The sequence below is a fragment of the Artemia sp. Qi Xiang Cuo genome, chromosome 15 (assembly GCF_049724085.1).
Source record: "Artemia sp. Qi Xiang Cuo chromosome 15, ASM4972408v1, whole genome shotgun sequence".
Lineage (NCBI taxonomy): Eukaryota > Metazoa > Arthropoda > Branchiopoda > Anostraca > Artemiidae > Artemia > Artemia sp. Qi Xiang Cuo.
The window spans coordinates 31,591,659-31,663,747 of record NC_142808.1 but is presented as its reverse complement, the minus strand read 5'-3'; the positions used below and the strand labels follow the sequence as shown (position 1 = coordinate 31,663,747).

The following is a 72,089-nucleotide window of genomic DNA, read 5'->3' as shown; positions in this document are numbered from 1 at the left end:
CTGGACTAATGTTCCTGAGTAGCGACAATTTGCAAAGAACTGCTCAAGTGTGGCTGTAAAACAAAGTGCAAAACAGGTGCATATGTGCTAAAGCTTCCCTTAAATGCACAGATCTCTGCTCGTCCAAAGGTTGTGATAATCAGTACAATCAGTAGTGCACTTTTTGCAGCTTTAATTGTTAGAAGTTGACCTATATCCTGTCCACGATTACCTCATTTTAGTTTTTAGCAATCTTTATGATGAAACAAAATGAAATCGGTTATTTCATTCCTAAGATCCATGTGATTGTTTAACTATGATGATATACCTGAGGTAGTTTAGTATTCTACATTTTATCATAATAATAATATGCTTCTTACGTCCGAAGTTCCTTAAGTCAAGCTGTTTGAGTTGAATAAATGATTTTTTTTACCGAAAGCTTATGAGGAGATCTGAAACGGTAATTAATTACTTACAATCAAAAAAGTATAATCTCCTTCGGAATGTTATAGGGAGCGTATGAGTTCTTGTTAGAGTATGACATAGAAACTGTGGTTATGAAACTGGTAGATCCTGAACCAAGAATCCGATTGCAAAAACAACCACATTTTTGAAGTCGAGAGGCTCGAAATAGTCAGAAAAAAGACATTAAACTCGGTCATCACTCATTCTCAGAATTCACGTTCTTTTTTTCTTAGCGCGAAAAAACGCAAAGCAGCGCGGAACCACGGAAACAAATTCAAATTTGCGACTTAGTCAATTCTTCACATTTTCCGTAACATGTTTATCAGTTTCTATGCGATTAAAATGAAAAATACAAAGTCAGAAAGCGGAAATTACTCAGAAGTGCATGGAGCGTAGTGATGAAAATGATGATAATCAGTAACCAAGAGTCGGACGAAAAAAATAAGCGCATTTTAGGATCAAAAGAGACAAATTAGTCAGAGACGTCCCTCTTATTGGAAAAACTTTCGACTCTGAAAGTCAGCTATTTTTTCCCGCGCGGAAAAACGCAAAACGGCGCGAAAATCGCGTCGGGAAATAAGGTTCTGCCCCTAGTCAGATCCTCGATATTTTTCTGCAGTGTCTGCCAAATTTCATGCTCTTACCTTGAAATACACAAATCTGACGCTTATGTACCTAACTATTAAGTGAGGAGTGACTGGGCCCAATATTATCTGAAACTATACAAAAATGGAATTTTGATAATAATTGACAAATCAAAAGAATTGGCTGTAAATACTGACTCTAATCATATAAAAATTTTCAAGTTTGATATTTTCCTTCAAAAGCTGCTAGCCCGAGAAATTTTGTCTGATTTTTTAAAAAGGGGAGAAAGCCTTTTATTTTATTTTTTTTTCTATTTTAAAAAGGGAAGAATCTGATGGCTTGATAGCCATCAGATTCAACATTTAACAGAACCCTACTTTAAGGGTTTTAAGCTCCTATCTAAAAGAACATGGAATTTTGTATTTTTTGCTTGAAGAAAAATTACGAAAGTAGTAAGACAATAGGGAAACCGACGAGTGATTGCGTAATATGCCTTACCACGGGCATGCATCTATACATTCGACGAGTTATTGCGTAATATGGCTTACCACGGGCTATTACTACAGACGGAACTTGCCTTACCAGACGGGTTTTCTGAGGCAACACCCATTTTCTGAGCCATTGAGAGATGTTTCTGCTAACGGTACTCAATATATCCATGTATAAGATACAGAGCTAACATGCATGATATGCCTTACCACTGGCTATTACTACAGAGGGTACAAGACTTGTCAGACATGTTTTTCTAGGTTCAATAGCCAAAACTAGAGATCATCATATTGCGCATTCAAAGATGGTCTCTTTGTAAAAATATTAGTTTTGGCGCGGAGTTAAACTGCTTTTCGTCCAGTGTCGTTTACATTATTAGCGGTATCTAATAAAGATAAAAAGTTGTATAATTTTGTAAACTAACTCAATTTGCTAAAAAATGTATTCCCTTGGCATAAATCCGATCTGAATGATCTTAATTGGTGATTGAATAATAGGGATGAAACAGAGCTCGATAACATTTTTAATTGGATTCTATGAATGTGCTCAAAAGGGTTAAACTGCTTTTCGCCCAGTGTCGTTTACATTATTAGCGGTATCTAATAATGATAAAAAGTTGTATCATTGCGTAAACTAACTCAATTTGCGAAGAAAGGTATTCCATTGGCATAATTCTGCTATGAATTATCTTAATTCGTGATTGAATAATAAGGGTGAAACAGAGCTTGGTAATGTTTTGAATTGGATTGTTTGAAGATGGTAAAAAAATGTTGAACTGCTTTTCGTCCAGTGTCGTTTACATTATTAGCGGTATATAATAATGATAAAAAGTTGTAACATTGCGTAAACTAACTCAATTTGTGAAAAAAGGTACTTTATTGGCATAACTCTGCTATGAATGATCTTAATTGGTGATTTAATAATAGAGGTGAAACAGAGCTCGATAAAATTTTTAATTGAATTGTATGAAGGTGGCAAAAAAGGATTAAACTGATTACCAGTTAAGGTAACTAACTCAATTTGCGAAAAAAGGTATTCCATTGGCATAACTCTTCTATGAATGATCTTAATTGGTGATTGAATAATAGGGGTGAAACGGAGCTCAATAACATTTTGAATTGGATTATATGAAGGTGGTAAAAAAAGGGTTAAACTGCTTACCAGTTAAGGTAAGCACGAAGGGGTTGCTAACTCATATTCAATTTATTATAAATTTGGAATGGCATCGTTAGCATCAATTTATGTAAATGGTTAACGATAACAAGATCACCTTGTGACTTGACCTAGCTTTACTGCTTGGATTTGTTGTGTATAATACACAAGTACCAATTGAATAGTGTTGTCAATATAAAACATTCTCTAACATTGTAGTATACTAAAAAGTCGATACTAATAGCGATGTAGATGCCGAGAAAAGAATTTTAATAAAGAAATTCAGAACAATCCTTAGAAATCCTTAAAAATACACAAGTGAGATTATTATAGGTTTGAAGCATCAAGGATCGCAGCCATCAATGACCCAATCCACTAAGGACCTCAACATCCAAAGATCCCCTATCCCCGAACCTCCAAGGGGCCCCTCCCTCCAACTTTTTGGGGCCTCCATCCCCCCCCCCATTTTTTTTATACTTTTTTTAGTTTTTCTTAACTTTTTTTATTATTTTTTTAACATGATATATTTTTTCATCTTTTATTACATGTCTTCGAATGAGATAAAACATAATTAAAACATCAGAAATTCACATTTAATATTTTCCAAATTCAAAATGAGAATTATATAGATATTTTATTCTTGACTTTTACTATTAGAAAAATAATGTTTGTGGTAGCCCTTTTTTTGGACTTAGAAATTATTCAACTTTTTTTCTACGTATCTTAAAATGACATGAAATATGCTTGCGGCTGTACCAATCGTACTATATGCTTGCTCATAGACACGACGCGGCTTTCCCACTGGTACTATATGGCAGGTTATCGAAACTACCTAGTTTATTGCACATAATAAATCAGAATTTTATACGTAGTGGAAGGATAAACACATAATTCATATCTTTAAAAAATTGAAGATGAAGCATTTTAAGAAGGTTTGTTCACATGATAGTGTTATTGTAGCATTGAATGCTGACAAGGAGAAGTATTTGAACTATGAAACCAGTACATGTGGTAGCGTTATCGGAAACGTATGCATGCGTTGTCATGACAGTAAGGAATTACATTTCTTTCGAGTACCAAAAAAAATCCATTGTACAAATAGTGGATATGCGAAAGTATCATTTCCAGAGAAGTTATTACTCAAAGAGAATGCAAACATAAAAATAATAGTTGATGAAGAGGGGTATCTTCTTCCTAGTGCTTCAGGTAACATTCTACATGTTGATAGAACCTATCGTCATCTTTTAGGTATTAGCATTCAAATGAAAGCAAAGGGGACAAGAAAGGCCTAGTCTTCTACTAATATCGTAAACGATATCTTGTCTACACGCCGAAACTGCTACCTGTGTAAAAATAATGTGATAATAGACAGTGAAATTGCCAGAAAAATAAAAAGGGCATTGGCAGAAAATATCACAAAGGGATATAAAGATGAATTGATGAAAAACAAAGTGCCAGCGAACGTTACTACCATCGTTGATCAAACAGTCAATGAACCAAATAATACCAAAGACGGAATGCATATTGAACTTGTCGATGACACACCAGTAAAAATCGTGTATGACTCAAAATGGAATAATGATTATTCTACTGATTAAGAACTACGATAAGACTATTGCTACAGTATCAAGAGAGAACATAGTGAACTATTTTATGGAACAGATTCAAAATGTCCAAAGTTGTTCATTGATATTGATAATGTATAATAATGTATGTACCATATATTTATATTAATATTCTACATGTCATTATTTCATTAAAAATACCTTATCTATTACTATGTTATATTCCCATTATTTCTTAGGTACGCTAGCAGGTTCACAGAGGTTTTATTAGAAACTGAGATAGGTTAACAGATACACATAAAGAGAGAGTGAGAAACATATACAAATATGTAGATTCAGACATGCAAACAGACAAAGACAGACACTGGAGCAAGCAGGCACCCACCCAGACACACTGGCTTACAGAGTGAGAGAGACAAAACCTATACAAATATATAGATTCAGCCATACGTACCGAAAAAGACAGGCACTGGGATAAGCAAACACCCGGCCAGACAAACGGGCAAAGAGTGTGAGAGAGACCAAAACACAAATAAAAATATATTGATTTAGAAATATATAACAAGAAAGACAGGCAACGGGAGAAGCAAACAAATGCCCGGACACATGGTCATAGAGAGTGAAAGAGGCAAAAACAAATACAACTATATAGATTTACATATAAACCGACGAAGACAGGCACTGAAATAAGCAAACATCCACCCAGTTACACAAGCAAAGAGAGTGAGAATTTAGACTCAGACGTAAAAACCGACAAAGACAGACACTGAGAGAAGCAAACACCCACCCAGATACAAAGGCAAAGAGAGTGAGAGAGTCAAAAACGCAAAAAAATACATAGATTCCGACATACACACCGAAAAACACAGGCACTGTGAGAAGCAAACATCCACCCAGACACATAGGTAAAGAGAGTGAGAGAGATAAAAACACATACAAATATATATTCAGACATACAAACGAACAAAGGCCGGCACTGAGATAAGCAAACACCCGCCCAGACACACAAGTAAAGAAGTGACAGAGACAAAAACACATATGAATATATAGATTCAGACATACAAACCGACAAAGACAGGCACTGAGATAAGCAAACACCCGCCCAGACACACAGGAAAAAAAGTGAGATTATAGATTCAGACATATAAACCGACAAAGACTGGCAATGAGAGAAGCAAACACACGCCCAGACACATAGGAAAAGAGAGTGATAGAGTAAAAAACAACAACAAATGTATAGTCTCTAGAATATAAACTGTAAAAGACAGGCCCTGAGATAAGCAAACGTCCGGCCAGACATCCATACAAAAATATTGAGAGAGACAAAAAAAATATAAATATATAGATTTAGACATATAAATCGACAAACACAGGCACTGAGATAAGCAAACAACAACCCAGACACACAGACAAAAAGAGTGAGAGAGACAGAAAACAATTACAAATATATAGATTCAGACATAGAAAGTGACAAAGAAAAATACGAGGACAGGTAAACACCCGCCCAGACACACATACAAAGAGAGTGAGAGAGACAAAAAAACACATACAAACATATAGATTCAGAACTAAAAACCAACAAAGACAGTCAATGGGAGAAGCTAAAACCTGCCTAGACACATAGGCAAAGAGAGGGAGAAAGGCAAAAAAACATAGAAATATATAGGTTCAGACATACAAACTGACAAAGACATGCACTGAGATAAGCAAACACCCGTCCAGACACACAAGCAAAGGAAACAAGAGAGACAAAATCACATACAAATATATAGATTCAGATATACAAACCGACAAAGACAGGCACTGAGATCAGCAAACACCCGCCGAGACACATAGGCAAAGAGAGTGAGAGAGACTAAAACAAATACAACTATATAGATTCAGAAATGCAAACTGACAATGACCAGCACTGTGAAAAGCAAACACCTACCCAGACACACAGGCAAAGAGAGTGAGAGTCTAGATTCAGACTTACAAACCGACAAAAACAGGCACTGGGAGCAGCAAACACCCACCCTGATACACAGGCAAAGAGAGTGAGAGAGACTAAAACGCATACAAATACATAGATTAAGACATACAAACGACAAAGAAAGATACTGGGAGAAGCAAACATCCACCCAGACAAATAGGCAAAGAGAGGAAGAGAGATAAAAACGCACACAAATATATAGATTCATACATAGAAACCGACCAAGACAAACACGGAGACAGGCAAACACCCATCCAGACACACGAGCAAAGAGAGTGAGACAGACAAAAAAAATATACAAACATATACATACAGAACTAAAAACCAACAAACACAAGCGCTGGGAGAAGCTAAAACTTGCCTAGACACATAGGCAAACAGAGGGAGAAAGGCAAAAAAAAACATAGCAATATATAGGTTCAGACATACAAACTGACAAAGACATGCACTGAGATAAGCAAACACCCGTCCAGGCACACAAGCAAAGGAAGTGAGAGAGACAAAATCACATACAAATATATAGATTCAGACATATAAACCGACAAAGACAGGCACTGAGATAGCAAACACCCACCCAGACACATAGGCAAAGACAGTGAAAGAGACAAAAACAAATACAACTATATATATTCATACATACAAACCGACAAAGACAGGCACTGGGACAAGCAAACACCCGCCCAGACACATAGGCAAAGAGATTGAGAGTCTAGATTCAGACGTACAAACCGACAAAGACAGGCACTGGGAGCAGCAAACGCCCACCCTGATACACAGGCAAAGAGAGTGAGAGAGACAGAAACGCATACACATACATAGATTAATACATACAAACCGACAAAGAAAGGTACTGGGAGAAGCAAACATCCACCCAGACACATAGGTAAAGAGAGTGAGAGAGACAGAAACACATACAAATACATATATTCAGACATACAAACCGACAACTACAGGCACTGGGACAAGCAAACACCCACCCAGACACACAAGCAAAGAGATTGAGAAAGACAAAAAAAAACAAGTATAGATTCAGACATACAAACCGACAAAAAAGGCACTAAGATAAGCAAACATCCGCCCAGTCACACAAGTAATGGAAGTGGGAGAGACAAATATATAGATTCAGACATAGAAACCGACAAAGACAAACACGAGGACAGGCAAACACCCGCCAAGACACACAAGCAAAGAGAGTGAGAGAGACAAAAAACGAATACAAACATATAGATTCAGACATAAAAAATCAACAAAGACAGGCACTGGGACAAGCAAACACCCACAGGGACACACAGGCAAAGATAGTGAGAGTATAGATTCAGACGTACAAACCGTCAAAGTCAGGCACTGGGAGAAGCAAACTCCCACCCAGATACGCAAGCAAAGTGGGTGAGAGAGACAAAAACACATACAAATACATAGATTAAGACACACAAACTGACAAACACAGGCACTGAGAGAAGCAAACATCGGCCCAGACACATAGGCAAAGAGAGTGAGAGAGACAAAAACGCATACAAATATATAGATTCAGACATACAAACTCCCAAAGACAGGCACTGGGAAAAGAAAACACCTGTTTATTGAAGCTCACTTACCGCTAAGTGAGCTTAAATAAACCTATCTTTTTTTTGCATGTCTCTTTCACTATATCCTTCTGTCTGAGGGAGTTTGCTACCTATAACTATAAGTGTAAAGATGGCACCTGTTAAGGTAGTGAAAAAGTGAAAGTGAACTTAAGTAAACCTAACTTTTTTTGTATGTCTCACTCACTATACCCGTGTGTCTGAGTGATATATATATATGTGTTTTGTCTCTCTCACTCTCTTTACCTATGGGTTTGGACTGGTGTCTGCTAGTCCTAGTGCCAGTTTTTGTCGATTTGTAGTCTGAATATAAGTATATGTATGTGTTTTTTTTGTCTCTCTCTCACTCTCTTTGCAGTGTCTCTAGCCAGGTGTTTTCTTGTCCCAGTGCCTGTCTTTGTCGGTTTGTATGTCTGAATCTATATATTTGTATGCGTTTTTGTCTCTCTCACTCTCTTTGCCTGGGTGGATCTTTTCTTCTTCCAGTGCCTTTCTTTGTGGGTGTGTATGATTGAACCTATGTATTTGTATGTGTTTTCGTCTTTCTCACTCCCTTCACCTGTGTATCCTGCCGGATATTTGCCTCTCACAATGCCTGTTTTCGTTGGTTTGTACGTCTGAATCTATACTCTCACTCTCTTTGCATGTGTGTCTGGGCGGGTGTTTGCTTGTCACAGTGCCTGTCTTTGTTGTTTTTTTTACGTCTGAATCTATATGTTTGTATTTGTTTTTTGTCTCTTTCACTCTCTTTGCTTGTGTGTATGGGCGGGTGTTTGCCTGTCTTCGTGTTTGTCTTTGTCGGTTTCCATGTCTGAATCTATATATTTGTATATGTTTTTGTCTCTCTCACTTCCATTGCTTGTGTGTCTGGGCGGGTGTGTACTTATCTCAGTGCCTTTCTTTGTCGGTTTGTATGTCTGAATCTATATATTTGTACTTCTGTTTTTTGTCTCTCTCACTCTCTTTGCTTGTGTCTCTGGGTGGGTGTTTGCTTGTCCCAGTGCATGTCTTTGTCGGTTTGTATGTCTGAATCTATGTATTTGTATGTGTTTTTGTCTCTCTCCCTCTCTTTGACTGTGTGTCTGGGCGGATGTTTGCTTGTCCCAGTGCCAGTCTTTGTCGGTTTGTATGACTTAATCTTTGTATTTGTATGTGTTTTCGTCTCTCTCATTCTCTTCGCTTGTGTATCTTGGCGGGTGTTTGCTTGTCCCAGTGCCTGTCTTTGTCGGTTTGTAAGTCTGAATCTATATATTTGTGTGTGTATTTGTATCTCTCACTCTCTTTGAATGTGTGTCTGGGCGGGTGTTTGCTTCTCCCTGTGCCAGTCTTTGTCGGTTTGTATGACTTAATCTGTGTATTTGTATGCGTTTTCGTCTCTCTCCCTCTCTTTGCCTATGTATCTGGGCTAGATGTTTGCTTCTCCCTGTGCCAGTCTTTGTCGGTTTGTATGTCTTAATCTGTGTATTTGTATGCGTTTTTGTCTCTCTCACTCTCTTTGCCAGTGTATCTGGGTGGGTGTATGCTTCTCCCAGTGCCAGTCTTTGTCGGTTTGTACGTCTGAATCTATACTCTCACTCTCTTTACCTACATGTCTGGGCAGGTGTTTGCTTGTCCCAGTGCCTGTCTTTGTCAGTTTGTATATCTAAATCTATATAGTTGTATTTGTTTTTGCCACTTTCACTCTCTTTGCATATGTATCTGGGCAGGTGTTTGCTTATCCTAGTGCCTGTCTTTGTCGGTTTGTATGTCTGAATCTATATATTTGTATGTCTATTTATCTCTCTTACTTTCTTTGCTTATGTGTCTGGGCGGATGTTTGCTTCTCTAAGTGCAAGTCTTTGTCAGTATGTATGTCTGAATCTATATATTTGTATGTGTTTTTTGCCTTTGTCACTCTCTTTGCCTATGTGTCTAGGAAAGTGTTTACTTCTCCAAGTGCTTGTCTTTGTTGGTTTGTAGTTCTGAATCTATATATTTGTATGTGTTTTTTTTTGTCTCTCTTACACTCTTTGCTTACGTGTCTGGGCGGGTGATTTCTTATCTCAGTGCCTGTCTTTGTTGGTTTTTATGCCTGAATCAATATATTCGTTTGTGTTTTTGTCTCTCTCACTTCTTTGCTTGTGTGTCTGGGCGGGTGTTTGCTTATCTCAGTGCCTGTCTTTGTTGGTTTGTATGTTTGAATCTATATATCTGTATGTGTTTTTATCTCTCTCACTCTCTTTGCCTGTATGTCTGGGCAGATGTTTGCTTCTCCCAGTGCCTGTCTTTGTCGGTGTGTATTGCTGAATCTATGTATTTCTTTTCGTTTTTGACTCTCTCACTCTCTTTGCCTGTGTATCTGGGTGGGTGTTTGCTTCTCTCAGTGTCTGTCTTTGTCAGTTTTTACGTCTGAATCTATACTCTCACTCTCTTTGCTTGTGTATCTGAGTGGGTGTTTGCTTCTCTCAGTGCCTGTCTTTATCGGTTTATATGTTTGAATCTATATAGTTGTATATTTTTTGTCTCTTTCACTCTCTTTGCCTATGTGTCTGGGTGTGTGTTTGCTTCTCCCCATGTCTGTCTTTGTTGGTTTGTATGTCTGAATCTAAATATTTGTATGTGTTTTGTCTCGCTCACTCTCTAAGCCAGCATGTCTGGGTGGGTGCCTGCTTGCTCCAGTGTCTGTCTTTGTCGGTTTGCATGTCTGAATCTGAATATATTTGTATATATTTCTCACTCTCTCTGTATGTGTATCTATTAACCTATCTCAGTTTCTAATAAAACCTGTATAAACCAGCTAGCGTACCCTAGAAATAATGGGAATATAACAAAGTAATAGATAACATGTTTTTAATGTAATAATGACATGTAGAATATTAATATAAATATATGGTACATACATTATTATACATTATTAATATCAATGAACAACTTTGGACATTTTAAGTCTGTTACATAAAATAGTTCACCATTTTCTCTCTTGATACTGTAGCAATAGTCTTATCGTAGTTCTTAATCAGTAGAATAATCATTATTCCATTTTGAGTCATACACGATTTTTGCTGGTGTGTCATCGACAAGTTCAATATGCATTCCGTCTTTGGTATTATTTGGTTCATTGACTGTTTGATCAACGATGGTAGTAACGTTCGCTGGCACTTTGTTTTTCATCAATTCATCTTTATATGTCTTAGTGATATTTTCTGGCAATACCCTTTTTATTTTTCTGGCAATTTCACTGTCTATTATCACATCATTTTTACACAGATAACAGTTCCGGCATGTTGACAAGATATGGTTTATGATATTAGTAGAAGAGTAGGCCTTTCTTTTCCCCTTTGCTTTCATTTGAATGCTAATATCTAAAAGATGACGATAGGTTCTATTAACAGGTAGAATGTTACCAGAAGCACTAGCAAGAAGATACCCCTCTTCATCAACTATTATTATTGTGTTGGCATTCTCTTTGAGTACTAAGTTCTCTGGAAATGATTCTTTCGCATATCCACTATTTGTACAATGGAATTTTTTTGGTACTCCAAAGAAATGTAATTCCTTACTGTCATGACAATGCATGCATACGTTTCCGATAGTGCTACCACTTGTAATTGTTTCATACTTCAAATACTACTCCTTGTCAGCATTCAAAGCTACAATAACACTATCATGTGAACACAATTTCTAAAAATGCTTCATCTTCACTTTTTTAAAGATATGAATTATGTGTTTATCCTTCCACTGCGTAACAAATACTGATTTATTACATGCAATAAACTAGGTAGTGTCGATAATCTGCCGTAGAGTACCAGTGGGAAAGCCGCTTCGTGTCTATGAGCAAGCATAAAGTACGAATGGTAGAGCCTTAAGCATATTTCACGTCATTTTAAGATACGTAAAAAAAGTTGAATAGTTTCGAAGTAAAAAAAAATTCAGTCCAAAAAAAGAGATACTGCAAACATTATTTTTCTAATAGTGAAAGTCACGACTAAAACATCTACATCATTCTCATTTTGAATTTGGAGAATATTAAATTTGAATTTCTTATGTTTTAAGTATGTTTTATCTCATTCGAAGACAGGTAAAAAAGTTGAAAAAAATATGTCATGTTAACAACAGAAAAATAATAAAAAAAAGTTAAAAAAACTTAAAAAAGTATATAAGAAAATGAGAGGATGGGGGCCCAAAAAATTGGAGGAAGGGGGCCCCTTAGAGGTTGGGGATAGGGGACCTTTGGAGGTTGAGGTCCTTGGTGGTTAGGGTCATTGATGGTTGCGATCCTTGATGCTTCAAACCTATAATCATCTCACTTGTTCATTTCTAAGGATTGTTCTGAATTTCTTTATTAAAATTCTTTTCTTGGCATCTACATTGCTATTAGTATCAACTTTTTAGTTTACTACAATGTTAGAGCATATTTTGTATTGACAACACTATTAAAATGATAATTGTGTATTATACAGAACACCTCCGAGAAGTAAAGCTTCGTCAAGTCACAAGGTCATCTTATTATCGTTAACCATTTCCATAGATTAATGTTAACGATGCTATTCCAAATTTATAATAAATTGCCTATGAGTTGGCAACCCCTTTGGGCTTAGCTTAACTGGTAAGCAGTTTAACTCTTTTTACCGCCTTCATAAAATCCAATTATAAATATTATCGAGGTCTGTTTCATCCCTATTATTCAATCACCATTTAAGATCATTCATAGCAGAGCATTTTTCGCATATTGAGTTAGTTTACGCAATGATTCAACTTTTTATCATTATTAGATACCACTAATAATGTAAACGACACTGGACGAAAAACAGTTTAACCCTTTTTTACCACCTTCATACAATCCAATTAAAAATGTTACCCTGGTCTGATCACCCCTATTTTTCAATCACCAAGTAAGATCATTCATAGCAGAATTATGCCAATGGAATACCTTTCTTCGCAAATTGAGTTAGTTTACGCAATGATACAACTTTTTATCATTATTAGATACCGCTAATAATGTAAACGACACTGGGCGAAAAGCAGTTTAACCCTTTTGAGCACATTCATAGAATCCAATTAAAAATGTTATCGAGCTCTGTTTCATCCCTATTATTCAATCACCAATTAAGATCATTCAGATCGGAGTTATGCCAAGGGAATACCGTTTTTGAGTTAAAATGAGTTAGTTTAAACAATGATACAACTTTTTATCATTATTATATACCGCTAATAATGTAAACGACACTGGAAGAAAAGCAGTTTAACTCCGGGCAAAAACTAGTATTTTTACGAAGAGACCACCTTTGAATACGTAATATGAAGATCTCTAGTTTTGGCTATTAAACCTACAAAAATATGTCTGGCAAGTCTTGCACCCTCTGTAGTAATAGCCAGTGGTAAGGAATATCATGCATGTTAGCTCTGTATCTTATACATGGATATATTGAGTACCGTTAGCAGAAACATCTCTCAATGGCTCAGAAAATGGGTGTTGCCTCAGAAACCCGTCTGGTAAGGCTTGTAACGTCTGTAGTAATAGCCCGTGGTAAGCCATATTACGCAATCACTCGTCGATTATATAGATGCATGCCCGTGGTAAGGCATATTACGTAATCACTCGTCGGATTTCCTTTTGCCTTACTACTAACGAATGCGTGGTCTTTTATTTTTGTTTGAATTGAAACAAAAAGTTCTAAAGCCCTTTTCAAGCGACCAAAAGGATTGGAGGGCAACCATCCCCCCTCCCAAGCCCATTTTTTCCAAAGGAGGCCGGATCAAATTTTTGTGACAGCCGTTTGATTCGGTATAATTGAAAAATCTAATAACTATGCCTATAGGGATGACAGGACCACCGCATATTTCCTGGGGAGCGGGCTGTAAGTTACGCAATTTACTTGTTATTCACATATAGTATTTGTTATTGGGAAATATACGAGAATTTATTGGGGAATTTTCTGCGGATAGGGAATTTTCCACGGGAAGAATTTTACGTGGAAAGTTTCACAGGAAATTTTTTCTGGAGAAATTTCAACATGGGTTGGGGGGTTAGGGAAGGGGATATCCCGGCAAGATTTGTAAAATGGCCAGATATTAAATTAAAATAAACAAGTGTTTTTCAGCTGAAAGCAAGGAGCAACATTAAACCTTAAGGAGAACAGATTCCGTAGTTGTCATGGAATTTTCCTTCCTCAATTATCAGCTGACAAAACGGGAGGTATCCGACAAAGCAATAAGGGCTAATATCAGTAGAAATGCCTTATTGACTCCCACGGGGCACCCCTGCTGCCACCTACAACTTTTTTACATAATTTATGCATGTTTTTATGGTTCGTTGTCAGTGAGAATGAAAAAACAGGATTTTTCTCACTTTTATGGATATTTTCTGGATTATTGAGTCTAACGGGGACAGGGTCAATGACACTTCGTTCAAGATCAATTGATTTGTTGTTGTTGTTTTGGCCAAGTGCACGCTCGGGGCGAATGTTAAGCCGTCCAGGAATAGGAAACAGGTAGATCACGTGACGAAAGGGGAATTAATTTGTTGTTTCTAAGGGGAATTATTGATTCAAGAAAGGGGAATTAATTTGTTGTTTTTAAGGGGAATTATTGATTCACGAAAGGGGATTTAATTTATTGTTTCTAAGGGGAATTATTGATTCAAGAAAGGGGAATTAATTTGCTGTTTCTAAGGGGATTTATTGATTCACGAACGGAAATTATAAATGGCATCACTTGTTTCGCTAGGAATTATACAGGACTCTAAAGATATAAATTAATATTCTATTTTTAAATACGGCTTCATTGATCTTTAAGTCGGAGAGATAAATTGATATTCTAACGAAACCTTAATAGTGAAGCTAGGAACATTATGAGATGAAGAGATTAACGCTGGAAAGGGTTTCCAAGTAATTTCGAATGTGACAGTGCAGGGATACCAAAAACAAAGAGAACACGCAGAAATTACGTTTAGGGTTATTTGGGCGAAAGCGTTTTAGACATTTTAAGGAATTATTTCGGCGAAACAGTTAGAGACATTTTAAAAGATGATTTTAGAAGATGTTTTAGAAGAGGGTGAAACTCTGTGGTCGTTATAATACACAAGTTCCATTTGAACAGTGTTGGGAGGTCCCTACCCCAACCCCAAAGGGCTCCGATCCCCCTATCCCAACCCCGAAGGAGCCCCCCAGCCCCCAAAGGTCCCCCGGGCTCCCAAAGGACTCCGATCTCCCTATCCCAACCCCGAAGGAAGCACCCGGTCCCCAAAGGTCCCCCAGGCCCCCCCGCACCCCCAAAGCCCCACCGTGGCCTTCCATTCCCCTTGCTTATTGAATTTTTTTAAGTTTTTTCGGACTGAATTTTTTAGACTTCGAAATTATTCAACATTTGTCAGGTTTTTTCTTTAACCCATTGGTATAGAGTTTTAGCCTAGAGTCTTAGCTTAGTTTTATTTAGAGCTGAAACTTACTTTAGTTTTAGTTAAGAGTTTAGAGTTTTAGCTTAAAGTCTAAGCTTAGATTTTTTGTTAGAGTTCTAGTTTATTTTAGTTTTAGTTAAGAGTTTTATCTTAGAGTCTTAGCTTAGAGTTTTAGTTAGAGTTGAAGTTTAGTTTAGTTTTAGTTAAAAGTTTAGAGTTTTACCTTAGAGTCTTAGCTTAGAGTTTTAGTTAGAGTTGAAGTTTACTTTAGTTTTAGTTAAAAGTTTAGAGTTTTAGCTTAGAGTCTTAGCTTAGAGTTTTTGTTAGAGTTCTAGTTTAGTTTAGTAATAGTTAAGAGTTTAGTTTTTAGCTTAGAGTCTTAACTTAGATTTTTAGTTAGAGTTGAAGTTTAGTTTAGTTATGTTTAAGAGTTTAGAGTTTTTAGCTTATAGTCTTAACTTAGAGTTTTTGTTAGAGTTCTAGTATAGTTTAGATATAGTTAAGAGTTTAGAGTTTTAGCTTAGATTCTTAGCTTAGAGTTTTTGTTATAGTTCTAGTTTAGTTTATTTATAGTTAAGAGTTTGAAGTTCTAAATTAGAGACTTAGCTTAGAGTTTAAGTTTAGTTTAGTTTTACTTAAAAGTTTATAGTTTTACCTTAGAGTCTTAGCTTAGTGTTTTTGTTAGAGTTTAAGTTTACTTTGGTTTTTGTTAAGAGCTTAGAGTTTTACCTTAGAGTCTTAGCATAGAGTTTTTGTTGGAGTTCTAGTTTAGCTTAGTAATAGTTAAAAGTTTAGTTTTTAGCTTAGAATCTTAGATTAGAGTTTTGTTGAAGTTCTAGTTTAGTTTTAGTTAAGAGTTTAGAATTTTAGCTTAGAGTCCTGTAAACTTATGTCTAGTGATAAACTTGCTAGAGTAACAAAAACTTTTTTTCCACAAGAGACCATTTTTCAACTAAAAGTAAAGAGCTACTAGACTAAATCAATGATGAGCAGAAATAATAACGAATAATTGTTCAAACTTAAATTTTCTGTAAACTTATGTCTAATGATAAACTTGTTAGAGTGACAAAAACTTTTTTCCATAAGAGGGCATTTTTCAACTAAAAGTAAAGAATTGCTAGACTAAATCAAAGACGAGCAGAAATAATAACGAATAATTGTTCAAAATTAAATTTTCTGTAAAGTTATGCATAGCGATAAACTTGTTAGAGTAACAAAAACTTTTTTTCCACAAGAGGACATTTTTCAACTAAAAGTAAAGAGCTACTAGACTAAATCAAAGATGAGCAGAAATAATAACGAATAATTGTTCAAACTTAAATTTTCTGTGTGCACCTAGGATAAGTTTCCAAAAAGGAAATAGGGCTTTGAGGGAAAGTTTTTAACTAACTGGCTGGAATACCCTTTAATCATAAAAGTTTTTGTTCTTTCTCAAATTCCGTCGGCTTGGCTGGGGAAAGAAATTTTCCCTTTTTGCTTTACGCTCTTGTCTTTTTATGTAGTCCTTGAACGTATAAAAAGTTGCAAGGACTTACTGAATAATTCAATTTGCCATTGTTTGGTTTGCGAGGTGAAGTTGTGTCGAAACCATCAGAAATAATAATAAGCAAAATGTCTAAAAGGCTCGGTTGTAATAGAAATTTTTGAAACCCAAGGTAAAAAAATAAAAAATTAATAAAAATAAATGAAAATTGAATATTAAGAATACCTACATGGTAACCCGGAAAGTGTTTCATTCGATCCTTCCCCAGTCGATAAAAACTATACAAAAAAGATAATATCTGACAACTTTCGCCAAAATATTCAAGCTCTGCTTAAGCGTCAAAGGTCGTTTAGAAACAGATTGTTAATGTATTTTCAAAAAAATTATTGATTGCTCGTTCAGATATTCCATTTCAATACTACTTTGTTGACTTTTCCGTAAATAACATAAATTTACGTATCATAATTTTTGTTTTTAAATAGACCAAAAATTAGGACCAATGGTAATACCCCCCTCCTCAAGACATCGCTCTTTACACAACTTTTTTTAGAATTTAAAAACAAAGCTTATTATTATTAAAAATATTGAATAAAACTTTTTATTTGATTATCTGAAGCTTAGTTTAATGTATTACTTTGAACAAACTACTTTGTTAATGCGTTACTTTTTATAAACACCGAGTCTAAAGACATTTAAATATTTAGGTGTTTGAAAATCAAGTTCAAAACTAACGATACTGTTTTAAAAAATTAGGTCCAACGCCAAGACATTGCTCAATAGAATTAAATGTTGGGTGTTATATATATAACTATATCTTAGTTTATGTAAGTAGGCTATTGTTTTGCGTATAGTTTAACCTAACCTGGCTCTGAGAAAGCTAAGCCAGCGTCGCCAGTCAGTTGGCAAAGAACGCGTCTAACATGCTCTCCCAGAACAAAGATTTATGTAGACAAAATTTTTCAACTGTCGGTTCCATCAAAGAGATGACGCAACGAGTTCAGCGCAACACTTTTATATTGCACCGCAGCACCTCTTGCCTTAGAATTTTGCTGACTAAACAACTTTGATCTGAATTGAAGTTATTCATAATAAATAGAGAACTTGGCAAACACACATCTCCAAGGTGAAATCCAAACTGATTTGCCTAGGTAAACATTTATTTTAGATTTATGTAATAACTTGCTCAAAATTTAGTTTAGAAATTGTCCTATATCAACTTGTTTACTAGTCTACTTTGTTTCATGCTCTGTTAGTTTATTATTCACATAAGAAATTTTCTTTCGTCCCAATCCCTAGAGGGGTCTCTGACTTTCCGCTTATATTTGACCTAGTGACTATATATGACCTAGGATAAGTTTCAAGAAAGAAAATAGGGCTGTGAGGGAAGTTTTTAACTAACTGGCTGAAATACCCTTTAATCATAAAAGTTTTTATTATTTCTCAAATTCCGTCGGCTTGGCTGGGGGAAAGACATTTTCCCTTCTTTCTTTACGCTCTTGTCTTTTTATGTAGTCCTTGAACATAGAAAAAGTTGCAAGGTCTTACTGAATAATTCAATTTGCCCTTGTTTGGTTTGCGAGGTGAAGTTGTGTCGAAACCATCAGAAATAATAATAAGCAAAATGTCTAAAAGGCTCGGTTGTAATAGAAATTTTTGAAACCCAAGGTAAAAAAATAAAAAAGTAATAAAAATAAATGAAAATTGAATATTAAGAATACCTACATGGTAACCCGGAAAATGTTTCATTCGCTACTTCCCCAGTCGATAAAAACTATGCAAAAAAGATAATATCTTAAAACCTTCGCCAAAATATTCAAGCTCTGCTTAAGCGTAAAAAGTTGTTTAGAAACAAATTGTTAATGTATTTTCAAAAAAATTATTGATTGCTCGTTCAGATATTCCATTTCAATACTACTTTGTTGACTTTTCCGTAAATAACATAAATTTACGTATCATAATTTTTTTTTTTAAATAGACCAAAAGTTAGGACCAATGGGAATACCCCCTCCTCAAGACATCGCTCTTTACACAACTTTTTCTTAGAATTTAAAAAAAAAGCTTATTATTATTAAAAATATTGAATAAAACTTTTTATTTGATTATCTGAAGCTTAGTTTAATGTTTTACTTTGAAGAAACTACTTTGTTAATGCATTACTTTTTATAAACACTGAGTCTAAAGGCATTTGAATATTTAGGTGTTTGAAAACCAAGTTCAAAACTAATGATACTGTTTAAAGAAATTAGGTCCAACGCTTCGACATTCCTCAATAGAATTAAATGTTGAGAGTTTATATATTAGTTTTTGTAAGTAGGCTATTGTTTTGCGTATAGTTTAATCTAAATAAATGGTAGGCAAAAAATGAGTTTATAGACACTTAATTTACAGGACCGGGTATTTCTAGCAAAAAATATAGTTAATTCTAATTAATGGTACGCAAAATGGGTTTACAGATACCTAATTTACAGATCTGGCTATTCCAAAATCGTCTAGTTTTTGAAAGAAAATTATTGAAAATATATTTCTCTGGTTCAAATTTGTAAAATCCATAGGGGAAATATAAATTAAAATTTAAAGGTAAATTAGCCATTGAAGGACCAGTGAGTTCTTTTGGAGTATTCATTACTTTATATATATATATATATATATATATATATATATATATATATATATATATATATATATATATATATATATATATATATATATATATATATATATATATATATGTATATATATATATATATATATATATATATATATATATATATATATATATATTTATATTATATATATATATATATATATATATATATGTATATATATATATATATATATATATATATATATATATATATATATATATATATATATATATATATATATATATATATATATATATATATATATATCTATATTTCAATATGCACTGAAGTTAATGCCATCAAACACTAAATAATATGCGGTAATAACGGCATATTTCCTTTCCCTAATCAAATTAATAAATGCTGACCTATAGAATCATGGAAAACAAGTTCATTTTATGTCTTCTTTTCATTTGCATAAGACCTGCAATGACATAAGCCATTCTATGACTTGTTTTTCAGAAATAAATTTATTTCTACGTGAACAAAGTAACTTCATATATATGAAAGTTCTTGTCATAATGTGCGTATTTTTCTAAAATCGTCTAATAAATTTTTAGATGGATTTTTTTTCTTCAACATAGTTGAAAGGCTCAATAACTATGTCTTTAGAGATAAAATGGACCCTTCAGCCCCTTGGGGAAAGGTTTTTAAGTTATGAAATTTATACATAAAGCCGGTAAAAGTTTGGATTGAAAAAGATTTGTACTCCAACTCGAAACACAACAGTCGAAAGGGGGTTCATTCTAATTGAAAAAAGATTCTAGTGACCCTTTTAAGTAACAAAAAATAATTGGAGGACAACTAGGCCCCCCCCTCCCGCCTCACCTTTTTCCAAAATCGTCTAATGGGAGCCGCGGAGCCGAAGGCCGGCCACGGGCGGGACCCACACCCCCGGGCCCACAGACTGAAGGCCCACCGCAGGTGGGACCCCCACCCCCGGGGCCGCAGGCTGAAGGCCGGTTACGGGTGGGGCCCCCCACCCCCCAGGGCCACGGACCCGAAAGCCGGCCACGGGTGGGACCCCACCACCAAGGTTAGGGTAGGTTAGGTTACCTAACATTACTAGGGTTAGGTTAGGTTAGGTTACCTAATATTTCTAGGTGGGCCCCCATCCCCGGGGCCACGGGGCAGAAAGCCTGCCACGGGTGGGACCCCCACCACCAAGGTTAGGTTAGGTTACCTAACATTTCTAGGTGGCCCCTCCCCCCAAACCCCGGGGCCACGGGGCCGAAAGCCTGCCACGGGTGGGACCCCCACCACCAAGGTTAGGTTAGGTTACCTTACATTACTAGGGTTTGGTTAGGTTATGTTAGGTTAGGTTACCTAACATTTCTAGGTTAACTTACACCAGATTAATTGGTGCTGCGCTGCAATATAAAAGTGTTGCGCTGAACTCGTTGCATCATCTCTTTGATGGAACCGACAGTTGAAAAATTTTGGCTACATAAATCTTTGTTCTGGGAGAGCATGTTAGACGCGTTGTTTACCAACTGACTAGCGACGCTGGCTTAGCTTTCTCAGAGCCAGGTTAGGTTAAACTATACGAAAAATAAAAGCCTACTTACATAAACTAAGATATAAACACCCAACATTTAATTCTATTGAGCAATGTCGAGGCGTTGGACCTAATTTTTTAAAACAGTATCGTTAGTTTTGAACTTGGTTTCAAACACCTAAATATTTAAATGCCTTTAGACTTGGTGTTTATAAAAAGTAACGCATTAACAAAGTAGTTTGTTCAAAGTAAAACATTAAACTAAGCTTCAGATAATCAAATAAAAAGTTTTATTCAATATTTTTAATAATAATAAGCTTTGTTTTTAAATTCTCAAAAAAGTTGTGTAAAGAGCGATGTCTTGAGGAGGGGGGTATTACCATTGGTCCTAATTTTTGGTCTATTTAAAATAAAAAAAAAATCATGATACGTAAATTTATGTTATTTACGGAAAAGTCAACATAGTAGTATTGAAATGGAATATCTGAACGAGCAATCAATAATTTTTTTGAAAATACATTAACGATCTGTTTCTAAACAACCTTTTACGCTTAAGCAGAGCTTGAATATTTTGGCGAAAGTTGTCAGATATTATCTTTTTTGTATAGTTTTTATCGACTGGGGAAGGAGCGAATGAAACACTTTCCGGGTTACCATGTAGGTATTCTTAATATTCAATTTTCATTTTTTTTTATTATTTTTTTATTTTTTTACCTTGGGTTTCAAAAATTTCTTTTACAACCGAGCCTTTTAGACATTTCGCTTATTATTATTTCTGATGGTTTCGACACAACTTCACCTCGCAAACCAAACAATGGCAAATTGAATTATTCAGTAAGTCCTTGCAACTTTTTCTACGTTCAAGGACTACATAAAAAGACAAGAGCGTAAAGAAAGAAGGGAAAATGTCTTTCCCCAGCCAAGCCGACGGAATTTGGGAAAGAACAAAAACTTTTATTATTAAAGGGTATTCCAGCCAGTTAGTTAAAAACTTTCCCTCAAAGCCCTATTTCCTTTTTGGAAACTTATCCTAGGTGCACACAGAAAATTAAAGTTTGAACAATTATTCGTTATTATTTCTGCTCATCTTTGATTTAGTCTAGTAGCTCTTTACTTTTAGTTGAAAAATGTCCTCTTGTGGAAAAAAAGTTTTTGTTACTCTAACAAGTTTATCACTAGACATAACTTTACAGAAAATTTAAGTTAGAACAATTATTCGTTATTATTTCTGCTCATCTTTGATTTAGTCTAGTAGGCCTAGTTCTTTACTTTTAGTTGAAAAATGTCCTCTTATGGAAAAAAGTTTTTGTCACTCTAACAAGTTTATCACTACACATAACTTTACAGAAAATTTAAGTTTGAACAATTATTCGTTATTATTTCTGCTCATCTTTGATTTAGTCTAGTAGCTCTTTACTTTTAGTTGAAAAATGTTCTCTTGTGGAAAAAAAGTTTTTGTTACTCTAGCAAGTTTATCACTAGACATAAGTTTACAGGACTCTAAGCTAAAACTCTAAACTCTTAACTAAAATTAAACTAGAACTTCAACAAAAACTCTAAGCTAAGACTCTAAGCTAAAAAATAAACTCTTAACTATTACTAAACTAAACTAGAACTCTAACAAAAACTATAAGCTAAAACTCTAAGGTAAAACTCTAAACTTTTAACTATAACTAAAGTAAACTACAACTCTAACTAAAACTCTAAGCTAAGACTCTAATGTAAAACTATACACTCTTAACTATAACTAAAATAAACTTCAAATCTAACTAAAACTCTTAACTAACAATCTAAGCTAAAACTGTTAACTAAAACTAAACTAAACTAAAACTCTAACAAAAACTCTAAGTTAAGACTCTAAGCTAAAACTCTAAACTCTTGGCTATAACTAAACTAAATTTCATCTCTAAATAAAACTAAGCTAAGACTCTAGGCTAAAACTCTATGCGAATGGGTTAAAGAAAAAACCTGAAAAATATTGGATAATTTCTAAGTCTAAAAAATTCAGTCCGAAAAAACTTAAAAAATTCAATAAGCAAGGGGAATGGAATGCCTCGGTGGGGCTTTGGGGGTGCGGGGGGGGCCGGGGGACCTTTGGGGACCGAGTGCTTCCTTCGGGGTTGGGATAGGGGGATCGGAGTCCTTTGGGAGCCCGGGGGACCTTTGGGGGCTGGGGGGTTCCTTCGGGGTTGGGATAGGGGGATCGAGGCCCTTTGGGGTTGGGGTAGGGACCTCACGACACTGTTCAAATGGAACTTGTGTATTATAACGACCACAGAGTTTCACCCTCTTCTAAAACATCTTCTAAAATCATCTTTTAAAATGTCTCTAACTGTTTTACCGAAATAATTCCTTAAAATGTCTAAAACGCTTTCGCCCAAATAACCCCTAAACGTAATTTCTGCGTGTTCCCTTTATTTTTGGCATCTCTGCGCTGTCACATTCGAAATTACTTGGAAACCCTTTCCAGCGTTAATCTCTTCATCTCATAATGTTCCTAGCTTCACTATTAAGGTTTCGTTAGAATATCAATTTATCTCTCCGACTTAAAGATCAATGAAGCCGTATTTAAAAATAGAATATTAATTTATATCTTTAGAGTCCTGTATAATTCCTAGGGAAACAAGTGATGTCATTTATAATTCCCTTTCGTGAATCAATAGTTCCCCTTTGAAACAACAAATTAATTCCCCTTTCTTGAATCAATAATTCCCCTTAGAAACAACAAATTAATTCCCCTTTCGTGAATCAATAATTCCCCTTAGAAACAACAAATTAATTCCCCTTTCTTGAATCAATAATTCTCCTTAGAAACAACAAATTAATTCCCCTTTCGACACGTGATCTAACTGTTTCCTATTCCTGGACGGCTTAACATTCGCCCCGAGCGTGCACTTGGCCAAAACAACAACAACAAATCAATTGATCTTGAAAAAAGTGTCATTGACCCTGTCCCCGTTAGACTCAATAATGATGAAAACATCCATCAATGTGAGAAAAATCCCGTTTTTTCATTCTCACTGACAAAAACCATAAAAAATCCATAAATCGATGTTGACATCCATGAAAAACATCAAATAAATTGACCAACACACATAACCGTCCAAAAACATCCATAAAAGTGAGAAAAATCCTGTTTTTTCATTCTCACTGACAACGAACCATAAAAACATGCATAAATTATGTAAAAAAGTTGTAGGTGGCAGCAGGGGTGCCCCGTGGGAGTCAATAAGGCATTTCTACTAATATCCAATATATGCCCAGACACGGCATATATTTGCTCCTTTAAAGATTTTTGCCTGAAGTCGAGTTATTTTTTCAGTATTCCCGAAGTGGTATCAATTCGGAGGGGGCATACTGCTCCATTAGATCGTATGCTCCCATCCCCCAGATTTTTGGAAAATAGCTTTCTTGGGTATTTTCATTTTTTTAAACTTCAGATTTGCTCCCCCTCCTCCTAAATTTTGAGAAACACATTTGTCTCCTTCCCTCTAAATTTTAGTCAACTCATGTCATTACAATTCTGATGGTAATAATTGTTTGAAAGAGGGCTATGGGTGACAAAATCTCGGTAACACTGTCTTAGATCCGTTTTCCAAAAAATGTTTGGTTCAATTTAAAGACCTCCTGTCGTTGGGAACCCAACTAAAAGGTCTTACTCCGTAATTTTTACCACAAACAAGTTGAACTTCTGGTTTGAAATGTTGCTCACTTATAATGGTCCTTATGTAATCTACAGTATTTACTTTTTAAAGTTCGGTATCTTTGATAAGCGATCCAATATCACTAATGATTCATTAATTTAAATGAGGGGTTTCTACTTCCTCTTTGTCGGCTAAATTTTGTAAGGCTTCAAAAACTCTATGGAGGTAAAATACATGACAAAATCCGAAAGTGAAATTTTTTAATAGCAAGTAGAAGAGCTGCTAATATTATTACCAATTAATTGCATGGTAAATCTGCTACAAGCTATGAACCAAGAGAGAGAGAGAGAGTAAAAAAGAGTTTCTAAATTGCTTTACAATTTGGGGTTTTGTGTAGTACTGATGTTGACTGATCAATAACAATTTTTTTTAATATGAAATGCACAATGAAGATATAATTATACGAAATTGGGGGAAATAAATATAATGACCAGAATAAAGGTTTATATTAGGTTAGACAACATTGTCTTATTACAAAGACACATTTTGATTTCTTTTTTTTTTTGAGAAAAGTATAAATACCTTGTGGCAAAACGTCTGTCAAATATTCGTGTATTTAATAAATTGAATACTTGTCATTTGATTATCATTCGATGAAATGACCAAAAGATAATAATTAAAGAAACAAATCGATAAAGTCTTTCGTTTCTACAAAAACAAGATGAAAAAAATTCAGTTTAGCGTAATTTGTATTTTCATATTTGAAACTTACCTATACTACTACAGCTGCTACTAATAGCAAGTCACTGCTACACCATTCCACCTGAGGCCAACACATCTACGCACAGTCCTCCTCCATCCCAATCTGTTCAAAACCTCCTCTTTACACCCTCTCAAGAACCTCTCCTTTCCCTTAAATCTTTGCTTAAAATATCCTCATACCCCACTCGAGGAGACTCGCTTTTTGTCTGGCCCTAAATGGTTGTTCGACAAGGACGATCTTGGGCAATCTGTCATCCTTCATCCGCAAATATATATCCCTTTGACTATCCGGATATAGACCCCTCTTGCCCCCCAATAAAAATGCTGGAGATTCGTCTCTGCGAGCACTCAAAACAATCTGTTTGCAATTTCTCTGGAAAATATCTTGCAAATTTTCCTCCTTTTTTTTGGAGTGACTTCAGAACCGTACCAGACCACTGTCATCACTGTAGCTTCCAATATTATAATCTTGGTACGCAGGCTTATCTTCTCGTTCTTTCAAACCTTTTTCAATTGTGAAAAACGACCAGGGCCTTGGCTGTTATACTTTAAACATCTTCACTCCATCCACCTTCTTTAGCAATAATACTTCATAGGTAAGTAAACCTGCCCACTCGATCTACTTAAATTCATCTATTTTGCTAACATTTTCATCTTGGATGTTTAAATTGTCTAGGATAGTTTTACTTCCCCAATTGATTCCAAGTTCTACCATTGCCTTTGCTGTGATATTTAAGACAAAGTCTATCAAAATGACCAATTTAAATGGGGAAAAGCCGCAACCCTGCTTAACTCCTGATTTAATGCGAAACCAGCAACTAACCTAATTACCTACCTTAACCACAGATATGTCGTTCTCGCGCACAGGGGCGGATCCAGGATTTTTTAGGTGGGGGGCGCAAAATATGTTGATCCGATAAAAAATTTAGGGGGGGGGGGCAAAATAGATTGATTCGATAAACTTGCGTTATGAGCAAGTTTAATTACCGCAAACTTGAGTTAATTAAGTAAATTACACTACTTTAGTCTACGCTAGGGGGGGGCGCACCCCCCTCGCCCCCTGGATCCGCCACTGCTCGTGCATAGCACTAATCATATTAGTGTATTTATCTCGTATAACATACAGAGGATAGGAACTTCGCTAAAGCTCTTCTGTCAGCTGAATCAAACGCTTGCTCATAATCCATCAAATTGAGGACCAAAGGGGTTTAATGACTCCAGGCACTTCTCAATTATTAATCTAAGTGTGAAAGTTTGGTCGATGCATTCTCTCCCCCTCTAAAATCACACAGTTATTCTCTTGAAACTTAATCTACAGCATCTCTAAGTCTAAAAAGTATCATCATACTGAGTAATTAGCTTCTTACAGAAGCCAAGCTAATACCTCTTTACTTACCACAATCACTCTTATGACCTTTCTTATAGAGGGGTTTAAATAAATTTTTCCTAAAATTGATAGGTACTTACCCTTTTTCAAAAGTCATATCCATAATCTTCAGTAACTTATCTCTAACTTCACAGCCACCATATTCAAAAAAAATCATTTACCAAAGCACCAGCTTTCTCCACTTTCTTTACATTCCTCTTATTTTGATATGATCTATCGCTCAAATATTTCTTGTACAAACCCCTGCTTCTCTCTATTAAACATAAACCATTTTCACTAATGTTATTAGCTACATTTCTAACTTCCTTTCACAAGACACCATGAGTGACTGACTAGTTATTTTCCTAAAATTATTCCATCCATTTTTTATGTTTTTAAATTTTAAACTGTCCATTTTAAATATTCAACTGTTCCTGGAAAACTTTTCATAGATTCTTATTCTGAAGTCTAGCAACGTCATAGATTCCCTAGAGGTAGTTTCCCCTCCCTTAATTTCAGCTCTAGATTAAGCCTATAAACTAATAGATGGTGAACTTTACTTTTAACTTTAATAACAACACTCCTATATTTCCTAGGATCTTGTATCAATCCTGCCAGTCTTCGGTTTACAATAACATAATTCATAAGATTAGCTGTCTTACCCTCATGTGAATACCATGTTAACTTATGGGCCATTTTATTGGTTAAACTAGATTATCACACCTACAAAATTGCAGTAGTATGTAATTTTTACCTACACTGTTTTCGTTCCCTACACCAAATTTGTCGAGGCTGGGATATCATATATCCCTATTACTTCCCACCTGGTCATTAAAATCTCCTAACAAAAATACCCTATTTCTACATTGGACCCTGTCTGTTTGTTCCTGTAGCTGTAAGTAAAATGCATCTGTAGGGGTATATACTACTATGACTAATACCCTGCTTTTTTAGTGATGAAATAAGCCACTAGTATCCTGATATTAATACCTCCCAAACTAAGCAGGACTTAGCAACTTCATTACACCCTATCCTTCCTGCCTGAGTAAATAAATTCTATATTGTCTAATTTCATGCTCCCCAACCCTGGGACATGAGTTTCTAACACTCATACTCGTTAAATCATTGAAATTATTATGGCCTCACGGAAAACAGTGGTCCCAGAACCAGTGCAGGTTGGTGACTAAATCTACACGAAACGCTTAAGCCGGCTTAGAACCGGACAGCAGGAAGTCCCTGGGGCCTCTAGTTGCATGGAGGCTTTTGTGCGATCCTGCTCTTGGTCACAACATGGTTTTCCAAATTTGGCGATGCTCTTCTATCAACAAGAGAAGAAATACTGTACAGACAAGCATATTACCTCCAATTCAATATATATTCTTGCCTACAAATTTTATGCAACTACAGGGAGGCAGGCTATGATAGATAACTTAGCTAAGAAAAGGTTTTTCAGCCCAAAAAAGCCCATCAAAACAGACCAAACAAGAAGAATTATTCATTAATCAGAAGCGAGTGCAAATGCTGCGCCGTTACTAGGCTCCAATTTCTTCGAAGGGCGACAATCCTCAAGGTCACTCTGCAACACTGTTAGCAGTCACAGTTTTAGCTAAGAAAACTCGTGAAAGGTCCACCCTGATGCCACCATGAGACCATGCAAGCAGGATTCCCCTATGAGGGATAAAGACGGAGAAATAAACTAATGACGGAGTGGAGACAAAAAACTATCTCATAGTACCGGAACAGCTCCAAACTTTTTACAGCAAGCCTATCCTCGTCAGGGGGAAAACTTATCCATAGTTAAAAAAATATATTAATTTTATTGGTTTGCAATGCTTTAAATTATGGGGTGTGGCCCACATCCACGAAATCACTGTGGAGGTGGGAATTAGGCACGTACATAGGATTTTTTTTTTTTTTGAGGGAGATAATAAAAGAAATATTTTTTATAGTTTGAATCTTAGATGTCCAAAAATCCAGGTAACTTCAGGATTGCTGGGAGAGCCTAAAGCCCTCCGAGGTTTGCGCTCTTGACTTGTATTTATACCGAAGGGGGTCTAGTCGCTTATTTATCAGACGTAGTTAAATTGGACGCCAAAAGTTTGACCTTGCGGATTAAGCTAAGGCTCAAAGTCTTGAACATAACACAAAAATGACCAATCCAAGTTCCACCCTGGAAGATATCTTCCTTGGACTCATTACAAATCGGAATTGAAGATGACATATTGACAATGACGCATATGAAAGGAAGAGAAAAGGGAAAGTAAAAAATTGGTTTAGCACGAGGCATAGGTAGATACTGGGCGGTTCCCTTATGACACCCACTGTCACTGGCAAAAGCATTGCACTGTTGTTTCCTACCTTAAACTATTCCTTAGCCGTGAAGCTAATCACGTCCAGTACGAGAAAGAAGATGAATTGTGCTGCCGGATTCAATGGGCTCTGCCCATCTACAAAAAAGAAGAAAAAAAAACAATGTCAGCCATGAGACAGGTGCAGGGAAATTTGATCAGAAATCAGATTGTGCCAACTTTAAAATGAAATTAGATAAAGATTCATTACGAATGAATGCACTGTAGTTTTTATGGCGTGAATTAGCAGTTCAGTAGTATACATTTCACTGGAAGTATCGTGTAAAAAATGCAAGAAATTGAAAGGCACTTAAAAAATAGAGAGAAAAAGAAACAAGAAGGTAAATTTGCCGAATGCTTGAATAATTCAATAGCTAAATGATAAACATACCATTCCATTCATCACTGTTTCCAAACATACTAATCGCTACCTTCGCAAATTCCATCTGGAACGCATGACACATGATTCCTTGTATTTTTGGCAGTACAACTGAGAAGAAAAAATATACCATTTCAACAGTAAGAAGATAAATCGCAGTCATCTATTGAAAATTAGTGGATTTATAACAATCAACTACGATTTACTACTCAATTCAATTTGTTTTGTCTTTTTTTATTAATTTTTAAAACTTTTTTCCACAAAACAAGTTTTCAAAGAAAAATAAAGAGCTACATTAAGCCAAATATGATCAGAAATTAAAGTCAAATAACCTCCCAAGCATAAAACTACCACAAATCACCATCAATAACTAAATGAAAAAAAAACATTACGGCACTTCCATATTATACGGTATACACTCGAAAAGTGAAGTTTGGTGAATGCTAATGAAATAATACAAAAAATTGATGAAAATACAAAACTTTAGTAACAAAATTATAAAAACTAAAACAAAGAATTATGGTAGGGGGGCCGCACAGAACACATTATATTAAATAAGGCTCTAGGTGTTTACCTCCCCTGAAAATACCCTCCGAGGAAAATACCCCCCCCCCCCGGAAAATACCACCCCCCCTGAAAATACACCCTGGAAAATACCCTCCCGCGGAAAGTACCCCCACGGAAAATGCCCCCGCCCAAGAAAAAAAGTACCCCCTGGAAAATATCCCCCTCGGAAAATACCCCCCGGAAAACACTCACCGTGGAAAATAAGGTTTTCCAAATTTGAAAATTTTTTTTGAGTTTTTTTTTCAGTTTCGTTGAGAAGTGCCGTGGAAAGGAAAAAAGAGGAAGTTACGCACCATTAGTATCTTAAAAAACAAACAAAAAAACTTCGAAATAAAAACCGAAAAATCCTTTTTGTTGAATAGACATCCATATGGACTTTTGCAATTTTTGTCAGTAGCGGGTCAAATTAAAAAAAAAAAGAAGAAAAAAATGTAAGCAAACAAATCATCAAAATTAAGCCAAAAATATATGGCACCAAAAAGTTTTAGAAGGTTTAGCTTTCCTTCGAAAGGATAGTAATGGGAACCAAAAAATTCTTAATGTTTAAGGTTTTACGGATGAAATCGTCGTCAAATTCTACAAGTTTGTTTTTCTTATCTTCCAAGTGCAAAACTACCATAAATCACCAGTATTAAATACGTGAAACCCAAAAAGAACAGGCATTACAATAGATAACCTAGTCAAACCCAAACGAGTAAAAATTAAAAGGAGTAGGGCTGACAACCCCAACGCCTTCTCAGGACCAGAACATAATTTGCACTTTAATAAAATTTGCACTTTAATTTGCACTTTTATTGTCAGTTTAAAATAAATATTTTGATACTTATTCCTTATAGTTTTAATACTTTTTAGTTATTAAAGTCAAAAATTGAAAACACTAAAAATGTGCATTGTATTTATTTCTACTCCTTTTTGGGTTAATGGAGCTCTTTACTATTCTTTGGTAAACTTGTTTTGTAAAAAAAGTATTTTAAATTAATTTCTGTTTGTTTTTTATTGACATAGGCTTCTTGATGGGAAAAATATTTTATATAGTTTTCTTTTTTTCTATTAGACTCCGTAGTTTTTGACTTTGAAGATTATTGGACTTAATGGCTGCTCTTTTTTGGTTTAATGAAGCTCTACTTTTCTTTAAAACACTTGTTCCGTATGTTCCAATTAACAAATACTATCTGTAAGTAATTAAATAAATAACAAGTTTTTCAACTGAAAGTTAGGAGCAACGTCAAAAATTAAAACGAACAGAAATGATTACGTATATGAAAGGAGTTGGCTCTTTCTCAAGACCACACTCCATTCTTAAAGAATCAGGAAAAAAAGTCAAAACTTTAGCGTAAAGAGCAAGGTCTTGAGGAGGGGTCAACGTCTTTCATACACGTACTAATTTCTGTTCGTTTTATCTTTTAATGTTGCTCTTTACTTATTTCCACTTATATAATTCCATTCTAGCTGTAAATTTCCCACAGAAGAATTTCTTGCGGATGATCTGAGGTGAAAAATTATTCATAGCGCACTTTCATTTGAAAAAAGACTTCTATTTCTGATTGTTTTCAAAATCATGGCGGTAATCCCATTCTCCGTGGAAAATTTTTCAGCAAAAAACTACCAGAAGGGTACTTTCCAGCAAAGATTTATTTTTTGGTGGTGAGGGGGGGGGGGGGGTTCAAACAAACGTATCAAAAATGTGAAATTAATATCTACTGCCTTATGATTTCTGGGAATATTTCTGGTCTACACTGTTATTATGAAAGCAAAGACTAAAGAGTAACATTAAACCCCAAAATCAGCAGAATTTATTCCATATAGGAGGGGTATTACCCCTTCCTTACCTCCACCTCATGGTCACAGAAACTTCTGAGTGTGCTCATTAGACCAGAAATAGAGAGTTCTAGTCCTTTTTTTAAGGTCCAAAGGGATTGGAGACCAACCAGCCGCGTGGGGTGGTATCTTCCGCAAGGGGTATTTTCCCCGAGAAGGGGGGGGTATATACCGTGGAAGTGTATTTCTGGGGGGGTATATTTCCTGAGGGGGGGGGGGTAAACACTAGCCACCATTAAGTACCTAACATAACTTAACCAAAATACCAACTAAATATTAAATTAAATATAACTTCAATGTTGTTTTCCACCGAGCCGAAGCTAATTTTCTGGTATAAAGACCTTGAAAAACGGTTATTGTCTCATCCTTGCCATCCAAATTCTCGAGTGTGTACCATATAATACGGAAGTACAAAAATTACAATAAATAACCGATTCAAAACCAAAAATGAGCAAAAATTAACATGAGTAGGGCTGACAGTCCCCATGCCTTCTAAAGACCAGAACATAACTTGCACTTTACTGAAATAAAAAAAAAAAAAAAAAAAAAAAAAAAAAACAATGACCATGGATTGTCAGTTCAATATACATATGCTGATATTTATTCCTTGAATTTTTAACAATTTTTATTTATTTAAGTTAAAAATGTGAATACATTTAAACTGTATTTTGTTTTCAGCAAAGTGCAAATCATGTTTTGGTCTTGAGAAGGCATGGGGGTTGACAGCCCCTACTCGTGTTAATTTTTGCTCGTTTTGTGTCTGACTCTGTTATTTATAGCAATTTCTGTTCGTTTTGAGTTTCATTAATTTATTGATGGTAATTTGTGGCAGTTTTACGCTTGGAAGATTATTTGAATTTATTTCTGCTCACATTTGGCTTAATGGAGCTCTTTTCTTTGAAAAACTTGTTTGGTGGAAAAAGTTTTTAAATTAATTTTTGTTTGTTCTTTATTGGCAGTCTTTTTCATAGAAAAAGAAAATAACATTCTATATCTTTTAGGTATTTTTTTCTATAGGAATCCATAGTTTGGCTTGCTATTGGTATGTTTGAGAAAAGTTTTCAACATTTTTTAATCCTGACACAAATAGTATTGATTAATTTAATTTTATACCTCCTTAAGTTGACCAGACAAATAAAACTTAATATCATTCCCAAAACATTCTATCTATGCTCTTTGACAACCTAGATACACTGGATACACTATTTTGATTTGCTTAAATTGTAGGAGCAGAAGTAGTACTAGTACTAGCCCCGAAAGTTTCAACTTAATACCACCAGTCGTTCTGGAGGTATTGCTGAGGTGTCTTATTGACAACCAGAGACGCAGTGCCTTTTGATTTAGTTTTAAAGCAACATTTACTTTTAAAGCTTAATGTTTCAATCGTATACTTGTGGGGGATTAACATACCCAATATCCCTAAAGACATAGTTGCTGACAGTTCTACTATGTTGAACAAAATGGTTGTTTCAAAATTTTGAGTGGATGTGTTCGGAAAATGAATGGGCTTGAGAGAAGGGCTGCTTGCCCTCCAATTTCTTTTTACTCTAAAAAGAAGCACTAGAACTTCTAATTTTGAATCGAATTAGCTTCTTTAAAAGTCTAAATGATATTTTTAGCTATTATAGAGCAGCGCTGCCTATGATATTGCTTATGTTCTTTTGAAAACCTGCATGTATATAGTTTTTTCGGTAAATTGAAACTCCCCCTAAACGTTTCACCTTAATACCCATGAGTTATAGTAACTGTAGTGGTAGTATTAATAGTATACGCATAGTGCCTTCTGGCTAGTTCAAAATCCGCCACAACTTACCCTTAAAGGTCTAACTTAATAAAATAAGTTGCTCTTGAGATATTGCTTTGTCACCGTCTTGAAAGTCCGCATCCTCATAGTTTGTTTTTATTTAGTTCAACGTCCGCCTAAATATTTCTTATATCTGATTACTGAAGGCGTTGTTATATTCCCTTTTGACTATTGGTTACAAAATGGCTATCTCAATTTAAGAAATCACAATTGAGAAAATCTGCCTTATTTTCGAAAGAATATTAATGAAAATCACACCATCAGATTCAGCGTATCAGAAAACCTTACGATAGAGGTTTCAAGTTCCTATCTGGAACGTGTATTTTTTTAATTTCTGCCAGAAGAAAGATCATGGATGTGCGGTTATTTATTTTATTTTTTTCTCAGGGGTGATCGTATCGACCCATTGGTCTTAGAATATCGGAAGAGGGCACATTCAAACGAAAATTAAGAGTTCTAGTGCATTTTTTAAGTGATCAAGAAGACTGGAGGACAACTAGTTCCCTCCAATGCCCCTTTTTTCTCAAAATTGTCCTATCAAAATTTTGGGATAGTTATTTTTTCAGCATAGTTGAAAGGCCCAATAACTATGGCTTTGGAGAAGGGAGATATCACGACCCCCCACAGCCCCTTGGGAAAGGTCTTTAAGCTATAAAATTTGCCCACTGTTTATGTTTGCCAACTCGATTTTAACCGTGGAGAAGTTAAGGGAAATTTTCCGGGATAAATTTTCACCAGGATTGAATTGTCTAGAGAATATATCAGTGGGGAGGAGAGATTTTTCTGTGGAGATGGAGCCAGATTTCCCAACGTTATTTAGAAAAACCATCAGAAATTAAATTTTAAAAAAGTGTTTTTTTCAACTGAAAGTAAGGAGCAATATTAAAACTTAAAACGAACAGAAATTATTAAGTATTTGAGGGGGAATGCCCCTCCTCAACACCTCACTCTTTACGCTAAAGTTTGAATTTTGTCCCAATTCTTTAAGAACGACTCCTGAAACACAAGGTTCGTTTAATTAGAACAATAAGAAGCTTTTTTAAAGGTACTAAAAACCTCTTACGTAAATAGAGGGGTATTAAGGAGGAGCAATACCCCCTAAAATACGTAATAATTTCTGTTTATTTTAAGTTTTAATGTTGCTCCTTACTTTCAGTTGAAACAAACTTGTTTTTTATTTATTTAATTAATTCAGAAACCAAAATTTGTGTCATGTCAGATGGTTGCCATTGAATCTAGGTGAAAAAAGAGTCTTGTTTGGGCAAGGAGGGGGGGTTGCTTGAGATTCTGAAATTGTTTTAATCTTTTCGAAAAAATCATTGATAGACCCTTGGGAGAGGAACCATCGTGCAAATGAGGTATATAGGGGTGCCCTTTTTAAATCTTTGTAATTCCAGAGAAAACAGGTTTACAGGAGACCCGTTTATTCTTAAATACATCAAAGGTGTAAAGCAAACCACTAGGTCAACTAGTAGGCAGAGGTTGTGACTTTCAATATCGGGGCTGCGGGCCCGATCTATTTCCGTCCCGATATTGATAATATATTTGTTTTAAGTAAAAGCTGGATTTGTGGAGCAAAACATTGATATTAAACTTATTTACAAGTGCAGATGGATTAAAAAAACGAGCAAAGGGGAGGGGGGGGATAGGCGGATAAGTAGAATTTGAATGGCTGTTTTTTTTTTTTTTTTTTTTTTTGCTTGTCACAGGATTTTTTTGTGGTTGCTATGACGACTTGCAAAATTATACGAGATGATGGATGAATCCAAACAGCTAAAGCAAAAGGCATGGAATAAATATCTGAGGTAACTATGAATGAAAATTAAGCAAAACAATGATCTGGGGTTAAGAAACACCCGACAACAAGTATCACAACAAACCACAAATGAAAATGATGGACAACAAAATCTGATGTTAGAATACGTCTTCTAAACCCCTTACTCCCAACCCCGCTCATTACACTGAAATCTCATTTTCAGTCTTCTTTCTTTAAGAACGACTGTTCAAAGAAAAGGGAAGGTTGAATAGGAATAAGAAGTCTTTTTAAAGCACTGTACAACTCTAGCGTAAACGCAAATAGTGGGGGGCTGAGGAGAGGCAACCTCTTCCTAAACAGTGAAAAATGGTCCGAGGATCCAGTAATTATGAATACAGCCCATGTCGTAAAAAATGCAAATGTTTTTGTATTAAGGTGATGCGTAAAAAATCTTGTTATCTGATAATCTCAGCGGCGTTGTATTCAACGAATTTTGACACATAAATATCAAACTTGTGATCATAGGCAGTGCAATTTTTTTTTACCCTGCCACTTTGCATGGAAGCAGTTGTCACGGAAACTTCGGATGAGGCTCATTCGATGAGAAAATGAAACTTCTAATGACTTCTTTATGAATCAGAAGTAATTGGAGGGCAACAAATCCCCCTCCCACGCCCGCTTTGATGTCCTTTAGAGGAGATGATACTATATATTTTTGTTCTAAGCTTTTAATATTAAGATTAATTGAAATAATAGTTGTCATTCCTGAATCGGATTCTAAAGGCAGTTTTTCCCTAGACATTTTTTTCAAAACTTATTTAGAAGTTTTCGATTACTCTGAACGGTCGTTACGACGGTGCAACTATCGCTGCAGCCATAATATATATTAAATGAAAAAAAAAACAAGTTGTTTTTACTGGAAGTAAGGAGCAACATTAAAAATGAAAACGAACATAAATTATTCCGTATATGAAAGGGGCTTTCCCCTCCTCAGCGCCTCGCTCTTTACACTAAAGTTTTTTACTGTTTTAAAAATTAAAGTTATGAGACAGAGTCAAACTGTAGCGTAAAGAGCAAGGCGTTGATGAGGGGACAGCCCATTTCATATACGGAATAAGTTCTGTTCGTTTTAAATTTTGATGTTGCTCCTTACTTTCAGTTAAAAAACTTTTTTTTTTTATCTAATTTCTGAACGTTTTTGCAGGTTTTGATTTTGGCTCACCGTAAATGAATAATTAAAACAACATTTGCATACTAATTTTACTTTTATTTGGTTAAACGGCTTTCTCGAAAAGTTGTTTAATTTTACTTACGAACGTTTTTATTAGTAATAAATACACGTAACTTACGAATTAACTTACGTAACGAACTTCTATATTCATATATTTTTAATACATATATTAGGGGGGTTCGCTCCCTAGTCAATACCTCACTTTTTACGCTAAAGTTCGAATTTTGTTCCAATTCTTCAAAAATGACCTCTTAATCACAAAGGCCGTTAATTAGAATAAATAGCTCTTATGAAAGTCCTAAAAATCTTTGGCTTAAAGAGTGAGGCGTTGACTAGGAGGCAAACCCAATCATATACGTAATAAATTCGTTCAAAGTTTTGATGTTGCTCCTTACTTTCAGTTGAAAAACTTGTTTTTTTTATTTAATTTCTGATCGTTTTTTTTAAATAATGCCAGGAAATCCGGCATCCCCATCATAGAAATGTCCCTTCCCCCATGAAAAGATCCTCCCATATAACCCCGACCCCCCCCCCTGCTACCTGAAAAAATCCCCCTGAGAACATCTTTATACTTCCCAATGACAAATGCTATATGTAAACATTGGGTAAAGTTCATAACTTGCAGCCCTCCCCCTAGGAGCTCTTGGGGATTAATTCATCCTCCAATACCTAGTCGGTACATTTTTAACTACGCTGAACAAAATGGCTATCTGAAAATTTTGATCGGGTGACTTTGGGAAAAAAATGAGCGTGGGAGGGGACCTAGTGGACCTCCATTTTTTCGGTCACTTAAAAATGGGACTAGAACTTTTAATTTCCGTTTGAATGAGCCCATTCCCGATATTTTGGGACCACTGGGTCAATACGATTATCCTTGGAAAAAAAACAAATAAATACGCATCCGTATTCTTTCTTCTGGCAAAAATACAAAATTCCACATTTCTGCAGATAGGAGCTTGAAACCTCTACAGTAAGGTTCTCTGATATGCTGAATTTGATGGTGTGATTTTCATTAGGGTTCTATAACTTTTTGGGGATGTTCTCCTCTTTTTTAGAAAATCAGGCAAATTTTCTCGGGTAAATCTTTTGATGGGTAAAACTGAACTTGATGAAACTTTTGATTTTTGATCTTTTGATGTATCTATTGGTATCAAAATTCCGTTTTTTAGAGCTTTGGTTACTATTAAGCCGGGTCACTCCTTAATTACAGTTCGTTGCCACGAACTGTTTGATTATCCCATAATTGTGGTAGTAAAATAGTTGACAAATCTTTAAGTGGTCTATCTAAGAACACCGAATATTATTAGAAGTTTTAAATTTCAATGTAGGGGGTGAGTATTTCCCTGTGTCTCTTTCTTTTTAATAAGGTTCTTTCCCTCTTTGAGAGCAGAATGGGCTGTTATTTTTTAAAGTATTTATAAAAACAGCAAACAAATATATTGCTATATTTGTTTTCAAATCCTAATTTTAAGCGGGCAAGGTCATTGGCACCCCAAAAACAGACGAATTATGTGCAAAATACGGACCCATGCGCAAACACCATGAGATTTTGGACGAGAATGCTATGGAGCTGTACATTATGCGTAGATACATGGCCACCAAAGTATAATCACCTACGGAACAATTACTGACAAAACTCTCCAAAAGTGACCCCGCGTACCTCAGCGCCTCTAGGCGCAAAGTGCTGTACTACTTAATCGCTCCGAGCCAATAAATAATGCTAGAGCGTGATTCAGGCGACGAATGACCGGGATGAATTGTGTAACTACGGGTTTTAGTTGCCAGGTTCGCATAGGTATACAAAGGGTCACTTTTTTTCTGTGGAGAGGATAGGTTTTGTTGGCCACGGTTTTCTTTGATGGCCACGAACTTCAGATATTTGTGTTTGGCAGCTAAAGGTTTACACAGTCATTTACGGTATTCTATTCATGACTCCCACTATAAACATGAAAATTAGAAATATTTTAGTGAAAAATATATTAACCGTTGATTTATAAATTTAAATATATTTTGCTAAATTAAAAACGATTTTGATACAGCAGTTATGCTGGTTTTTAATTGTACCTTGTGCATTAATGAATATCGATTAACTTCTTTCGAAACCTTAATTAATATTTTGAAAATCAACAAGTGTTGGTTATTTTGACTAGAAAATAGGTCAGATTCAAATGAATCATGCTGAAATTTAGGTCATAAATAACGCATGAACTTCAAGAAAATGACATTTATACAGACTGAAATTGACAGTCCTGTAGTGGCGCAGTGGGTTTGACCTTAGCTTGGTAATATTCGGGCAATTCTTGTGTTACCCGGGTAATTCACCATAATACACCACGGGTAATTCTGGAATATTTATTTGCTTTGAAATTGACACTAATGCTTTCCTTTCCATTTTGTACAGACAAATACCTTTCATTCATTGATTATCATAAAAAATAAAATTGAACTGTTATAGTTAAACTTACCGATTATACGGGGCTAAGCGTAATAATTTCAATCAGTCTGAAGTTTGTTGAAAGTAATTTTTACTTATTGAAAGAAATAAGGGGAAAGTTCTGCCCAGGTTTTGCATTTGTTCGCTTGTTTTGGCCTCGCCCCTTTTTTTAATTTTCCTTTTAAAAAAAGTTATATGTACTATTTTTGTATTAATTTTTGTTTTAATTTACTTTGACCCGTTTTTAACTTTTTAACTGACAGTTTAATTATTGACTAACGAATGATTATTCATTCTGATTTTTTTTTTTTTTGTATCCTATGCCAGTTTTTATGTTTCTTGTGATATTTTTACTCCGAAATTCAAATTTAGCTCCTTAGAGCTTGTGATAGCAATTATTCAATGAACATCTTATCACATTCACGAGCAATGTAATATGTTCATGTCCAATTATCTAATGATGAGTTTCAGAAACGTATGCTTCCAGGAGGACCTCTTGTAGCTGTACCTCCTCCCGGAAATCTTGAGATTTGTTCACACTCTCTGAACAACGTGGCTCGTATTTGCTGTTTTAAGGAATCACCCTCCTCCTGGAATGATACTACTATACACATTCTTACCTCAAAATATTTAAAGCCAGGTAGTTCATTGCACCGCCCTGTTCAAATCTTCTTTGAGATCGCCCGTCAAATGCCGTGCTTTTTATCACATTCAACATAACTTCTTACTAATTCAACAAACTTAACCCCCAGCCCAGAAAAGAAATCAGTTGTCTTGCTTGTTAAGTCATCTAATTATATATCTGAATAAATCAAGAGGGAAGACTACTTTCCCGAACCGGTTAGCATTCTCATTTGGAAACGAAAAACAAAAAAAAGACTTACTTCTTTATTTTTGAGTAATTAAAAAAACTTTTTCCACAAAATAAGTTTTTCGAAGAAAAGTAAAGAACTCCATTAAATCAAAAATGAGCAAAAATAAAATCAAATAATCTACCAAGCGTGAAACTACCACAAGTCAGCGTCAATAAATAAATGAAACCCAAAACGAACAGAAATTACAATAAATAACCGAGTGAAACTCCAAACGAGCAGAAATTAACATGAGTAGGGCTCAAAACCCCTTAGTCTTCCCAAGGCCAGAACATAATTTGCCCTTTACTGGAAAAATATAAATGTTTTTACATTCATAACTTTGATAAATCCAATAATATTAACATTTTGATTACTAAATATCAGTATATGTATATTAAACTGACAATTCACATTCATTTGTATTTTTTTCAGTGTTCTTTACATTTTGTATTTTTTCTCATTTGTATTTTTTTTTCACATCGTTCTTTACTTATTTGTATTTTTTTTTTATGATTCGATATCTAAATTGAGTTGTTTTAATATTACAGAAATCCTTGGAAATAGAAATAAAAATGTGCATTCTAGTCTAGGGTAGGGTATATAATACTATACACAGTATATAATACAGTGGAGGGTATATATACTAGTTCAGAGTAGGGTATACAATGGTCCTATCTATGATCCTCGAAGTGAGCTACTGTTGAATCCCCTGGGAAAGTACTAAATAAATTTCAAATATCAAACAACTTTCTACTGCTAATACATAATAAATGTGTCATAAACAACAAATAAAAATTAAATTAAACAAATAATGTTGTTCAGTAGAAAGGTAAAGAACAATACAACAACTTATGTAAGAAGTCACATTCAAAGCGTCAACTCTTAGGTGAATTGATATCTACTTATTTTAAGCTTTAATATTAATCTTTGTCGTTCGTTGAAACCATTTTTTATGCTTATATGTGTTAAAACCAGCTTTTTGCAGAGTCAGAACAAGTTTATAATAAACCAAGCAAGGCCATACAATCCGTTAATCATTAATGAGCACCAAAAAATATACAACTTAACTCTTAATCTTACCCCCCCCCCACCAATAAAAATGAACTAACATCTTGTTTTTGCCACTTCATTACCATGTTTCCAAACCTTAATTATTGTCCTTTTTACAGTCGCTTGAAGGATCAACGGCAATTCAAGGGCATCGCCAGGAAAGAGAAAACCACGGCGCTTTGTAATTGAAAGGTTAAAAATGCATTAAAAAAACAGCTGTTTGCATAAATTATAGCCCTTGTCCCAGGGGCTGCGGAGGTTCAACCCCAGAATGATAGTTATTATGGCCTTTGGCTGGTTGCCCTTTGATCAGATTTGACTCTTAAAAAAGGAATTAGAAATTTCAAATTCCAATCGAATGAGAAATGCCTCTGAGAAAAGAAATAATTAAATAATAAAACATTGAGGCCTTATGACCTTTAATTTAAGCAGCGTTATAGTGCTGCCTCTGATTTACATAAATTACCTCATTAACTTATTGTAATCACACATGTAAAGAGTCGGAAAAACATAAGCAATTCAAATCTATTTTACTAAAGAAATTCCACCCCCTTGGAAAATACTCCCTGACCTGCCATTTACCCGTGCCTCAGCCATTTAAACATTTGCCTCTCAATTACTTGGACTATCTGTCTTGGCTTTTCTCTGTCTACAATTACCCAGCCCAGTCTTGATGCAACCTATTGCCCAAAATACTTGATAACTTCAATTCAAACCTCTCAATTACTTGGACTATCTGGTCTTGGCTTTTCTCTCTCTACAGTTACCCAGCCCAGTCTTGATGCAACCTATTGCCCAAAATACTTGATAAATTCAATTCTTGATAACTTGAATTGAAGTTATCAAGTATTTTGGGCAATAGGTTGCATCAAGACTGGGCTGGGTAATTGTAGACAGAGAAAAGCCAAGCCAGATAGTCCAAGTAATTGAGAGGCAAATGTTTAAATGGTTATTGAATTGAAGTTATCAAGTATTTTGGGCAATAGGTTGCATCAAGACTGGGCTGGGTAATTGTAGACAGAGAAAAGCCAAGACCAGATAGTCCAAATAATTGAGAGGCAAATGTTTAAATGGCTGGGGCACGGGTAAATGGCAGGAGTATGAATGACTCTTTGATGCACACTTTTCCCTTCTGTCAAATAACAAAAACATTTTTAAATTTAAAAGTATTTGAAAAATTAGCGAAACTGTTGAATACCAAATTTAGATAGCTTATTGAAAAAGAAATTTCATAATTTCGTAAGTTTTTTAGATGACAGAATTCATAATAGATTAAATTGTTTAATGATAATCCAGAAAATGTGAATAATGTGACTGAAGGAACCATCGAGTATTTGCGCTCTAGGGTCTCTAGTTTGTGTCAGCGCGAAAAATATTAAGAGAGTCTTGGGGGGAACTACCCAATTGATTTATTTTGATTAAAAAAAAGAGTCGAAAAAAGACATATAAGTCCAATTCATTTCAATACAGACAATTCTTCCCGCAGAATTCTCCCCTAGGATCCCCTCCTACAAAAACCTTCTCCAAAAATTCCCCTCGACAATGCCCCCCCCCCAAAAAAAAAGATCTTCCCAACATGTTAAATAACGACAGAACTTAAAATATTCTATGGGAAAGTATTTTATTCGAAAACAGGGAATTGGGGAAGGAATGTTTGCCCTCCGATCACTTTTGATTCTTAAAAGCGCACTAGAAATTTGGTTTTCCAATCAAATGAACCTCCTCCGAAGTTTATATGACCACGTCTTCCATGAAAAACTTTATTTGCCCCTGGGCATAACTTTCAACCCTTATCCCCGGGTTCTGGGTGGTTGTGTTAACCCCATAGGGCATTGTTAATTGGTCTTTGAACGATTTTGAGCAAAATAGCTATCCCAAAATTATAACCGGACGCATATGGAAAAAGAGGGCGGGGATTGGTTGCCCTTTGATCACTTTTGACTGTAAACAAAGGAACTGGAACTTTCAATTTCTAAGTTGTAGTTCCTTTGTTAAGACCCCTTCCACAAAAACTTTAAATGCTAACAATGTGCAACTTGCACAAGTTACTGCCCTTGCCCCGGGGACTGTGGGGATTTTGTCAATCCCTGTGTGATAGTAATTTGACTTTTGGACTATTTTGAACAAAATAGGTATCTCAAAATTTTGATCGGATGCATTTGGGAAAAAGAGTGCATGGGGAGGCTAGTTGCCCTCCTATCATTTTTGACTCTTAAAAAGAGAACTAGAACTTTCAATGTCTAAGTTGTAGTTCCTTTGTTAAGACCCTTTCCACAAAAACTTTAAATGCTAACAATGTGCAACTTGCACAAGTTACTGCCCTTGCCCTGGGGACTTTGGGGATTTTTTCAATCCCTGTATTATAGTAATTTGACTTTTAGACTATTTTGAACAAAATAGGCATCTCAAAAATTTGACCGGATGCATTTGGAAAAAAGAGTGCATGGGGAGGCTAGTTGCCCTCCTATCATTTTTGACTCTAAAAAAGGGAACTAAAACTTTCAATTTCCAATCAGATGAGCTTTTTCTATTGTGAGGGGGACTACCGGAATCTAATGTGTCCTTTCTATCCCATTTTTCAAAAAATCAGTTAAAATCGAAGGGGATAATTGGGGGAGGAACCAGAAACATAGATAAAGACCCTCTACGAGCTTCAAGAGAGATAGTAGGGGGTAATTCTAAGGTTGGAATGAAATACGATAAATATCACTGTCATAATATACCCATTAAAATGAAATGAAACGAATCCAAGGGGCAAACTTGAGAAAATCCTGAAATACTGGAAGATTACAGAGCACGTTGGGGAAAATCATACCAACCTTGAGGTTAACGTTCTAAATCTTGAAGTGAAGGGAACCAGCACTTTTCTCTAAGACGAATTAGTAAAATCTATAAAAAGGCTTCAAAAAGATAGAATCTTTTCTTGGGAGTGTGTTTTCATTGGTAGTAGCGGCAGTAGTAGCTGTAGTAGCGTACAAATATTACCTTTTTAGTCAATTGATCATCTCCCCTATCATTTCCTGAAAGTTCCGAATTAATATAATCAGTCATTACTGAGTTACGCCCTTTTGACAGCCCTTATACAAAATATGTTTTTACATAGTTCAACACTCCCCTCGACCTTCTCTGAAGGGCTCACCTGAATGCCCTTTGTCTTTGTGGAAAGTAGAGATCAACCATGCATACCTTTCTCAATAGCACATACTGTGTGTAAACAATGAACGAATGGCCTAGCCTACAACCCTTGTTCTGGGGGCTGTGAGGGGTTGATGTCCCCAAAGGCATAATTATGTGATCTTTCAACAATGCTGAAAAAAGTAGACGTCTCAAAAATTTGATTGGCGGTTTCTTTTAGAAAATGATGGTCATGGGAAGGGCGCTGGTTTCCCTCAATTCATTTTTGGCTCTTAGAAAGAGCACTATAACTTCCAATTTCCAATCAAATCAGCCCCATCCAAGTTTATAAGACCACCCATTCCATAAAATCCGTATATGCCTGGGCGGCATAACTTACAACCCTTGCCCTCGGGTTATCTCAAAATTTTTATCGGATACATTTGGGGAAAGAAGACGTGGTGTGGGGCTATTTGCCCTCCTATCAATTTTGATTCTTAAAAAGGACACCAGGACTTCTGATTTCTAATTGAATGAGCGACACCTGAAGTTTATACGACCACACTTTCCATAATAACTTTAATTAGTAATAATGGACAACTAATATAACTTATAGCCCTTACCCTGAGGGCCGAGGGGGGATGGCTATCCCCAAAGACATAATTACTGGATGTTTCAAATATACTTAACAGTATGACTATCTCAAAATTTTGATTGGATGTGTTTGGGGAAATGATGGGTGAGGGGGAGGCTGGTTGACCTCCAATCACTTTCTACTGTTCAAAACAGCACTAGAACTTTCAATTTTCAATCGAATGAGCCCTTTTCGAAGTTTCTACGAAACTCCTTCTATACGAGGCTCCTTGGCCTCGTATAGCCAGGGAGCCTAAAATAAATATATATATATATAATATATATATATATATATATATATATATATATATATATATATATATATATATATATATATATATATATATATATATATATATATATATATATATATATATATATATATATATATATATATATATATATATATATATATATATATATATATATATATATACGCATATATAAGTATATATATAATATAAGGAATATAAGTATATATATAAGTAAAGAACGATTTTGACGCAATGTACTATTTTTTTTCCTTTCGACCAGGTCACTTCGTATCGAAAGAATTGTCGTAGAAACTTCGAAAAGGGCTCATTCGATTGGAAATTGGAATGGCTATTACCCTTTTTAACAGTCGATAGTGATGGGAAGGCAACTAACACCCCTTCCATGCCCACCGTTTCCACAAATACATCCAATCAAAATTTTGAGATCGCAATTTTTTTCAGAGTAGTTGAAATTTCTGGAAGTTTGGTCTTTGTGAATGATAACCCCCCCCCCCCCCCACAGCCCTCAGGGCAAGGGTTGTAAGTTATGCCCTGGGGTCATATAAGATTTTTATTGAAAGCTTTGTTGTAAAAACTAGAAAAAGAGCTCATTCGATTGGAAATTGAAAGGGCTAGTGCCCTTTCTAATAGTCGAAAGTGATTAGACGGCAACTAATCCTCCTCTCACGCCCACCTGTTCCACAAACACATCCAATCAAAATTTTTAGATAGCGATTTTGTTCAACGTAGTTGAAAGTTTTGGGAATTATATCTTTATTGATCAAAAACCCCCACAGCCCTCAGGGAAAGGTTTGTATGTTATGCCCTGGGGGCATATAAGGTTTTTATAGAAAGCGTTGCCATAGAAACTTCAAAAAGGGCTCGTTCGATAGGAAATTGAAATGACTAGTGCCCTTTTTAATACTCGAAAGTGATTAGAGGGCAACTAAACCCCCTCTCATGCCCACCTTTTCCCCAAACACATCCAATCAAAACTTTGAGATAGCCATCTGGAGATTAGGTCTTTGAGGATGACACCCACCCCACGGCCCTCAGGGCAAGGGTTGTAAGTTATTCCTTGGGTGCATATAAGGTTTTTATAGAAAGTATTGTCGTAGAAAGTTCCAAAACGGCTCATTCGATTGAAAATTGAAATGTGTAGTGTCCTTTTTAATAGTTGAAAATGGTTGGAGGGCAACTGACCCCCTCTCACGCCCACCATTCCCCCAAACACATACAATCAAAATTTTGAGATAGCCATTTTGTTAAACGCAGTTGAAAGTTCTTGAAATTATGTCTTTGGGCAGGATACTCCCCCCGCAGTCTTCAGGGCAAGGGTTATAAGCTATGCCCTGGGGGCAAATATGGTTTTATTGAAAGCTTTGCCGTAGAAACTTGAAAATACCACTTCCAAGCCCATCATTCCCCCATACACATCCAATCAAAATTTTGAGATAGCCATTTTGTTCAACGTAGTTGAAAATTCTGGAAATTAGGTCTTTGAAGATGACAACTCGCCACAGCCCTCAGGTCAAGGGTAGTAAGTTATGCCCTGGGGCATATAAGGTTTTTATAGAAAGCGTTGTCGTAGAAACTTCAAAAGGGCTGATTTGATTGGAAATTGAAAGGGCTAGTGCTCTTTTTAATAGTCGAAAGTGAATGGACAGCAACTAAGCCTCTTTCACGCCCAACATGCTCCCTAATTTGTCCAATATATATATAGAGATAGCTTCATTGGTCCATGCGTCGGATTCCCAGATAGAATATATATTTTTGTGGAGGACTCTCCAACACTATCCATAGTAAAAGGGTTTTAGTATAAGCCCTGGGGACATATGAGGTTTTTAAATGCGGTGTATCTGTAAAGAATATGATAAAGGCTCAATTGATTAGAAATTCGAAGGGCTAGTATCCTTTTTAATGGTCCAAAGTTATTGGAGGGCAACTATCCCTCCCCCACGCCCATCATTCTCCCAAACACATCCGACCAAAATTTTGAGATAGCCATTTTGTTCAGCTTTGTTGATTTCCAGATAGAAAATATTTTTTTGAGGAGGATACTCCCCCACAGCCCTCAGGGCAAGGGGTGTAAGTTATGCCCTGGGGGCATATAAGCTTTTTATAGAAGTTGTTGTCGTAGAAACTTCAAAAAAAGCTCATTCGATTGGAAATTCAAAGCACTAGCGCCCTTTTTAATAGTCGAAAGTGATTGGAGGGCAACTAGCCCCCCCCCCACGCCCATCATTCGCCAAAAGACATCCAATAAAAATTTTGAGATAGCCATTTTGTTCAGCGTAGTTGATTTTCAGATAGAAAATATATTTTTGAGGAGGACACTCCCCAAAACCCTCAGGGCAAGGATTATGAGTTATGACATGGGGGCATACAAGGTTTTTACTGAAATTTTTTTCTTACAAACTTGAAAAAAGGGCTTATTCGATTTGGAATTCAAAGGGATAGTGCTCTTTTTAATAGTCAAAAGTGACTGGCGAACAACTAACTACCCACTTAATCTCACCTTTTCCCCAAACACATACAATCAAAATTTTTATATAGCCATTATGTTCAACGTAGTAGAAAGTTTTGGAAATTAGGTCTTTAAGGATGAAAACCCCTCCCCCCACAGCCCTCAGTGCCAGGGTCGTGAGTTATGCCCTGGGGGCATATAAAGTTTTTATTGAAAGCGTTGTCGTAGGAACTTCAAAGAGGCTCATTGAATTGGAAATTGAAAGGCCTAGTGCCTTTTTAGTAGTTGAAAGTAATTGGATAGTGACTTACGCCCCTGTCACGCCCAACATTTTCCCAACACATCCACTCAAAATTTTGAGATATTCATTTTGTTTAACTTAGTTGAAAGTTCTGGAAATTAGGTCTTTTAGGATGATAACCCCCTCAGAGCCCTCAGTGTAAGGGTTGTAAGTAATGCCCAGGGGGTATATAAAGTTTATATAGAAAGTTGCTGTATAAATCATAGGCAGCGCGATCGCGCTGCCTATGTTAAAAACGGGGACACTCGAGAATGAGACAGGAAACTGGGACTAAGTAAAGAGTAAGACACTCCCCCACAACCCTCAGAGCAAGGGATTTAAGTTATTCCTTTGGGGCATATAAGAACGATGTTGGGGCAATGTATTATTTATTAATTTTAACCTTTAAAGGAGGACACCTCGTATCGAAGAAGTTGTCGTAGAAACTTCGAAAACGGCTTATTCAGTTGGAAATTGGAGTGGCTTGTTCCCTTTTTAACAGTCGAAAGTAATTGGAATGCAACTAACACCCCTTCAACGCCTACCGTTTCCTGAAACACATCCAGTCAAAATTTTGAGATACCCATTTTGTTCAGCGTAGTTGATTTCCAGATAGAAATTATGTTTTTGAGGAAAGTCCCCCACAGCCCTTGGGGTAAGGATTGTAAGTCATAACCTGGGGGCATATACGGTTTTTTATAGAAGGCATTGTCGTAGAAACTTCAAAAAAGGCTCATTCGATTGGAAATTCAAAGAGCTAGTGCCCTTTTTAATTGTCAAAGTGATTGGAGGGCAACTAACCCGCCTCTCACGCCCACCTTTTCCCCAAACACATCTAATCATAACTTTGAGATAGCCATTTTATTCAACGTAGTTATAAGTTCTGGAAATTAGGTCTTTGAGGATGGCAACATCCTCAGTCAATCTTCTTAGTAGTCGAAAGTGATTGGAAAGCAACTAGTACCCCTTCCACGCCCACCATTTCCCCAAACACATCCAATAAAAGTTTTGAGATAGCCATTTTGTTCGATGTAGTTCAAAGTTCAGCAAATTATATCTTTGAGCAGGACAATCCCCACAGTCTTCAGGGCAAGGGATATAAGTTATGCTCTGGGGGCATATAAGGTTTTTATTAAAAGCTTTGTCGTAGAAACTTGAAAAAAGGCTCAGTCGATTATAAATTAACAGTGTCACTGCTCTTTTAAAAGTTAAAAGTCATTGGAAGGCACATAACACCCCTCTCAATCCCTCTAAATCTCAACACACATCCACCCAACAGTTTATATGGCCCTGTGACTCAAGGGAGATAAAGTTTTGAAAATTAGGCCTTTAAGAGTAGAAATGACCCTAAAGGTCCCACGGGGACTCCTAATATGGGCATAGAGTCCCTAGGGAAAATGGATTTCTGGGAAATTGATTGCGTAATCAAAGTGTGTCAATGACCTAAATTTCCAAAGGTGTTGATGTTGTTGTTGTTAATCAAAGTGGGACACCTGTGCTGACAGTCATTAATCAAATTGTTTCCGGGCAAAGTTTAATAGTGTCTGACAGATGACGTCAAGTTAATTAATGTCTTTGATGTATTTCAAAAGAGAATGTTTCCGAGGCAAAGTTTAGATCATACATGACAGATGATGTCATGATTGATTGATTGGCATGAAAGGGGAATTAATTTATTGTTTCTAAGGGGAATTATTGATTTACGAAAGGGAAATTAATTTGTTGTTTATAAAGAGAATCGTTTCCGAGCGAATGTTTTGATCTTAGCGCGCGAAAAGGTTTCTTTGTAATTTTAAATGTGAAAGCACAGGGATGCCAAAAACAAAAGGAACTCACTGAAATTACGTTTAGGGATTATTTGGGCGAAACCGTTTTAGCCATTATAGGGAATTATTTCGGCGAAACAGTTAGAGACATTTTAAAAGATGATTTTAGAAGAGAATTTAAGGGTGAAACTCTGTGGTCGCTAAAATACACAAGTTGTATTTTAACAGTGTCGTGAGGTCCCCTACCCCAACCCCAATGGGTTCCGATCCCCCTACCCCAACCCCAAAGGGTTCCAATCCCCCTACCCCAACCCCGAAGGAAGCCCCGGTCCTCAAAGGTCCCCCAAGCTCCCAAAGGGCCCCCGGATCCCCAAACGCCCTCCCCGGGCCCCCAAAGGCCCTCCCCCAGTCCTCAAAGGTCACCCAGGCTCCCAAAGGGCCCCCGGACCCCCAAAGGCCCTCCCCGGGCCCCCAGGCCCTCACCAGGTCCCCAAAGGACCACCCGGCCCTAAAGCGCCCCCCCAGACCCCCAAAGGACCCCCCAGGCCCCAAAGGCCCCCTCCACCCCCCTTGGCCCCCAAAGGGTCCCCCCTCCCTCTCCTCCCCCTCCTCACCTTCCCCTCCCCCACCCCTCCTCCCCTCCCCTCCTCCCCCTCCCCTCCCCTTCCCTCCCCCATTTTTTAATATTTTATGATACTGACTAAGTTTTAGTTAAGAGTTTCGAGTTTTAGCTTTGAGTGTTAGCTTAGAGTTTTTTGTTAGAGTTCTAGTTTAGTTTAATTTTAGTTAAGAGTTTGATGTTTTACCTTTGAGTTTCAGTTAGAGTTCTAGTTTAGGTTAGTTTTAGTTATGAGTTTGGGGTTTTACCATAGATTAATAACTTAGAGTTCTATTTTAGGATAGTTTTTGTTAAGAATTGCTATTGTTAGCTTTTATTCAAGTTTTAGATTATTTGCTAAGATTTCGAGTTTATTTAGTGTTATTACGGTTTGTAGTGTTTTTAGAATATATTCTTAGCTTATTTTTTTTGTTGAAGTTATAGGTTTTTTTAGTTTTAGTTTATTTTCTTATCGTAGATTCTTAGATTAGAGTTATTATTAGAATTGAAGTTTAGTTTAGTTTTAGATAAGAGTCTAGAGTTTTTCTGTAATAGTTATATTTTAGTTTAATTTTAGCTAAGAATTTGATTTTTTACCTCTGAGTTTCAATTAGAGTTCTAGTTTAGTTTAGTTTTATGTAAGAGTTTATAGTTTTACATCATAGTCTTAGCTTATACTTTTAGTTAGAGTTATAGTTTAGTTTAATTTTAGTTACAGTTCAGAATTTAGAGTTTTATCTTAGAGTCTTAGCTTAAAGTTTTAGTTTTGTTAAGTTTTAGTTAAAAGTTTAGGGTTTTTAGCTTAGAGTTTTTGTTGAATTTTTAGTTTAGTTTAGTTTTAGTTAATAATTTAGAGTTTTAGCTTAGAGTCTTAGCTTAGAGTTTTTATTAGAGTTCTATTTTAGTTTAGTTTTAGTTAAGAGTTTAGAGTTTTTAGCTTAGAGTCTTAGCTTAAAGTTTTAGTTTGGTTTAGTTTTAGTTAAGAGTTTTTTTTAGCTTAGAGTCTTAGCTTAGAGTTTTTATTAGAGTTCTAGTTTAGTTTAGTTTTAGTTAAGAGTTTAGAGTTTTTAGGTTAGAGTCGTAGCTTAGAGTTTCATTCAGATTTCTAGTTTATTTTATTTTATTTACATTTAAGAATTTAGATTTTTAGATTATAGTCATAGATTATAATTTTAATTAAATTTGTTGTTTTGTCAAGTTTTATTTATGAGTTTCGAGTTTTAGCTTAGAATCTTAGATTAGAGTTTTTGTTAGAGTTGAAGTTTAGTTTAATTTTAGTTAAGAATTTGATGTTTTACCTTTGAGTTTCAGTTAGAGTTCTAGTTTAGTTTACTTTAAGTTAAGATTTTAGTGTTTTTAGCTGAGAGTCTTAGCTTAAAGTTTTAGTTTGTTTTAGTTTTAGTCAAAAGTTTAGATTTTTTTTTTTGCATATATTATTATCTTAGAGTTTTTGTTATATTTCTAGTTTATTTTATTTTTATTTAATAGTTTATATTTTTTATATTATATTCTTATCTTATAGTTTTATTCAGAGTTCTAGTTTAGTTTAGTTTATTTACAGTTCAGAATTTAGAGTTTTAGCTTAGAGTCATAGCTAATAATTTTACTTAATGTTGTAGTTTGGTTAAGTTTTAGTTAAGAGTTTCGAGTTTTAGCTTAGAGCCTTAGCTAAGAGTTTTTGTTAGAGTTCTAGTTTAGTTTAGTTTTAGTTAAGATTTTAGATTTTTAGCTTAGAGTATTGTATTATATTTTTTTTTATAGTTTAATTTTATTTTATTTAAAGTTAATAGTTTATAGTTTTAGATTATATTCAGAGATTAGATTTTTAATTAAAGTTATAGTTTGAATTAGTTTTAGTTAAGAGTTTAGAGTTTTAGCTTAGAGTGTTAGTTTCTATTTTTTTGTTAGAGTTTTATCTTAGTTTAATTTTAGTTAAGAGTTTGATGTTTTACCTTTGAGCTTCAGTTAGAGTTCTGGGTTAGTTTATTTTTAGTTATGAGTTTGGTGTTTTAACTTATAGTCTTAGCTTAGAGTTCTATTTTAGTTTAGTTTTACTTAAGAGTTTAGATTTTTAGCTTAGAGTCTAAGCTTAGAGTTTTTGTTAGAGTTCTAGTTTATTTTAGTTTTAGTTAAGAGTTTAGTGTATTTAGCTTAGAGTCTTAGCTTAGAGTTTATGTTGAAGTTCTAGTATAGTTTAGTTTTAGTTTAGAGTTTTAGTTTAGAGTCTTAGCTTAGAGTTTTTGTTAGAGTTGAAGTTTAGTGTAGTTTTAGTTAAGAGTTTAGAGTTTTTTATGTTAGAGTTCTAGTTTAGTTTAATTTTAGTTAAGAGTTTGATTTTTTACCTTTGAGTTTCAGTTAGAGTTCTAGTTTAGTTTAGATTTAGTTAAGAGTTTAGAGTTAACCATAGAGTCTTAGCTTAGAGTTTTAGTTAGAGTACTAGTTTAGTTTAGTTTTAGTTACAGTTCAGAATTTATAGTTTTAGCTTAGAGTCCTAGCTTAGAGTTTTACTTAAAGTTATAGTTTGGTTAAGTTTTAGTTAAGAGTTTAGAGTTTTTAGCTTAGAGTTTTTATTTAAATTCTAGTTTGGTTTAGTTATATTTAAGATTTTAGAGTTTTATCTTAGATTCTTAGCTTATAGTTTTTTTTATATTTCTATTTTATTTTATTTGTATTTAATATTTTATAGTTTTATCTTAGAGTCTTAGCTTAAAGTTTTAGTTTGTTTTAGTTTTAGTTAATAGTTTTTTTTTATATTATAGTCTTAGATTAGAGTTTTTTTTAGAGTTATAGTTTAGTTTATTTTTAGTTAAGAGTTTAGAGTTTTTAGCTTAGAGTCGTAGCTTACAGTTTTATTCAGAGTTCTAATTTAGTTTAGTTTAGTTACAGTTCAGAATTTAGAGTTTTAGCTTAGAGTCATATCTTATAATTTTAATTAAAGTTGTAGTTTGTTTAATTTTTAGTTAAGAGTTTAGAGTTTTATCTTATAGTCTTAGCTTAGAGTTTTTGTTAGATTTGAAGTTTAGTTTAATTTTAGTTAAGAATTTGATGTTTTACCTTTGAGTTTCAGTTAGAGTTCTAGTTTAGTTTACTTTTAGTTAAGAGTTTAGAGTTTTTAGCTTAGAGTCACCTTAAAGTTTTAGTTTGGTTTAGTTTTAGTTAAAAGTTTAGAGTTTTTTTTGATTATAGTGTTAGCTTAGAGTTTTTGTTAGAGTTCTAGTATAGTTTAGTTTTAGTTAAGAGTTTAGAGTTTTTAGCTTAGAATCTTAGCTTAGAGTTTTATTCAGAGTTCTATTTTAATTTAGTTTAGTTACAGTTCAGAATTTAGAGTTTTAGCTTATAGTCATAGCTTATAATTTTACTTTAAGTTGTAGTTTGGTTTAGTTTTAGTTAAGAGTTTCGAGTTTTACCTTAGAGTCTTAGCTTAGAGTTTTAGTTAGATTTGAAGTTTAGTTTAGTTACAGTTAAGAATTTAGAGTTTTAGCTTAGAGTCATAGCTTAGAGTTTTACTTAAAGTTTTAGTTTGACTAAGTTTTAGCTAAGAGTTTCGAGTTTTAGCTTAGAGTCTTAGCTTAGAGTTTTTTGTTAGAGTTCTAGTTGAGTTTAATTTTAGTTAAAAGTTTGATGTTTTACCTTTGAGTTTCAGTTGGAGTTCTAGTTTAGTTTAGTTTTAGTTAAGAGTTTGGTGTTTTACCTTAGAGTCTTAGCTTAGACTTCTAGTTTACTTTAGTTTTACTTAAGAGTTTAGAGTTTTAGCTTAGAGTCTCAGCTTAGAGTTTTTGTTAGAGTTCTAGTTTATTTTAGTTTTAGTTAAGAGTTTAGTGTTTTTATCTTAGAGTCTTAGCTTAGAGTTTATGTTGAAGTTCTAGTATACATTAGTTTTAGTTTAGAGTTTTAGCTTAGAGTCTTAGCTTAGAGTTTTTGTTACAGTTTAAGTTTAGTTTAGTTTTAGTTAAGAGTTTAGAGTTTTTTTTTGTTTTACTTCTAGTTTTGTTTAATTTTAGTTAAGATTTCGGTTTTTTAAAATTTTGTTTCAGTTATAGTTCTATTTTTGTATAGTTTTGTTTAATAGTTTATAGTTTACCTTATAATATTAGATAAGAGTTTTAGTTAGAGTTATATTTTATTTTAGTTTTAGTTACAGTTCAGAATTTATAGTTTTAGCTTAGAGTCATAACTTAGAGTTTAACTTAAAGGTATAGTTTGGTTAAGTTTTAGTTAATAGTTTATGGTTTTTATCTTAGAGTTTTTATTTAAGTTCTAGTTTAGTTTAGTTTTAGTAAATAATTTAGAGTTTTAGCTTGAAGTCGTAGCTTAGAGTTTTTGTTAGAGTTCTAGTTTAGTTTATTTTTAGTTAAGAGTTTAGAGTTTTTAGCTTAGAGTGTTATCTTAAAGTTTTAGTTTGTTTTAGTTTTAGTTAAGAGTTTTTTTTTATCTTAGAGTCTTAGCTTAGAGTTTTTGTTAGAGTTCTAGTTTAGTTTAGTTTTAGTTAAGAGATTAGAGTTTTTAGATTAGAGTCGCAACTTAGAGTTTTATTCAGAGTTCTAATTTAGTTTAGTTTAGTTACAGTTCAGAATTTAGAGTTTTAGCTTAGAGTCATAGCTTATAATTTTACTTAAAGTTGTAGTTTGGTTAATTTTAGTTAAGAGTTTTGAGTTTTAGCTTAGAGTCTTAGCTTAGAGTTTTTGTTAGAGTTGAAGTTAGTTTAATTTTAGTTAAGAATTTGATGTTTTACCTTTGACTTTCAGTTAGAGTCCTGGTTTAGTTTACTTTTAGTTTAGAGTTTAGAGTCTTTTAGCTTAGAGTCTTAGCTTAGAGTTTTAGTTTGGTTTAGTTTTAGTTAAAAGTTTAGAGGGTTTTTTTTGCTTAGAGTCTTAGCTTAGAGTTTTTGTTAGAGTTGTAGTTTAGTTTAGTTAATAGTTTAGAGTTGTTATATTAGAGTCTTAGCTTAGAGTTTTATTCAGAGTTATAGTTTAGTTTAGTTACAGTTCAGAATTTAGGGTTTTAGCTTAGAGTTATAGCTTATAATTTTACTTAAAGTTGTAATTTGGTTAAGTTTTAGTTAAGAGTTTCGAGTTTTAGCTTAGAGTCTTAGCTCAGTTTTTGTTAGAGTTCTAGTTTAGTTTAGTTTTAGTTAAGAGTTTAGAGTTTTACCTTGGAGTTTTAGCTAAGAGTTTTTGCTAGAGTCGAAGTTTAGTTTAGTAACAGTTAAGCATTTAGATTTTTAACTTAGAGTTTATGATTAGAGTTTTACTGAAAGTTTTAGTTTGAATAAGTTTTTGTTAAAATTTTAGAGTTTTGGCTTAGAGTCTGAGCTTATGTTTTTTTGTTAGAGTTCTAGCTTAGTTTAATTTTAGCTAAGAGTTTGATGTTTTACCTTTGAGTTTCAGTTAGAGTTCTAGTTTAGCTTAGTTTTAGTTAAGAGTTTGGTGTTTTACCTTAGAGTCTTAGCTTAGAGTTCTAGTTTAGTTTAACTTAAGAGTTTAGAGTTTTAGCTTAGAGTCTCAGCTTAGAGTTTTTGTTAGAGTTATAGTTTATTTTAGTTTTAGTTAAGAGTTTAGTGTTTTCATCTTAGAGTCTTAGCTTAGAGTTTATGTTGAAGTTCTAGTATAGTTTAGTTTTAGTTTAGAGTTTTAGCTTAGAGTCTTAGCTTAGAGTTTTTGTTAGAGTTGAAGTTTAGTTTAGCTTTAGTTAAGAGTTTAGAGTTTTTTTTTTGTTAGAGTTCTAGTTTAGTTTAATTTTAGTTAAGAGTTTGATTTTTTACCTTTGAGTTTCAGTTAGAGTTCTAGTTTAGTTTAGTTTTAGTTAAAAGTTTAGAGTTTACCATAGAGTCTTAGCTTAGAGTTTTAGTTAGGGTTCTATTTTAGTTTAGTTTTAGTTACAGTTCAGAATTTAGAGTTTTAGCTTAGAGTCATAGCTTAGAGTTTTACTTAAAGTTATAGTTTGGTTAAGTTTTAGTTAAGAGTTTAGAGTTTTTAGCACAGAGTTTTTGTTGAAGTTCTAGTTTAGTTTAGTTTTAGTTAATAGTTTAGAGTTTTAGCTTAGAGTCTTAGCTTAGAGTTTTTGTTAGAGTTGAAGTTTAGTTTAATTTTAGTTAAGAATTTGATGTTTTACCTTTGAGTTTCAGTTAGAGTTCTAGTCTGGTATACTTTTAGTTTAGAGTTTACAGTTTTTTAGCTTAGAGTCTTAGTTTAGAGTTTTAGTTAGAGTTCTAGTTTAGTTTAGTTTTAGTTAAGAGTTTAGAGTTTTTTAGATTAGAGTCTTAGCTTAGATTTTTTTTTAGAGTTATAGTTTATTTTAGTTTTATTTAATATTTTATAGTTTTAGCTTAGAGTCTTAGATTAGAGTTTTTGTTGAAGTTCTAGTTTAGTTTAGTTTTAGTTTTAGTTAATAGTTTAAAGTTTTAGCTTAGAGTCTTAGCTTAGAGTTTTTGTTAGAGTTGAAGTTTAGTTTAGTAATAGTTATAGTGAGTTTTAGCTTAGAGTGTTAGCTTAGTTTTATATAGAGTTCTAGTTTAATTTAGTATTAGTTAAGAGTAAAGAGTTTTACCATAGAGTCTTAGCTTAGAGTTTTAGTTAGACTTAAGGTTTAGTTTAGTTACAGTTAAGAATTTAGATTTTTAGCTTATAGTAATAGCTTAGAATTTTACTTAAAGTTTTAGTTTGACTAAGTTTTAGTTAAGAGTTTCGAGTTTTAGCTTAGAGTCTTAGCTTAGAGTTTTTTGTTAGAGTTCTAGTTTAGTTTACCTTTGAGTTTCAGTTAGAGTTGTACTTTATTTTAGTTAAGAGTATGGTGTTTTACATTAGAGTCTTAGCTTAGAGTTCTAGTTTAGTTTAGTTTTATTTAAGAGTTTATAGTTTTATCTTAGAGTCTAAGCTTAGAGTTTTTGTTATAGTTCTAGTTTATTTTAGTTTTAGTTAAGAGTTTAGTGTATTTAGCTTAGAGTCTTAGCTTAGAGTTTATGTTGAAGTTCTAGTATAGTTTAGTTTTAGTTTAGAGTTTTAGTTTAGATTCTTAGCTTAGAGTTTTTGTTAGAGTTGAAGTTTAGTGTAGTTTTAGTTAAGAGTTTAGAGTTTTTTTTGTTAGAGTTCTAGTTTAGTTTAATTTTAGTTAAGAGTTTGATTTTTTACCTTTGAGTTTCAGTTAGAGTTCTAGTTTAGTTTAGATTTAGTTAAGAGTTTAGAGTTAACCATAGAGTCTTAGCTTAGAGTTTTAGTTAGAGTTCTAGTTTAGTTTAGTTTTAGTTACAGTTCAGAATTTAGAGTTTTAGCTTAGAGTCATAGCTTAGAGTTTTACTTAAAGTTATAGTTTGGTTAAGTTTTAGTTAAGAGTTTATAGTTTTTAGCTTAGAGTTTTTGTTGAAGTTCTAGTTTAGTTTAGTTTTAGTTAATAGTTTAGAGTTTTAGCTTAGAGTCTTAGCTTAGAGTTTTTGTTAGAGTTCTAGTTTAGTTTAGTTTTAGTTAAGAGTTTAGAGTTTTTAGCTTAGAGTATTATCTTAAAGTTTTATTTTGGTTTAGTTTTAGTTAAGAGTTTTTTTTTAGCTTAGAGTCTTAGCTTAGAGTTTTTGTTAGAGTTCTAGTTTAGTTTAGTTTTAGTTAAGAGTTTAGAGTTTTTAGCTTAGAGTCGTAGCTTACAATTTTATTCAGAGTTCTAATTTAGTTTAGTTTAGTTACAGTTCATAATTTAGAGTTTTAGCTTAGAGTCATAGATTATAATTTTAATTAAAGTTGTAGTTTGGTTAAGTTTTATTTAAGAGTTTAGAGTTTTAGCTTAAAGTCTTAGCTTAGAGTTTTTGTTAGTGTTGAAGTTTAGTTTAATTTTAGTTAAGAATTTGATGTTTTACCTTTGAGTTTCAGTTAGAGTTCTAGTTTAGTTTACTTTTAGTTAAGAGTTTGGAGTTTTTAGCTTAGAGTCTTAGCTTGAAGTTTTAGTTTGGTTTATTTTTATTTAAAATTTTAGAGTTTTTTTTTGATTAGAGTCTTAGCATAGAGTTTTTGTTAGAGTTCTAGTTTAGTTTAGTTTTAGTTAAGAGTTTATAGTTTTTAGCTTAGAGTCTTAGCTTAGAGTTTTATTCAGAGTTCTAGTTTAGTTTAGTTTAGTTACAGTTCAGAATTTAGAGTTTTAGCTTAGAGTCATAGCTTATAATTTTACATTAAGAGTTGTAGTTTGGTTTAGTTTTAGTTAAGAGTTTAGAGTTTTACCTTAGAGTCTTAGCTTAGAGTTTTAGTTAGATTTGAAGTTTAGTTTAGTTACAGTTAAGAATTTAGAGTTTTAGCTTAGAGTCATAGCTTAGAGTTTTACTTAAAGTTTTAGTTTGACTAAGTTTTAGTTAAGAGTTTTGAGTTTTAGCTTAGAGTCTTAACTTAGAGTTTTTTTTTAGAGTTCTAGTTTAGTTTAATTTTATTTAAGAGTTTGATGTTTTACCTTTGAGTTTCAGTTAGAGTTCTAGTTTAGTTTAGTTTTAGTTAAGAGTTTGGTGTTTTACCTTAGAATCTTAGCTTAGACTTCTAGTTTACTTTAGTTTTACTTAAGAGTTTAGAGTTTTAGCTTAGAGTCTCAGCTTAGAGTTTTTGTTATAGTTCTAGTTTATTTTAGTTTTAGTTAAAAGTTTAGTGTTTTTATCTTAGAGTCTTAGCTTAGAGTTTATGTTGAAGTTCTAGTATAGTTTAGTTTTAGTTTAGAGTTTTAGCTTAGAGTCTTAGCTTAGAGATTTTGTTACAGTTTAAGTTTAGTTTAGTTTTATTCAAGATTTTAGAGTTTTTTTTTTTGCTATACTTCTATTTTTGTTTAATTTTAGTTAATAATTTGATTTTTTAACTATTAGTTTAATTTAGAGTTATAGTTTAGTTTAGTTTTGTTTAATGTTTTATAGTTTAACATATAGTCTTAGCTTAGAGTTTTAGTTAGAGTTCTAGTTTAGTTTAGTTTTAGTTACAGTTAAGAATTTAGAGTTTTAACTTAGAGTCATAGCTTAGAGTTTTACTTAAAGTTATAGTTTGGTTAAGTTTTAGTTAAGAGTTTAGAGTTTTTAGCTTAGAGTTTTTATTGTAGTTGTAGTTTAGTTTTAGTTAAGAGTTTAGTGTTTTATCTTAGAGTCTTAGCTTATAGTTTTTATTTGAGTTATAGTTTAGTTTATTTTTAGTTAATAGTTTAGAGTTTTTAGCTTATAGTATTAGATTATTGTTTTAGTTTGTTTTAGTTTTAGTTAAGAATTTTTTTTTATCTTAGAGTCTTAGATTAGAGTTTTTGTTAGAGTTATAGTTTAGTTTAGTTTTAGTTAAGAGTTTAGAGTTTTTAGCTTAGAGTAGCAAATTAGAGTTTTATTAAGAGTTCTAATTTAGCTTAGTTTAGTTACAGTTCAGAATTTAGAGTTTTAGCTTAGAGTCATAGCTTAAAATTTTACTTAAAGTTGTAGTTTGGTTAAGTTTTAGTTAAGAGTTTCGAGTTTTAGCTTAGAGTCTTAGCTTAGAGTTTTTGTTAGAGTTGAAGTTTTGTTTAATTTTAGTTAATAATTTGATGTTTTAAATTTGATTTTCAGTTAGAGTTATAGTTTAGTTTAATTTTAGTTAAGAGTTTAGAGTTTTTAGCTTAGAGTCTAACCTTAAAGTTTTAGTTTGGTTTAGTTTTAGGTAAAAGTTTAGATTTTTTTTTGCTTAGATTCTTAGCTAAAAGTTTTGGTTAGAGTTCTAGTTTAGTTTAGTTTTAGTTAATAGTTTAGAGTTTTTAGCTTAGATTCTTAGCTTAGATTTTTATTCAGAGTTCTAGTTTAGTTTAGTTACAGTTCAGAATTTAGAGTTTTAGCTTAGAGTCATAGCTCATAATTTTACTTAAAGTTGTAGTTTGGTTAAGTTTTAGTTAATAGTTTCGAGTTTTAGCTTAGAGTCTTAGCTTAGAGTTTTTTTTATTGTTATATTTTAGTTTAGTTTTAGTTAAGATTTTAGAGTTTTACCTTACAGTCTTACCTAAGAGTTTTTGTTGTAGTCGAAGTTTAGTTTAGTTACAGTTAAGAATTTAGAGTTTTAGCTTAGAGTCATAGCTTAGAGTTTCAATTACATTCTTAGTTTGACTAAGTTTTAGGTAAGAGTTTAGAGTTTTAGCTTATAGTCTTAGCTTAGAGTTTTAGTTTGAGTTCTAGTTGAGTTTAATTTTAGCTAAGAGTTTGATGTTTTACCTTTGAGTTTCAGTTAGAGTTCTAGTTTAGTTTAGTTTTAGTTAAGAGTTTGGTGTTTTACCTTAGAGTCTTAGCTTAGAGTTCTAGTTTAGTTTAGTTTTACTTAAGAGTTTAGAGTGTTAGCTTAGAGTCTCAGCTTAGAGTTTTTGTTATAGTTCTAGTTTATTTTAGTTTTAGTTAATATTTTAGTGTTTTTAGCTTAGAGTCTTAGCTTGGAGTTTATGTTGAAGTTCTAGTATAGTTTAGTTTTATTTTATAGTTTTATCTTAAGAGTATTAGATTAGAGTTTTTATTAGAGTTGAAGTTTAGTTTAGTTTTAGTTAAGAGTTTAGAGTTTTTTTTTTGTTAGAGTTCTAGTTTAGTTTAATTTTAGTTAAGAGTTTGATTTTTTAGCTTTGAGTTTCAGTTAGAGTTTTAGTTTAGTTTAGTTTTAGTTAATAGTTTAGAGTTTACCATAGAGTCTTAGCTTAGAGTTTTAGTTAGAGTTCTAGTTTAGTTTAGTTTTAGTTACAGTTCAGAATTTAGAGTTTTAGCTTAGAGTCATAGATTATATTTTTAATTAAATTTATATTTTGTTTTAGTTTTAGTTAAGAGTTTAGAGTTTTTAGCTTAGAGTTTTTGTTGAAGTTCTAGTTTAGTTTAGTTTTAGTCAATATTTTAGAGATTTAGCTTAGAGTATTAGTTAATAGTTTTTGTTAAATTTGAAGTTTAGTTTAATTTTAGTTGAGAATTAGGTTTCTTACCATTGAGTCTCAGTTAGTGTTCTCGTCTAGCTTAGTTTTAGTTTAGAGCTTAAAGTTTTTTACCATATAATCTTATCCAAGAGTTTTTGTTCAAGTTCTAGTTTACTTTAGTTTTAGTCAATAGTTTATAGTTTTCTAGCTTAGAGTCTTATCTAGGATATTCTTTTAGATTTCTATATTGTTTTATTGTTAGCTAATATTGTATAGATTTTATATTTTATTCTTTGATTTTATCTTTTTTTTAAGTTCTATTTTATTTTAGTTTTAGTTTTAGTTAATAGTTTAGAGTTTTAGCTTAGAGTCTTAGCTTATAGTTTTTGTTAGAGTTGAAGTTTAGTTTAGTAATAGTTAAGAGTTTGAGTTTTTAGCTTAGAGTGTTAGCTTAGTTTTATTTAGAGTTCTAGTTTAATTTAGTTTTAGTTAAGAGTTTAGAGTTTTACCATAGATTCTTATCTTAGAGTTTTAGTTAGAATTAAAGTTTAGTTTAGGTGCTTTAAAGAATTTTTAGTTTTTGATAACATGAATATATTTTAGTATTAATTCAAGTTACAAAGGGTCTACTGTTAGGTCTAGAGTCTCAAGTTTTAGCTGAGTCTTAGCTTACAGTTTTGATAAAGTTATAGTTTAGCTTTATTTTAGTTGATAGTCTATAGTTTTACATTAGACCCTTAGCTTAGAGTTTTTGTTAGATTTCTATTTTAATTTAACTTTAGTTAAGAATTTGATGTTTTACCTTTGAGTTTCAGTTAGAGTTCTAGTTTAGTTTAATTTTAGTTAAGAGTTTAGTGTTTTACCTTAGAGTCTTAGCATAGAGTTTTAGTTAGAGTTCTAGTTTAGTTTTAGTTAAGATTTTAGAATTTTAGCTTAGAGTCTTAGCTTAGAGTTTTTGTTAGAGTTTTAGTTTAGTTTAATTTTAGTTAAGAATTTGATGTTTTACCTTTGAGTTTCAGTTAGAGTTCTAGTTTAGTTTACTTTTAGTAAAGAGTTTCGTGTTTTACCTTAGAGTCTTAGCTTAGAGTTTTAGTTAGAGTTCTTGTTTAGTTTAGTTTTAGTCAAGAGTTTAGAATTTTAGCTTAGAGTCTTAGCTTAGAGTTTTTGTTAGAGTTCTAGTTTATTCTAGTTTTAGTTATGAGTTTAGAGTTTTTGGGTTAGAGTCCTTTGCTTAGAGTTTTTGTTGAAGTTCTAGTTTAGTTTAGGTTTAGTTAATAGTTTAGAATTTTAGCTTAGAGTCGTAGCTTAGAGTTTTTGTTAGAGTTCTAGTTTAGTTTAGATATAGTTAAGCGTCTGGAGCTTTACCTTCGAGACTTAGCGTTGAGTTTTAGTTTAGTTTAGTTTTAGTTAAGAGTTTAGAGTTTTAACTTAGTCTTAGCTTAGAGTTATAGTTAGAGTTGAAGTTTAGTTTAGTTATAGTTAAGAGTTTAGAGTTTTTAGCTTAGAGTCGTAGTTTAGAGTCTTTGTTAGAGTTCTAGTTTAGTTTACTTAATAGTTTATAGTTTTATCATAGAATCATAGCTTAGAGTTTTTGTTGAAGTTTTAGTTTAGTTTAGTTTTAGTTAAGAGTTTAGAGTTATTTAGCTTAGAGTCCTAGCTTAGAGTTTTTGTACGCGCGCGTACGTTGGCTAACCTAGCCTAACCTAACTTAACCTAACCTAACTTAATCTAACCTAACCTAATCATACACCTAACTTTTTGCCTGTCTCTCACCTAACCTAAGTGAAGCGTACGTGGGCTAACCTAACCTAACTTAACCTAACCTAATCTAACCTAACTTAATCTAGCCTAACCTAACCTAACCATACTCGCCGGAAAAAGTTAGATTCGGTTAGCTTATCATGAGCGCTCAGGATAAGCTAACCTAATCTAACCTAACTTAAACGTGGAGAAACCTAACAACTAACCTAACCTAACCTAATCTAACCTATGGTTTTGTTATTTCTATACAATATTGTGTAATTTTGTGGTTATGCTAGTTTGGACTAAACTTCAACTCTAACTAAATCTCTAAGCTAAGATTTTAGGCTAAACCTCTAAGATATAACTCTTAACTAAAACTAAACTAAACAATAACTATAAATAAAACTCTAAGCTAAGACTCTAAGATAAAACTATAAACTCTTAACTATAACTAAACTAAACGAAACTTCAACCCTAACTAAAACTCTAATCTAAGACTTTAAGGTAAAACTCAAAACTATTAACTAAAACTAAACTAAACTAAAACTCTAACAAAAACTATAAGCTAAGACTCTAATCTAAAACTATAAACTCTGAACTAAAACTAAACTAAACTAGAGCTTCAACAAAAACTCTAAGCTAAGACTCTAAGCTAAAAACACCAAACTCTTAACTAAAAATAAACTAAACTAGAACTCTAACAAAAACTATAAGATAAAAATATAATCCAAAACTATAAAATCATAACTAAAAATTAACTAAACTAGAATTCCAACTAAAACTCTAATCTATAACTCTAAGGTAAAACAGCAAACTCTTAACTAAAAGTAGACAAAACTAGAAATCTAACAAAAACTCTAAGCTAGGACTCTAAGATAAAAACTCTAAACTCTTAACTAAAACTAAACTAAACTAAAACTTAAACAAAAACTCTAAGCTATGATTCTATGATAAAACTCTAAACTCTTAAGTAAACTAAAATAGAACTCTAACAAAGACTCTAAACTAAGACTCTAAGCTAAAAACTCTAAACTATTAACTATAACTAAACTAAATTTCTACTCTAACTATAACTCTAAGCTAAGACTAAGCTAAAACTCTAAACTCTTAACTAAAACTAAACTAAACTAAAACTATACGCTAAGTCCCGAAGGTAAAACTCCAGACGCTTAACTATATCGAAACTAAACTAGAACTCTAACAAAAACTCTAAGCTACGACTCTAAGCTAAAACTCTAAACTATTAACTACACCTAAACTAAACTAGAACTTCAACAAAAACTCTAAGCAAATGACTCTAATCCAAAAACTCTAAACTCATAACTAAAACTAAAATAAACTAGAACTCTAACAAAAACTCTAAGCTAAGACTCTAAGCTAAAATTCTAAACTCTTAACTAAAACTAAACTAAACGAGAACTCTAACTAAAACTCTAAGCTAAGACTCTAAGGTAAAACACTAAACTCTTAACTAAAACTAAACTAAACTAGAACTCTAACTGAAACTAAAAGGAAAAAAATAAAATTCATAAATAAAAGTAAAATAAACTAGAACTGTAACAAAAACTCTAAGCTAAGACTCTAAGCTAAAATTTTAAACTCTCTACTAAAAATAAACTAAAATCTAACGATAAATCTATGCTAAGATTCTAAGGTAAAACACTAAATTCTTAACTAAAAGTAAACTAAACTAGAACTCTAACTGAAACTCAAAGGTGAAAAATCAAATTCTTAACTAAAGTTAAACTAAACTAGAACTCTAACAAAAACTCTAAGCTAAGAATCTAAGGTAAAACTCTAAACTCTTAAGTAAAACTAAGCTAAACTAGAACTCTAAAAAAAACTGTAAGCTAAGACACAGCTAAAACTCGAGACTCTTAACTAAACCTTAACCAAGATATAACTTTAAGCAAAACTCTAAGCTATGACTCTAAGCTAAAACTCTAAATTCTTAACTGTAACTAAACTAAAATTTAACTTTAACTAAAACTCTAGGATAATAATATTTGTTAAAACTCTAAACAATTAAATAAAAATAAACTAAACTAGAACTCTAAATAAAACTAAGCTAAGACTCTAAGCTAAAAACTCTATAAACTCTTAACTAAAACTAAACTAAACTAGAACTCTAATTGAAACTCTAAGTCTAAGCTAAAACTCTAAACTAAAAACTAAACTAAACTAGAACTTTAACAAAAACTGTAAACTAAGACTCTAAGCTAAAAACACTATACTCTTAACTAAAACTAAACTAAACTAGAACTCTAACAAAAACTCTAATCTGAGACTCTAAGCTAAAATTATATACTCTTAAGTAAAACTAAACTTAAACTAAAACTCTAAGCTAAGTCTCTAAGCTAAAACTCTAAACTCCTAACTATTACTAAACTAAACCTCAACTCTAACAAAAACTCTAAGCTAATACTATAATCTAAAACTCTAAAATATTAACTAAAACTAAAACTAAACTAAACTAGAACTTCAACAAAAACTGTAAGCTAAGAATCTAAGCTAAAAAATCTAAACTCAACTAAAAATAAACAAAAATATAAATATAAAAAAAAATATAAGATAAGACTCTAATATAAAAAACTCTAAACTATTAACTAAAACTAAAATAAACTAGAACTCTAACTAAAACTCTAAACTAAGATTCTAAGGTAAAAAACTGTTAGCTCTAAACTAAAAGTAAACTAGACTAGAACTCTAACTGAAACTAAATGGTAAAAAATCAAATTTTCAACTAAAATAAACGAAAATTCAACTCTAACAGAAACTCTTAGCTAAGACTCTTAGCTAAATCTCTAAAATCTTAACTAAAACTAAACTAAACTAGAACTTAAATAAAAACTCTTAACTAAAAACTCTAAACTCTTAACTAAAACTTAACCAATATATAACTTTAAGTAAAACTCAAAGCTGTGACTCTAAGCTAAAACTATAAATTCTGAACTGTAACTAAAACTAAACTAAACTAGAACTCTCACTAAAACTCTAAGCTAAGACTCTATGGTAAACTATAAACTATTAACTAAAACTAAACTAAACTAAAACTCCAACTGAAACTCAAAGTTAAAAAAACGAACTCTTAACTAAAATTAAACTAAACTGGAACTCTAACAAAAAAAAACTCTAAACTCTTAACTAAAACTAAACTAAACTTCAACTCTTACAAAAACTCTAAGCTAAGACTCTAAGCTAATACTCTAAACTAAAACTAAACTATACTAGAACTTCAACATAAACTCTAAGATAATACTCTAAGCGAAAAACACTAAACTCTTAACTAAAACTAAAATGAACTAGAACTCTAACAAAAACTCTAAGCTAAGACTCTAAGCTAAAACTCTAAACTCTTAAGTAAAACTAAACTAAACAAAAACTCTATGCTAAGACTCTATGGTAAAACACTAAACTCATAACTAAAAGTAAACTAAACTAGAACTCTAACTGAAACTCAAAGGTAAAACATCAAACTCTTAACTAAAATTAAACTAAACTTGAACTATAACAAAAAACTCTAAGCTAAGACTCTAAGCTAAAACTCGAAACTTTTAACTAAAACTTAGTCAAACTAAAACTTTAAGTAAAACTCTAAGCTAAGACTCTAAGCTAAAACTTTAAATTCTTAACTATAACTAAACTAAACATCAACTCTAACAAAAAATCTAAGCCAAAACTCTAAGCTAAAACTATTAATTCTCAACTAAAACTAAACTAAACTAGAACTCTAAAAAAAATTTTAAGTTAAGACTCAAGGCTAAAACTCTAATCTCTTAACTATAACTAAACTAAACTTCAACTTTAACTAAAATTCTAAGCTAAGACTCTAAGCTAAAACTCTAAATTCCGAACTGTAATTAAATTAAACTAAACTAGAACTCTGAATAAAACTCCAAGCTAAGACTCTAAGCTAAAAACTCTAAACTCTTAACTAAAACTAAACTAAACTAGAACTCTAACAAAAACTCTATGCTAAGACTCTAAGAAAAAAAAAACTCTAAACTTTTAACTAAAACTAAACCAAACTAAAACATTAAGCTAAGACTCTAAGCTTAAAACTCTAAACTCTTAACTAAAAGTAAACTAAACTAGAACTCTAACTGAAACTCAAAGGTAAAACATCAAATTCTTAACTAAAATTAAACTAAACTTCAACTCTAACAAGAACTCTAAGCTAAGACTCTAAGCTAAAACTCGAAACTCTTAACTAAAACTTAACCAAACTACAACTTTAAGTAAAATTATTAGCTATGACTCTAAGCTAAAACTCTAAATTCTGAACTCTAACTAAACTAAACTAGAACTCTGAATAAAACTCTAAGCTATGACTCTAAGCTAAAAACTCTAAACTCTTAACTAAAACTAAACTAAACTAGAACTCTAACAAAAACTCTAAGCTAAGACTCTAAGCTAAAAAAAAACTCTAAACTAAAACTAAACCAAAATAAAACTTTAAGCTAAGACTCTAAGTCTAAAAACTCTAAACTCTTAAATAAAACTAAAATAAACTAGAACTATAACAAAAACTCTAAGATAAGACTCCATTCTAAAACACTAAATTCTTAACTGAAACTAAACCAAAATAGAACTTAAACAAACACTCTCAGCTAAAAACTCTAAACTCTGAAATGAAACATAAAAAAACTAAAAATTTAATCTAATACTATAAACTAAAACTATAAACTATGAACAGGAAGTAAAACTAAAATAAACTAGACCTAACAATAAAAATATAAGCTAAGACTCTATGGTATAATCTAAACTCTTAGATAAAACTAAACTAAAATAGAACTCTTACTGAAACTCAAAGGTAAAAAATCAAACTCTTAACTAAAATTAAACTAAACTTCAACTCTAACAAAAACTCTATGCTAAGACTCTAAGCTAAAACTCTAAACTAAAACTAAAATATAATAGAAATCCAACATAAAATATAAGATAAGACTCTAATCTAAAAACACTAAACTCTTAACTAAAACTAAAATAAACTAGAACTATAACAAAAACTCTAATCTAAGAATAGAAGATAAAACTATAAAATATTAATTAAAAATAAACTAAACTAGAAATATAATATAATACTATAATTTAAAAAAAAAAAATATTAAATAAAACTAAAATAAAATATAACACTAACTTAAACTCATATGTGAAACATAAAACTATTAACTAAAATTAAACTAAACTAGAACTCTAACAAAAAACTCTAGGCTAAGACTCTAAGCTAAAACTCGAAACTCTTAACTAAAACTTAGTCAGTATCATAAAATATTAAAAAATGGGGGAGGGAAGGGGAGGGGAGAGGGAGGATGGGAGGGGGAGGAGGGGTGGGGGAGGGGAAGGTGAGGGAGGGGGAGGAGAGGAAGGGAGAGGAAGGGGGACCCTTTGGGGGCCAAGGGGGGAGGGGGCCTTTGGGGCCTGGGGGGTCCTTTGGGGGTCTGGGGGGGCCTTTAGGGCCGGGTGGTCCTTTAGGGACCTGCTGAGGGCCTGGGGGCCCGGGGAGGGCCTTTGGGGGTCCGGGGGCCCTTTGGGAGCCTGGGGAACCTTTGAGGACCGGGGGGAGGCCCTTTGGGGGCCCGGGGAGGGCGTTTGGGGATCCGGGGGCCCTTTGGGAGCTTGGGGGACCTTTGAGGACCGGGGCTTCCTTCGGGGTTGGGGTATGGGGATTGGAACCCTTTGGGGTTGGGGTAGGGGGATCGGAACCCATTGGGGTTGGGGTAGGGGACCTCACGACACTGTTAAAATACAACTTGTGTATTATAACGACCACAGAGTTTCACCCTTAAATTCTCTTCTAAAATCATCTTTTAAAATGTCTCTAACTGTTTCGCCGAAATAATTCCCTATAATGGCTAAAACGGTTTCGCCCAAATAATCCCTAAACGTAATTTCAGTGAGTTCCTTTTGTTTTTGGCATCCCTGTGCTTTCACATTTGAAATTACAAAGAAACCTTTTCGCGCGCTAAGATCAAAACATTCGCTCGGAAACGATTCTCTTTAGAAACAACAAATTAATTCCCCTTTCGTAAATCAATAATTCCCCTTAGAAACAACAAATTAATTCCCCTTTCATGTCAATCAATCAATCATGACATCATCTGTCATGTATGATCTAAACTTTGCCTCGGAAACATACTCTTTGGAAATACATCAAAGACATTAATTAACTTGACGTCATCTGTCAGACACTATTAAACTTTGCCCGGAAACAATTTGATTAATGACTGTCAGCACAGGTGTCCCACTTTGATTAACAACAACAACATCAACACCTTTGGAAATTTAGGTCATTGACACACTTTGATTACGCAATCAATTTCCCAGAAATCCATTTCCCCTAGGGACTCTATGCCCATATTAGGAGTCCCCGTGGGACCTTTAGGGTCATTTCTACTTTTAAGGATGACAACCCGTCCCTCCCCCTCACAGCCCTCAGGGTAAGGGTTGTAAGTTATGCCCTGGGGGAGTATAAGGTTTTTATTGAAAGCGTAGAAACTTCAAAAGGGCTCATTTAATTGGAAATTGAAAGGGTTAGTGCCTTTTTTAATAGTTGAAAGTGATTGGAGAGCGACTAACGCCCCTCTCACGCTCATCCTTTTCCCAAACACATCCAATCAAAATTTTGGGATATCCATTTTTTTCAACGTAGTTGAAAGTTCTTTAAATTAGGTGTTTTAGGATGATAACCCCCTCAGAGCCCTCAGTACAAGGATTTTAAATTATGCCCTGGGGGCATATAAAGTTTATATAGAAAGTTGCTATAGAAATTTCAAAAAGGGCTCATTTGATTGGAAATTGAAATTGTCCTTTTTAATGGTCGAAAGTGAGTGGAAAGTAATTAACCCCCCTCTTACGCCCACTATTTCCCCAAAAACATTCAATCAAAGTTTCGAGATAGTCATCTTGTTCAACGCAGTTTAAAGTTCTGGAACTTATGTATTTAAGGATGACAAATCCCCAGAGTCCCAAGGGCAAAGGTTGTAAGTTCTGCCCTGGTGGCATAAAAGGTTTTTATAGATAGAGTTGTCGTAAAACTTCAAAAGGGGCTCATTCGATTCGAAATTGAGAGGGCTAGTGCCCTTTTTTAATAGTCGAAAGTAATTGGAGGGTAACTAACCCCCCTCTCACTTCCACCATTCCTCCGAGCACATCCAATCAAAATTTTCAGATAGTTATTTTGTTCAACGTAGTAGAAAGTTCAGGAAATTAGGTCTTTGAGAATGACACCCCCCCCCTGTATTTAGGGCAAGGGTTGTAAGTTATGCCCTGGGGCATAGCCTTCAAAAGGGCTCATTTAATTGGAAATTGAAAGGGCTAGGGCCATTTCTAATAGCTGAAAGTGATTGGAGAGCGACTACCACCCCTCTCACGCCCACCATTTCCCCGAACACATCCAATCAAAATTTTGAGATAGCCATTGTGTTTAACGCAGTTGAAAGTTCTGGAAATTAGGTCTTAGAGGATGACAACTACCCTAACAGACCTTAGAGTAAGGGTTGTAATTTATGCCCTGGGGGCATATAAGGTGTTTATAGAAAGTGTTGTCGTTTCCAAAAGTGCTCATTCGATTGGAAATCGAAAGGCCTAGTGCCCTTTTTAATAGTCGAAAGTGATTGGAAGGCTTGACATTTTTATAGTAAAGATCGATGTGGGTATTATGCATTGTTTTTGTTGTTGTTGTTGTTTAGACCAATAATAAACGACATCACGCTCATTACGTCTGGAAGAATTGATGGAGCTAACCGCCAAGGTGTCGGTTTCCTATTCTCCAAGCGAGCTAAACAGTCTCTTCTTGTCGTCCATCCTGTCTCTGAACGTATTATCACCATTCATCTGAAACGATCCATTGCCAACATGACCATAATCCAAGTTTACGCCCCAGACTTGTCCCGGACTGACCAAGAAGCCGAAAAATTTTACAGCCAACTCCAACACATCGTTGACACTGCTCCTAAGAAAGATGTTCTGTTCGTGATTGGGGACTTCAACGCCATTGTCGGACACTCAAATGATGGACTCGAAGACGTCATGCGCAAGTTCGGGCATGGGCGGTACAACCACAGGGGTGAAATGCTCAGCGACTTTTGTCGGGATAACGAACTTTTCATAACGAACACCGTATTCCGTCATAGAGAACGAAGGGAAGTTACTTGGAGATCCCCTGACGGCCGCACTGCAAACATGATTGATTACATATTCTTCTGCAAGGGATGGAAATCATCAGTACTGAACACAGTCTCTATAGCCGGTGGCGACTTCGAACCGCTTCGGCCACGGTGGCGACTCGGACCATGTTCTAGTCATGTCTGAGCTCCGTTTGCGCATTCGGAAGCCCCAACAGCCTAAGAAAAGCTTACCAAGATATCGTGTCAACCTGCTGAAAAATATAGCAACAAGGAACGAGTAGAAGGGCCACAATTGATCCGACGATTCCCCCTGCTGCCACCTACAACTTTTTTTAACACCAAATATGGGCATAGCCTCCCACGCGAACCACGTGGTTTATGGTTTTTGTCAGTGAGAATTTGAAAAACAGGAATTTTGTCACATTTATGTCTGTTTTCTTGGATGGTTATGTGTGTTGGTCGATTTATTTGATGTTTTTCATGGAAGGTTATTGATGATTTATGGTTTTTGTCAGTGAGAATGAAAAAACAGTATGTTTCTCACTTGAAAAAAAGGAATTTTGCCACATTTATGTCTGTTTTCATGGATGGTTATGTGTGTTGGTCTATTTATTTGATGTTTTTCATGGATGGTTATGGATGATTTATGGTTTTTGTCAGTGAGAATTTGAATAACAGGAACTTTCTCACTTTAATGGATTATTGAGTCTAATGGGGGCAGGTCAATGACACTTCCTTCATGTTGTTGCTCTCAGCAAATGTTATGAGTTTCCCGGAAACAGTTAGATCACGTGTTTCCTTCTCAGCCAATCAGCGAGTCGGATACATATCCTTTCTCAGCCAATCAGAGAGCTGGTTACATATGGTTTTCCCCGTTACATAACAATTCATCCTTGAGATTTCGTATATAACGGGCATGCATTGTGATTAAATTATCAGAAAGTATTGTGACACAATTGAAACAACAATGAATGTTATTGATGAACTTGAAGCCTTGGCAGCCACAATTAGCAATGTGAGTACATTTTTTATTTTCGAAATAAAATTATTTTCATCGGTCACCCTCTACTATATTTAGGTAAGTACCTCCCCCCCCCATACAATACAAACATCACTTTACAATCTTTATACTCGAAGGAAAACGTAAACATATTCTTTTTACCCTCGAAACCTAACCCCCCCCCCTCACTGTTTTACAACCAAATTCTCGCAAATGGAAATAATAATCTTTTCGTTAAATTTTAGCCATTCTCTATTGTGGTTTAAAGTGTCTACTGACTTCTGTCAATTTTTAATGAAAATGCCGCTCTGTTTTGACACAATCTCCACTGCCACCTACAACTTTTTTACATAATTTATGCATGTTTTTTTGGTTTTTGTCAGTGAGAATGAAAAAACAGGAATTTTCTCACTTGAAAAAACAGGAATTTTGTCACATTTATGGATGTTTTTATGGTTT

The 72,089-nt window shown here is 33.8% G+C and overlaps 1 protein-coding gene across 1 annotated transcript; it reads left to right on the top strand.

Annotated features, from left to right (window-relative positions):
* The first annotated feature begins 37,994 nt into the window (after positions 1–37,994).
* Positions 37,995–70,814, top strand: LOC148943553 (protein CFDP2-like). The gene is made up of 3 exons (XM_089101165.1): positions 37,995–38,069; positions 40,924–40,985; positions 70,193–70,814. The coding sequence occupies exons 1-3, from the start codon at positions 37,995–37,997 to the stop codon at positions 70,812–70,814; spliced, it is 759 nt and encodes a 252-aa protein (XP_088957291.1).
* Positions 70,815–72,089: the final 1,275 nt, after the last annotated feature.

Excerpts from the sequence above, each read along its gene's own strand:
- LOC148943553 (XM_089101165.1), top strand. The coding sequence starts at position 37,995 with ATGCGCAAACACCATGAGATTTTGGACGAGAATGCTATGGAGCTGTAC. Across the intron at positions 38,070-40,923 it reads GTAGATACATGGCCACCAAA|TCGCTTGAAGGATCAACGGC; the intron begins GTATAATCACCT and ends TCCTTTTTACAG. Across the intron at positions 40,986-70,192 it reads AGAGAAAACCACGGCGCTTT|ACCAATAATAAACGACATCA; the intron begins GTAATTGAAAGG and ends GTTGTTGTTTAG.